Source organism: Carettochelys insculpta, chromosome 19 (assembly GCF_033958435.1).
Source record: "Carettochelys insculpta isolate YL-2023 chromosome 19, ASM3395843v1, whole genome shotgun sequence".
NCBI classification, from domain to species: Eukaryota; Metazoa; Chordata; order Testudines; family Carettochelyidae; genus Carettochelys; species Carettochelys insculpta.
Genome location: NC_134155.1, coordinates 7,973,679 through 8,045,767, shown reverse-complemented (window position 1 = coordinate 8,045,767; position 72,089 = coordinate 7,973,679). Strand labels below are relative to the sequence as shown.

The 72,089-nt window shown below is 44.2% G+C and overlaps 1 protein-coding gene across 2 annotated transcripts; it reads right to left on the bottom strand.

Moving 5' to 3' along the window:
• Positions 1–42,189: 42,189 nt before the first annotated feature.
• MRM1 (mitochondrial rRNA methyltransferase 1) lies at positions 42,190–71,437 on the bottom strand. Of its 2 annotated transcripts, none has more exons than XR_012648125.1 (6): positions 71,359–71,437; positions 57,753–58,629; positions 53,204–53,297; positions 47,375–47,491; positions 43,024–43,143; positions 42,190–42,930 (listed from the first exon to the last, which is right to left on the bottom strand). XR_012648125.1 is itself a non-coding variant. In XM_075013820.1 (6 exons), exons 1-6 carry the CDS (start codon positions 71,393–71,395, stop codon positions 42,887–42,889), a joined length of 1,293 nt encoding a protein of 430 aa, XP_074869921.1. In that variant the 5' UTR covers positions 71,396–71,437; the 3' UTR covers positions 42,190–42,886. The 2 variants fall into 2 exon arrangements, 1 of the variants encoding a protein (XP_074869921.1); XM_075013820.1 differs by having other exon boundaries at positions 47,371–47,491.
• Between the last annotated feature and the right edge of the window lie 652 nt (positions 71,438–72,089).

Genomic DNA, 72,089 nt, shown 5'->3' with positions numbered 1-72,089 from the left:
ACAGCTGTGTGCTCTCCTCCGCACAGCCTCCCCCAGGCACCCTGCAGCAGCTGCCTGTCCAGCCTGCCCCACGCACCTGGGCTGAAGCCGTGTGTTCGGCTTCCCTTGGGCAACTGTGCCGGAGCAGTAGGCCCAGCCTCCTCCATGTGCCTTCACCCAATCCTCTCCTATGCACTTTCCCTGGAGCAGGGTGCCTATCTTCCCCTCTACGTACCTCAGCTTGGACAGCATGCCCAGCCTCCCTCTCAATACCACACATTCATTTGCACTCAGCAGCATAGAGCTCTTTCACCTCTGTGGACCAGAGTCTGCTCTCAGGGTAGGTCTGCAGAGCGCAGCTATTTTGAAATAACTATCCTACCACCTACAAAATGCAACCGTCACTTTGAATTTCAAAATAATTTTGAAATAATGGCTGCCTTTTCTCAAAATCGGTATAAACATCGTTCTATGAGGAATAGCGCCTGTTTCAAAATAGGGGCTGTGCAGACGGAGAACAGAGCCTATTTCAAAACAAGCCGTAGTGCTTCCAATGGCTCTATTTCACAATAGCCTCGATGGGTGCGTCTACACTGGCCCTGTGTTTCGAAATCAATTTCGAAAAGGGGCCCAATTTTGAAAGAGGCCACGGAGCACCCACATGTATAATGGCCTCTTTCAAAATTGCTTTCAGCGAAAAGAGGTGCACATTTTGAAATCGCTCTTCCCATCCGAAAACAGGAAGAGCGGCCCCTTTTGAAATAGAATTTCGAAATAGGGCATATGTAGATGGCCCGAGGCCACTATTTCAAAACAGTGGGTCCTCCATGGCGGCGGAAGCAGGGAGCATGGAGACACTCTACCAAGACCCAGAGGGGCTCTGTGGTCTCCCGGGCCAGCCTCTTAAAACTGCATGGCCCCCAGAAACCCTGTGCAGGAAGCTGAGAGCGTCCCCAGAGCCTCAGGAGCATGAACTCTGCCTAGCACATGCTCCAGCAGCCCTGAGCTCGCAGCTACATAGCCTGCCAATTGGATGGTGAACCCCCCGCAGACTCCAGGGACCCCCAGGAGTCCCTCTCCTCCCAGCCTGAGGGGTCGCCAGAGGCAAGCCAGGGCCAGAAGAAGAGGGGCCCCTTGTGGACAGAGTCTGAGATTAAAGACCTTCTCAGCCTCTGGGCAGATGGACAGGTGCTATTGCACAGCACCAGGAGGCCCCAAAATGCTGCAGCCTTTGAGCAGCCGCTGCTGGGCTACAGAAGCAGAGCCACCCCCAGCACACAGTCTACTAAGTGCGCTTGAAAGTAAAGGAGATGAAGCAGACCTACAGCTGGGCCAGGAATGCCTGCAGGTAATCAGGAGCAGGGGCCGCCCCAAGGTGCACACACTACAGTGAGCTGGACCAGCTCCTCGGCCCAAAGGATGCCTCCAAGCCAGTAGCCGTGGTCAACACGGGTGGCCCCGACTCGGGCCCCAATGCAGAGGCACTCATCTGGCCAGGACCATCAGGCAGAACTGAGGCAGTAGAGACAGCAAGCTGCTCGGAGGATGTAGGCCCCCTTATCATCACTGTCATCTCCAGCTCATCCAGCCAGGCCCCCTCGAGACAGGTGTTCCCAGGTAGGTAACGGGTGGATCGGGCAGCGTGGGGGGAAGGGAGTCCGTCCTGGATCCCCTGGCCCTGGCCCCGACCCAGGTATGGCGGCATGTGGCACCTGCCCCCGTGGACAGCGCCCTGACTCTCCCAACAGGACCCCGAAGGGCTTGTCGGCTGTGTGACCCCATGCGTGGTGTTTCCTGGCTTGTTCTTTCAAAAGCGCTCACATTGCCGTGTCGACGCTCCCTTTCGAAAGACCAGGGGGCCTTTTTCAAAATAGCAGACCTGTACAGCAATCCGCTTTGTGTGGGTGGCTGCGTTCTTTCAAAATCCCTTGTTTTGATTTAGATTTTCGACATTCCCCCTTTCGAGATTTGTGTGTAGTGTAGACACAGCCTATATGCTTAGACACTGTATTTCGAAATAGCTAAGTGCTGTTCCAAAATGCATTTTGTGTGTAGCAGCATTATTTTGAAATAAACTATTCTGGATCAGCTTTTTTCAGAATAAGCTGATGTGTAGACATACTCTCAGATCCATCACATGAAGTAACTCCATGGAATTCAACAGAAATACTCATCACATCAGCATGGGAGGAACACTCGGCCTACTGACTCCCAGGGAGTTAACTTGGCAAAAATGTAAAGTAGTTTTAAGGGTGTCTTCGATTCATTAATCTTCCATCCACAACCACCCACCAAAGAAGAAAAGGGAAGAGGAGCCTGGAGAGGACAGGACAGCAGCAGGAAAAGACTAGGGCAACAAAGGAGAGCCAAAGGAAAGATCTGATTTAATAGCCTGATCTTGCAAACCCTTTGCACCAGTGGTTGATACGAGTGACAGCTCATATTCTCAAAGGCAGTTAGGAGCCTAAGGCACATTTGAAACCAATCAGCTGGTCAGGATCTGCACCGGTACACCCTCCCCAGGGCAATCAACATCACACCCTGGAGCAAGAGTTTGCAGGATGTGGCCTTAACTTTTTTTTAATATGCAAGAACTTAGGGGTACCCCTCCAGACCATCCCCATTAACAAGAGTAGGAGGGAGGAAGGTTGTCCAAGATAGGACTGCTGGATCAGGCTCATATTTCAAAAACTGAATGTTATGCCACTCCCTAAGGATGACGCATTGGCTCCTGCTCATTTCTCATATTGTCTAGCATCTTATTCTGCACAGCAGCCACCAGATTCCAGCCCCGTCACTTGCCATATGTGGGACTAATGAGCACAGGTGACAGAGACAAAATATTTCTTTGTTTTCTTTCTCTTAACCCTGCCAGTAGTGATCTCACAAAGGTCAAAATTTCCAGAGTGCACTGCTTCCAAAATGCCCAACCCAACGCTCACGGGAGCTGCAAGTGTGCAAGTGTGCAGCATCTTTTAAAAGCAGGCTGCATCTTAGAATATTTGTAGAACATATTATAGAAATAATGGGCTCCAGTTCTACAAGGCCCACTGCTAGCTCAGCTGGAAATCACTTAAAGCAAGGGAAAGACATAGTTCAAGTATCCCAGGTCCTACCATGTTCCTTCTCCTATACCTCTTGTTGTCCTCCTTTTGGACATTTTCCTGCCACAGTCATGTGACCTCTCATCATATAAACTGTAACACCTTACATCCTCTTTCACAAATATATGGCAGCTTATCAATATGTAAATTACACCTGCTCTGAATTGGGCCTTGCGTGCCTCTGAATATAGGGAGAAATACATTCTGGCATACAAGGGTTCTACAGGCAAGTGCTCTGTAATCACATACACACGCACACCCCAACCTCTGAGCATACTGGATCCTCCAAGGAGGTTGAAAGACCTGCAGGGTAACACGGAATCCCTTCCCTCTAAATGCACACCCACCAATCTAGCACCCCCAGGATTCCAGGATGCGCCTCACGCCCCATGCACAGACTCTCCAAAGCTGATCCAGAAGACATGCATAAATTCCCAATGCAATCCAGAAGCCCTACAAAATGAACTAGAATACTTAGGCACTCTGGAGTGGTAGAGTTTAAAATAAGGATCCTTACACACTGTTGCTTGATAATGCAAGAAAGAGGAAGATGATTTTCAGTTACTCTGGCTCTGAGAGGGTGGAGGGCACTTGGGTGGCAAACAGATGGATACCTCTTCCTCTTTTCCTTTCACTTGCAACCACTATACTATTCCTGGAGTCAGATTTTAAGATCAAAAAGTAGCATTATAGCTAGCTAGACTGGTCTGAAGAAGTTAGCCTGGAAAGTATGGGCTCTGGGTTCTAATCTGTGCATTCTCCAACAGACGAAACGGCATTTTTGTCCCAAGCTGTTGCAAAGCTCTGTACCACTCCACAGTAGCGGGATTTCTGGAGGAACTTATCACGTTTTGTCTACTCTGACCTGGACTTAAATTGTAGCAAGGGAGGTGTAAGTTGGACATTAGGAAAAACTTCCTGTCAGTGTATTTAAGCACTGGAATAAATTGCTTAGGGAGGCTGTCACATCTGCATCATCATCAGAGATATTTAAGAGCAGGTTAGATAAATATCTGTCAGGGATGATCTAGATGATGCCTGGTCCTGCCATGAGTGCAGGACTCAATGACCTCTCGGGTTTTCTCCCAGTTCTAGTATTCTATGATTCTATGACAGACCTGGGAGCAGATTACAAGGCTGTATATAATCTCAGAGGTGTAGCTGTGTTAGCCTGTAGCCTCACAAAAAACAGGCAGTGCTGTAGCACCTTAAAGACTAACACTTTTATTTATTAGGTAATGACGAAGTGGGTCTTACCCATGAAAGCTCATTAGCTAATAAATAAAATTGTTAGTCTTTAAGGTGCCACAGGACTGCTTGGTTTTGCAAGGCTGTACAAGATGTCAGGGTTGTCAGATTCCAAAAACACAGGTCCCCTTCTTTTGAGCTGAAAAAGAGAATTTATAGATTTCAAAGGACCATTGTGATCATCTACTCTGACCTTCTTCATGAGTCATAGAATTTTACCCAGTGATGTCTGCACTAGCACCCAACAACATGTCATTGAAGCAGTGCATGTCTAGAAAGAATTCCAGCAATGGAAACTCCACCAAATCTCTTGGTAAGATGTTCCAATCAAATGTTGTTAAAATGTGTGTCTGTATTATCTGAAGAAGGATTAGAGCTCATACCATGTGTAGGCTACAATCTCTAGGAAGCAGCATTATCTGTATTGGGAATGTTTCTGAAGCCTATCAGTTTAGTATCTCTTTTTCTCTCACATACTTTCGAGCAGATCTGACATTTCATCTGTTAGAAAGCAGCAAACACACACAGAGTAGGAGTTCAAAACTCTCATTGAAGGAGATGCTGTTACAATCCTAGCTCCTGTCTTTTTTTGAAGCAGCCATCTGCATCAGCACATCTTGAGTTACACAGTGATACATGGATCTGTTAAGCATCTTCAAAATCCACTTTCTTTGCAATCTAATGCCAGGAGAAAAGGGAGAGTTCTTGCGATTTGAAAAGCATCATAGGTAAATTTCATCATGCTTTAAAAATAAGGGCATTTTCTAATTCCTTCACCTACACCTGAATTGGGGAGATTTACGTTAGCTGTTAACAATTAATCCAAATATCTGCCTTTGATTCTGACCTAGCTTGCAAGCTCTTTAAGTCCTCGGGATGCTATCTTCTACCACACACACAGTTATTTCCTATGTAAATACAGTCAAATTTGAAATGCTGAAAAATGTTCCACCCTTCCATGATTGCATTATTTGATAAAACCCATACTGATTGTAAACCTCAGCCATCCTTACAATGACACTTCAGCTTTGGAAAAATCCTAGCATGTTTTCACCTGCTTACTAAAGGCCTTTTTCCAGATAGATATTTTGATTTGGAGACAATGTTCTTTATGCAAAACGAAAAGAAACAGACACAGGCAACCAGGAATGTGTAGGAAGGTCTGAAAATCTCCTAGTTCTGAATTCTGCTTCAGGCTCTTTGGTGCAACATATTTATACACACCTCTGTATCTTGATATAGTAATTCTTTGTGTAAATATTTATCTAATTCAATTCCTTCAAAACACATATGATCACATTAAATGATAAAATACTTAATTTTCATATATGGCCCCCAAAATATATATATGCCAAGATAATTTGATGCATCAGTGAAGTTCTTGTAATATGTATTTTCAAATCAGCATATTTTCATGCCTTTATGCAAGACTTTGCATTCAGATAGCAGTGATATGGGATGGAAGGAGACAAAGACACTGCCTGAGGTCAAAACAGAGAGATAGCTAGTTCCCTCTCTCCACACTACTAGAAGTATTTGTGCATCAATTTCTTTTTCAATAATTGTATTCTCTGGTTCCGCAAGCTATCAAGGGTATTTTCCTCTTTAAAACATGTTATATATCAAGATTTAGAGGCCTGAGTTATTATACATGCATATGCTTGATTTTCGTTTAACGTCAGCTCCTTTTATCACTCTGGCAGTGTAAAGGCTCCCATGCTGAAATCCATAGCACTGGCAAATTAGAAGAGTTAGGAATTGAGAGTGATTTGGATTATAAACTCTGTGGGACAGTGACTTATTTTTTTTTGTTCTGTGTTTGCATAGTGCCTAGCACAACAAGGTTCTCATCCACACTAAATAAGAACACTAAATAGTAAGGTCTCAAAGTCGTTTGAAGACACTGGAAGGTAACCAAGCCCAATTTTCTGAGGTGCTGTCACTGTTCTGATTTCTGCAGTCGCTAGACACAGAGTGCTGTCATGTCTGTAAGCAGTGTTCACTGTAAGCTGAGCACTTGGGCGGCTGTCCAGGACAGATTCTGGTGCCACTCAGCTGATTAGCAGAGTGACCACAGCCCCTCACAGCGGGCAGCCTGTGTTCCTATGGGTGCACATCCACGTCTTGATGCACATATTAAAATGTATTCCGGCCACTGATGCAAAAAATTAGAGGAAACACTGGCTGCAACCTCAGAATTTTCAGTTTAAATCACGCCCTTAACTATACACGCTAAAAATAATTAAAATCTATTCTTACATTATAATTCACCCAAAGAGAGAGGGAGGGTACACTGACAAGACGAATGCTCTATAAATGAGAGATGTCCGTATGCATGCAAAGAGTTTAATAAAGTGCCAGTTAACGACATTCAAGAATAATTGGATAGTTCCTGATTTTTGTGGGACCAATAAAACTTGTGTAATCCATATGGCTTCCACACTAATGGCAGAGCTAGGTATTATAGTCATTGACCCACCTGTGGGATGATTCAGCTGTTCTGTCTAAAGTTAAGACCAGAACAGGTAGACATTCAACATTTGCCAAGTTCTTTCACCACACAGTTACCACATGAGAGAGACAAAGCAGGTGAGGAAATATCTTTTATTGGACCAACTTCTGTTTGTGGAAGGGACAAAATTCCAAGTTTCACAGAGCTCCTCCTAAATCACAAGGTCCCACTGTGAAAAACTGCATTTCCACATGCACCTTTGACTACCTTGAACATACTCCGCCCACTAATCCATCTCACCTAAGATTCATCCAAACATTCCAATGCCCACCTGACCCAGCAGACACAAATAGCCACTTTATTTTAATACATCTGCCACAAAACTTTCCTTCCTTTCTTCTGAAATGTGAAATTTCTCAGGTTTCCATCATGCTACTGCGTCCCTTTTTATCAACCTTAGAGGCTAGCCAAAATTGCGGATTCCAAGGGGGGTTAAGATTAGAAAGAGAAACTGGTGCTGGAGTTAAGTCTCTTTAATGCACTCCTGTCTATTCATTAAAAAAGGTATCAAGTCCAGCCAGGATCTAATCTGGGCTTCCCATGCCCATTACTTGTTCTGGTTATGTTCTTTGCAATCTGCTGCTTCTCTTTCAGCTGTTTCTTCTCATGTTTCTCCAGTAGAGACAGACACACACAAACCTCCACCAAACAGCCCCTAGCAAATCCTCTACAATGCATGTGTGTCTTTGTTTTGAATGCTGGCATATGCTGGTTGTTTGTCATTCTCATAGCGTTTAAGGGCAGAAGACACCATAGGACCATCTAGTCTGACCTACATAAGAATGGCCACACTGGATAAGACCAAAGGTCCATCTAGCCCAGTATCCTGTCTGCCAACAGTGGCCAATGCCAGGTGTCCCAGAGGAATGAACAGAAATGGTGATCACTGAATGATCTCGCCCGTTACCCATTCCCAGCTTCTGAGAAATAGAGGCTAGGAACACCATTCCTACCGATACTAGCTAATAGCCGTTGATGGCCAGGAATTTAACCCTGTTTTGATTGTTATTATTTTAGCCATGTGGTTTCATAGAGCAGTTTGCTTCTTATGTTTATTAAAAATAAAAGGTGGTTTCTAGACTCACTGTTTTCAGCCTGGTTTTAATGCAACTCTTAATAATATAAAGTATTCGGTTTTGGCCTTGAAAATCCAGAGGTATATAGAAATCCAGAACTGTAAAGTTGGGATTTATATGTTTAGAAGACCTACTTCAGAACTTTGGGTAGTTGTTTTTAATGTATTAGTGATATTTTTTTCTTTTCTCCAAAGATATATGGAATTCGACAGGTGACATTAATGAGCCAGGCTTTGCAGGCAGATCTATACAAAAACAATCATCACAATACATGTTTTAAAATTCACCTACACTTTTCTAAAATATGTGAAAACTACAGAAAATGTAATGTATATGCCAATATTACATCAGGACTGCCTGTTGAACTAACTTGAGCCCTTGATGCTCGAGGGACACTGCTTTCCCAAACATAAGCTGTCAATATCTTTATGTCACACAACACTATCAGGACTATCTTCTCTGGATAGTCAACAAGACTGGGTCTAGGTCTGGCGTTCGTCTTCAGGAGTTTAGAGACAAAGTCATAACTCAGATTTAAACTCTCAGCTGATAAACAACAGGAGAATAGCATAAAATAAATTCTATGGCCTCTTTAGAAAGTGTGTCCTGTCAGCTCTCTGTTCCTCGCAACTCTCAATTGGCTTACTGTTAAGTCAGTCATCCATCCCTTAATTATGTCTCCTGTGCAATGACTGATGAGAACTTTTATTTTCAAATGGAAGATTTAGAGCCCAGCACACCTTTTTTGTGAGGACACCCAGCTAGAGATCTTCCTTCTTCACTAATTTCTTTTGAGAAAGAAAGACAAACCTAAGCTACGAAGTTTATACCAAGACTCAAACCTCACCATAAATAAGGGTCACCCAAATCAGGAGGCTTGGGTTAGGGCTTAGTGCTAACTCTATCTTAGCTGTTAGTTCATTTCTGATGACCAAGATATAACTTTGCCACAGTTTGGCTTTCCCATTTTGGACAAAGAGATTTAGTAACACCCACATACCCATCCTGCTACATCAAATGTTCCCCCCTCATGGATTTATAGAATAATGAACAACCCTAGCATATATTGTATATCCACTGACACCTGGCATCCTTGGACTCCCTTAGACCTGTTTGAGCTAAGATGAGACAGATGAAGTCATTAACATGGTGCATATAGATTGATAGCTACCAAATATGGCTCTTTGTCCTCAGAAGCCATGGGAGGGTTTTGGTTTGTTTGTTTGTTTGTTTGTTTTAAATTCTACCCTTTAACCTTGAAAATTAAGCTAAAATGTTGGCTGCTATACACATGACTTACTAAAATAAATTACACCCTTAATCATGAACACCCTCCATTCTTCTGTGCTTCGGGCCAGGCTGGATCAGAGGTCCCTCCCTCATCTAATGAGTAGTTATTGAACACGTTAACAACCATCAACCCTAATTAAATACTCAGCTGTTGAGAGGAGACAATGTTTATCAAAAATGTAAGAAGAGGGAGCACATCTTCTGTTTTCTGTAATTAATTGACACTATTCCCCAGGCAGTGCTTGGAAATCGAACTTGGGTTTATTCACATCTGTTTCTTACACACACAAAAGATACCCCACTTTTAGCAACCCTGTAACCTTATCACAACACTTAGGCGAGGCTGCAGACTAGAGATACAAATGATGCTTCTTTTCCTTCACCACCACAGGAAAAGTCATGTTCAGTTTAACTAGAAGCCCTCCCCTCTCATCTACATTTGCGTAAAGCAACAGCAACTCCACTGAAGACAACGGAGTTCCACGGGGGTAAGGGATGTATGTCAAATCAAAATAAAAGCCAATGAAATGACAGCATTTTGTTGGATGAATCTTCTGACACAAAGACGGAGGTTCAGAGCCACCCCTGGTGTAAATCAGAATAGTTTTAACAATTACGCCAGATTACAGCAGCTCAGGATTTGCCCCTGAGTTCGGCCCCAGGAGCAGGATTGAAACTGAAAACAACAGTTAACGAACTTCATAAATAACTTCCCCCGCACCAGGTTGTTGAAAAGGTGATGCATTCTAAAGGGATGCTATTGCATGCAAGTGGTCTCCACTTCTGACTGAAAAGCTCAGAATCTACCACGAGTGGCATTCTCTATAAACTGAGCACTTGGGCGGCCATCCAGGAGAGATTCAGGTCCTGCCCAGCTGATTAGCAGGGTGCCCGCAGCCAACCACACCCAACAGTATGTGTTTCTATTGGAGGTGCACAGCCGCATATGCCGCGGTTCACATAACAAAATTTATTCTGCCCATGGACAGAAAAAATTAGAGGCAATCCTGACCACCTACTATGCCAAAAAGAGCAATAAATTGACAGTTGAGACAGCCAATCACCCCTTTGTTATATCTCCTAATAAGTGACAGATGACTGAAAGCTGCCACTGTTATGGAGCAATAAACAAGATTTGTGTAGGGAAAAGCGTCTCTCGACCAATCCCCCTGCACTGATGGCATTTTGTAAATATGTAATTTGTTCTAAAAGATGGGCCAGGCCCTCAGGGAGTGTAAATCAGCATAGTTCCATTCGACTCAATGGCAATAGGCTGATTTTCATTTGGGGAGAACTTGCCCCTATGTTCCTAGTCCTACTAGAATCACAGATTCCTAGAGCTCTAAGAGACCTCAGGAGGTTATTGAGTCCAGCCCCCTGCCCAAGGCAGGACCAACCCTAACGAAATCATCCCAGTCAGGGCTCTGTCAAGCCAGAACTTAAAAACCTCTTGGGATGGAGATTCCACCACCTCTCTAGGTAACGCATTCCAGCTATTCACCACCCTCCTAGCGAAATAGTTCTTCCTAATATCCAACCTACACTCCTGCTCTGTAACTTGAGACCATTGCTCCTTGTTCTGCCATCTGTCACTACTCTTCTCTTCTGCCAACTAAAAAAGCCCAAATCACTCAGCCTTTCCTTGTAGGTCATGCGCTCCAGCCCCCTAATCATTTTCATTGTCCTCTGCTGGACCCTCTCCAGAGCCCCCATATCCTTCTATGCTGGGGGGCCCAGAACTGGATGCAATAACTATAACATATTCTAATTAGACAGATCCAAATCCCACATTGCTTACACTGCACTGGCCCCATAATGATTAAACCAGTTATTCTCAACTTTATGACCCTGGTCACCAGACAGGACCTGCTCTCTTTTAACTATATGGAACAGCAGAACGATTGTGATTCTTGGACATCTAAGAACCCAGGAGCAGCTGCATACAATGGTGGTGAGACACCTTGGAAAATTCAAGGACTCAGCAAACAATCCCAGTAAAATCAATGGTAGTTCTGCCTGAGTAAAGACTGCAGTACTTGGGCCATGTTATTTTCCCTGAAATAGAATGAACGCCTCTGATCTGTGAATGATGCAAGGGCCAGATTTTACTGGATCTGCAAAAGACTTTGGTCTCCACTCCGTTCTCGGTTGCACCACCATAAATCTGGAATAATACCACCAAAGCCAACTGAGTTATTTTGAGTTTGTGCCAGTGTAATGGAGATAATAACTTGGCCCACAAGGAAAGAAAATGTCTAATCAATGTGCATATAGTGATGTTTATCTGAGCTGCAGAAAGTCAGCTTAGACTTTGTCCTCACAAGCTTTTTACCCACCAAGAAAACTTAAAGCTGGACAAACCTCAAGCCACACACAAAGCCCCTCTAAAATCCCAAAATAAACCGTGACACCCAGCCACCATCACTGATCATCGTTCCAAAATGTGTGTTTACATTCAGATACTAATCATAAGAACATAACATAAGAACATAAGAATGGCCATACTGGGTCAGACCAAAGGTCCATCGAGCCCAGCATCCCATCTGCCGACGGTGGCCAATGCCAGGTGCCCCAGAGAAGGAGAACAGAAGACAATGATCAAGTGATTTATCTCCTGCCATCCATCTCCTGCCCTTGTTATGAAGGCTAGGGCACCATACTTTATCCCTGGCTAATAGCCATTTATGGACCTAACCTGCAAAAATTTATCAAGCTCTTTTTTAAACCCTAATAGAGTCCTGATCCATGTAAAAAACACGTGGTGACAAAGCACTGTCATTTTTACCTTGCTGTAGCTAGTCAATGTGAATCTCACATGTGGGATGTTAGCCCACATCAGAGTAAAAATTACTGGTGCCTTGTCTCCACTAGGATTTTACACTGAGTTAGCTATCTTGATGCAAACACACACCTTTTCTGCAGCAGACAGACTCTTGGATAATCAGTGGGATGGCACCCTTTATTCCTGGGCTACTGGGGTGAGATTTGGGATGTTTTGTGGTTTGTTTGCTTCTTGCTTGAGTGTCACTTTCAGCCTGTTTCTTACTCCTCTATTTTCTGCAGCCCTTAACACTAAAGTGTCCTCCCAGACACACGCCTGTAAATCGAGAGTAAAGCCTGAAGCCAATGGACCAGCTCCACATTTACTTAGAGCCAAGCGGAAGGAGAATTTGCCCCTCATATGTTGCTACAACCCAGAGTTCTGTGCATGAAAGACAAAAGCGTCAGATTGCAAATAAGTGGGAAATGCTTAGATGGGACTCAAATCAAACCACAAAAAGCAAGTGAGGATGCACATCTCCTCCTAAATGTCAGCAGGAGGCTCTGTGCTCTCTGTGTGTATGTATAAGGGGGTACGTCTGAGAGACAAGGCATCTGTAATAATGAATTTCCTTCTAGTTCACATTCACTTCTTGAAGTGTAAGCAACCTCAGACAACAAGGTAAGATTGCAAGAACACACCATTGCCTTCCATCTCCGAAGGCACTGAGCCGCCTGAGTTCATCTCTCTGCTGGATCTCATCTTTTTTTTTTTAAGTTGTAAATTCTTTTGGGCAAAATCTTTTTGTTCAGTGCTCATACAGCACCTAGCACAATGGGGCCCGGTGCATGATTAGATGGCAGCATGCTACCCCAACATGGATAATTCAGGATCCAGGGGCTAGTATCCTGCAGCTGCAACTCAACAAGCCAGGTTCAAATCCTGACTCTGGTTTTAACCTAAAGGCCCATGATCTTGGGCTATTTCTAACAAGGGACTTTGATGAGTCTGGTCTTTGGCACAGCTGCCATTAAAACCCCAGGCCTGTGGGATGAGCACTTAGGAGACTTATTAAAAGCCATGCATGCAGCACCAGCACTTAAGGCCTGCTGTCTTGTAATAGCTTCCTCTACTGTGCATCTGTGGTTTAAGGTTCAGAAAAGAGTAATAAACGTGATAAGGGGGTTTGGAATTGATACCATATGAATGGAGAGTAAAAAGACTGGGACTTTCAGCTTAGAGAAAAGGTGGGATATGACAAAGGTCTATAAAATCATGACTGGTACGGAGAAAGTGAATAAGAAAAAGTTATTTACTTGTTTCCCAAACATAAAAACTAGGGGTTACCAAATGAAATTAATGGGTAGCAGGTTTAAAACAAACAAACAGGCCATTTTTCCTCACACAGAGGATGTTGTGAAGACCAGGACTTTAACAGGGTTCAAAACAGAACTGGATAAATTCACGGAGGTTAGGTTCATCAATGGCTGTTAGCTAGGATGGGTCAGAATGGTGGCCCTAGCCTACTCGGGTTATAACCTGGCTGAAAATGGTGGATCTAGAAGCCACCTTTCATTATTAATAAATGTAAGAAGCAATTAAACTGCTCTATGAAATCACATAGCTAAAATATTAACAGTCAAAACAGGGTTAAAAAGTGCTAGTTAAATTTCTGGAGGACCAGTCCATCAAGAACTACCAGCCAGGATGAGCAGGAATGGTGTCCTTAGCCTCTGAGTCTCAGAAGCTGGGAATGGGTGACAGAGGAGGGATAACTCAATGATCACCTGTTCTGTTCATTCCTCTGGGACACCCGGCATTGGCCACTGCTGGCAAACAGGATACTGGACTAGATGGACCTTTGGTCTGACCCAGTGTGGCTGTTCTTTTATTAATTATTTTAGTAGTAGTCATACAATAATAATCATCATCATCACAGAATACTAGAACTGGAAGGGATCTTTTCATGGAGTCCAGTTCCCTGCCCTCTTGTCATACAGAGGAAAACTACTGCCTGGAGTGAAGCTGACAGAACCAAGGACATCCCCCTAGCCCTCTTTGACATGGCTTTCCATATATACACTCCTGTGATCATGGTTGTCCATGCACAGACTGCTTCAGAAACCACAAGATTAACATACAAGTAGGAAAGAAACCAACAGTGGAGGGGAAAAAAACCACATATGCAGTTAATGTTTAGTGTCCACAGTTAAATGATGTTGGTTCTCTGCTCATTTACTAGAACTCCAAGTCACCCTATTCAGTGTTGTCCATGTCATGGTAAAAAAAACCAACAATCAGTCAACATGAGCATTCTTACCACTCTGGACACTGGTACAGCTGTACCCATGCCTAAAATTCTCATCATACATGCAGCGCCACTGGGCCAGTCCCTAAACTGAGGAGTTCTCTTTATTTCCTGATTACATCAACTCACTTTACCCTCTTGTTTTATATAGTAACCTTTGAAGAAGAGATCCTACTAACTCTCTGGGTGTTTTGCTGAGTCGTTCCACAAACTCACATTCGACCCCCAATGCACAATCAACAAGCTCCTTAAACTTTCCCTTCACTTTGGGCTCAAGAATCACCAGTAAATATTAACGGAAAAAAACTTCCTTGAAGTAAACTTAAGTTCAAGCAGAAATACACATGAATAGATGGAACTACTCATGGTTTGCAGACCAGAGTGTGTAACATACCACTGTCATCATACTGAGCACATTTCCCTTCTCTTTGTTTAGTCATGTAGTGGTTGTCTTAGGCTTGTACTGGCAGCTGTTCCTAGCCTTTTGCTCCCTCATCTGCATTCCTAATGGTGTTTGTCACATCAACAGTGGTGAGCGGGGCGGGAACACCAATGAGGATTATGATTTACAGGGAGGCGAAAGAGGAGCTGAACCAAATAAACTAAGCAAGAAAGATCCTATTTCCATGCTTATGTTCTGGGCAGTTAAGGGCACATCTGGCCAGAGTCACTGCTATGGCAGTGAGGCTATGGAGTTTCCATGAGTCATGATTATAGAGGCTAACATATCCCCTAGTGGGATATGCTTCCCAATTTGTTAACTTTTCTCACTGCCCAGGAGCAGAATTTCTCTCTGCCAAGTCCCACACTCCTGTATATTAAGGAGGAAGTAGGCTGAGCAGAGAATGAAATCTTTCACAGCTGACTGACAGCCAGTAAGAGGAAGAGACCTAAAGGAGTATGTGGCTTGAGTCATCTCAATGGCTCAGAGTCTGAAACAGCTACAGAGAGACACTAAAAGGCAGGAGACCAGCTTAGCTGAAGGTAACTACCCCCCTACCTTGTGTCGGCCTGGCAACCAGTGTTTCCTGAAAGCTAGGTGCTTCGGCAGCTGCTATGGGGAGATTCAAATGCCACCTAGCTCATTAGCAGATGCCCACAGGCGGCCACATGCACATCTACTGGTGGTGCTCAGCTGTGCATGCCTCGGTGCACATAACAAAATTTATTCCACACAAGGATGGAAAAAATGACCAGGTACATTGATGCTGGAGGGCAGCCAGTCACTTTTATTCATAGCAAGACGCAATAAAATCCTTAACTGTCTTTTCTAAGTTAGAAAGCAAGGGCCAGATTACACTCTTATTTATGGGGGAGGGAGAGCTCAGTGATTTGAGCATTAGCCAGCTAAACTGAGGGTTGTGAGCTCAATCCTTGAGGAAGCCATTTAGGGGTCTGGGGCAAATAGATTAAAAAAAAAAAAGGAAAAAAATGTGTCAGGGATGGTGCTTGGTCCTGCCAAGAGGGCAGGGGACTGGATCTGATGACCTCCCAAAGTCCTGTCCAGTTCTATGAGATGTGTATCTCCATGGCTTTATGTGGTACTATTTCAGTATTATGGAAGCTGGCGAGGTATACAAAGTTGTTGGTTTTTAAACAGGTTCTTGGAGTGGGGAAATAAATTATGGAAAGACAACTTACAGGTAATCTTGCACCCACAGCACATTGGTCACTGCTGACCTCGAGACTGCACTGTGGAAGAAGAGTAGTAGGTGATGCATATCTAATTATACCTGAGCCAAAAGCTTAGAGGTAAGCAGCTAGAGATAAAAGAGATGAGGAAGGGAGGGGAATGCACATCATATTCCTTATGTCATGTTAAAAACAAACCCCTCTGCGGCAGAAAAATAATGTGAATGCAGCTTTATACTCCTCTAATTCTACATCTATGATCTTTGGAGGTCTTCACACACAGAATGGGCAGGCAAAGCTGGCTAATTCCCCTCTGTCTCACGTTCTTACCAGCTTAAATATACACTCAGCAACTGAGGACAAGAGTTAAAATTTCCCTAATGGAGAGGAAGTAAGACGATTAGTGTTCATGAGTATTTGCACACCAAATCCTAGGAAGGGTTCCAGATAAGAAAACAGTGTTTGCATGGTTTGTTCATGAATGCAAAACAGCAGTGAACAAAATAATTCTTTGTTTTACTTTATGCTCAGACATTTAGACTAGGCCTACTGAACATTTCCCATACTACAGCCTCGTCTATTGAATACTGCCAGCCTTTCTAAATACTCCCCAGGCTACCTACACTAGTTTTAATGTTCCTGACTACACCATGTACTGCATCATGCCTCAAGTAATCCTGCTGAATATTTTCAGTATTCCACCACTGACCAAAATCACTGGCTCCTCTCATTACTGTACATCCTGACATTGATACTCTAGACCTACACTGTAGCCTTTTTAATACTACCAGTCTTATAAACGGGAACACCGTCACATGTGTTTTCATGCCAATAAAACCAGCCCTCCTGAATACTCCCCACCACTCCCGTATTAAGACTCTCATTAAATACTTTAAACCCTCTCATATGAATGCAAATTAACTGTTCTGAACATTCTTTCATGTTACATAATCTCCCACTTTAATGTTACTAATCTGTTAATAGTTTACATATTGCATATTTCTTAATACTACTGGTTACTAAATTCTCCCCACATCCATCCTACTAGCCCTATGTTGCACGCTCCTATTAAGAGTACTAGCTCCTATGAACAGCCCCCATTCTGCACACATTACTATTACTAGCTCTCCTAAATATTGCCACTTTCTGGTGTAGCAAGTCACATATTATAGACCACATAATATGCGACCCCCTGTTGGAAGCTGAAAGCATTTGTTCCCTCTGCTGCAATGAAAAGAAGTTAATATATTTGGGGTTGCAGCTGGTCATTTTACAGAGTTTAATCCTTAGAGACACCTCTGCCTTTAATCCTGCACCCCCCACACCCACGTATAGCCAGCAGACGTTTGTTCCCATAATAGGACCCTGATAGCCAATTTAACCTGTCAATACTCAACCCAATCACCGTGAAGAGAGAGCACATTCTTGCTCCAAGCATCACTGCTCAGGCTCCCATCCTAATCAATAGGCAGCAGCCACTATTGATGACCCTGTTGGGATTTTCATTTCAGTATGTACTGGGAGATGGGCCAGCATATACAGCGCCATACTCGTCGACTGAAGCTCAGAAAAGCAAAATCATATTTTTTAAGTACGGGCTTTTACAAAATCAGAGGGCAGGAGCAGGACAAAATGTTGTAACGAACTTTAAACGCTAAGGATGTTTGGCCTTTCTTTTTGGCAACAACAAGAATGCTGAGGTTTGCACTGAGAAGCAAGGGTTTCCCTTAGCACAGGGGTGCACAAAGTGGGGGGTATGAAATTTCATAAGGAGGGGGGCACTGCAGGATCAGCTGCTGAGCCTCAGGCTCATCCATCTAATTAAAAATGTTGAGCTATGTTACTGTTTTTATGCCTGTGTATTCACATTTATACACTGATTCATAAAGTTTTTACATTCTACATGTTTTTCTTACAGGTGCCAAAAGTTTTTTCTATATATATCTATATAAACATAACCAAAATTTCTGTCAGCTTAGATTACATTAGACAGGTTAGGGTAGTCCTGCTAGCTGCAGGGATGAAAAAGTGGGGCCCAACATAAAAGTTTGCTCACCTCTGCCTTAACAGATCTGTATCACCATCCGTTGTGTTTCCTCCATTGCATCTGACACAGGTAACGACTTACAAGCTACTGGTAATAACACTTCATAGATTAAACTTCATAGGAGCTCAGTACTACCTATGGACTCCTGGTTCTGCACTGTTCCTGATAAAGGGGTCTTCACCTTGCATTTCCTCTTTGTCCGGAGGTTTGGGTAGCTTTACTCTAAGAAGTCATCTGGAGAGAAAGTTCCCTGCAAATCAGGATTTGGTTTCTCTTTCTGTGGCAAGCTTAGAAGTCACAATAACTGTTACGTGATACTTTTAATAGTACTTTTCCGCTGAGGAGCTCAAAGCATTTTTGCACAGACTATGCATTAAGCCTCACCACATCTCTGTGAGATCTGTAAGTATTACTACTCCAGTTTTACAGATAGGAAAACTGAGGGACAGAAGTTAAACAACTTCCCTCAGACCTCACAACTGAGCTGGGATCAGCCCCCTGATCTCCTGACTCCTGTTACTTTGGATTAGGACCAAAGATGGATACTGTGACATTCACCCCTGTGAAGAGATCCTATATAAGCCCTATGTACCATTCAAATTTCCAAAATAGCCATTGTGCTAGCCATCTGAAAATCTCCCATGGAGCAGTCATTTGAAAATATCATCTGCACATCTCTCCCATGAAAGTGGCCTGATTTTATTTTAAATAGCTTAGCAGAAGACCTAGATGAATCATGTATCAGGACCATAATGAAAATTTCCTTCTCAAATTAGATTTCATATAATCAATATGAACTTCTAATAAAGTACTGTTTTTTTAAACCAGGCTCCTTCGATGAACTGCAATTTTCATAAATGAGTGACTAATGGAGGGTGTGTGTGTGTGTGTGTGCGTGTTAGAAAACAAATAAAACTAAATCTTTAGCTCCATATATATTTTATGAAAGGCTATGACTGCTTATTTGACTATTATTGTAAACCATTGCTATTCTTTTCAAGACCTCACCTATTTGGGGAGTAGTAAGCGTATAGATAGAGGAAAGGATAAGGATATCACTGACAGGATAGGGAAAGCAGCAGCTGCATTCAAGACTCTCTGTCCCATATGGAGTTCACAAGTAATAGCTGCAAGACAAAACAGTGGATCTTCAACACAAATGTGAAGTGTGTGCTCTTGTATAGATGCGAGAGCTGGCAAACTAAAAAGTCTTCAAATCACAAGCTACAGACATGCATGACGAAATGCCTGAGGTACATCTTGCATCAAATGGAAAGACTTTGTCACAAATGAGAATCACTGGAACAGAGCAGGACAAGAAACAATTGACATAGTAATCAAGAGAAGAAAGTGGGAATGGCTAGGTCACACTGTCAGAAAACCAGATTAGCCCATCAAGCTCTCAAATGGAACCCACAAGGAAAACACAAAAAAGCCTTGAACAATGTGGAGAAGGTCTACTGAGATTGAAGGACAACAATTGGGGTACTCCTGGAGTCAGCTTGAAGTTTTGTCCCAAGACAGAGTAAAGTGAAGGAGACTTGAAGATGCTCCATATGGGCTATGTCCACACTAGCTCCCAACTTCAATGGGAGCACGGTAACTAGGGTGTTGGGACATTACTAATGAAATGCTGTGGTGCATCTGCAGCACTTCATTAAAGCTAATTCTCACCCGCAGCAACTTCAAAGTGCCAGGTTGTGTGTAGCCACGGCTAACCCGCTGGTACTTCGAAGTGCACGGGCTACTTCAAAGCCCCTTTGCTCTCAGGAGTGTTTCCTCCATTGCATCTGACACAGGTAACGACTTACAAGCTATGTCTGTAGCTTGTGATTTGAAGACTTTTTAGTTTGCCAGCTCTCACGTCCATACAAGAGCTCACGCTTCACATTTGCGTTAAAGATCTACTGTTTTGTCTTTGCAGACGTTATCTGTGAACTTCATTTATTTACTCTCAGGAGTAAAGGGACTTTGAAGTAGCCCAGGCACTTCGAAGTACCGGCGAGTTAGCCGCGGCTACATGCAAGCCGGCACTTCAAAGTTTGCTTCTTCGAAGTTGCCATGGGGGAGAATTAGCTTAATTAAGTGCTGCATCTACACTGCAGCACTTCATGAGTACTCTCCAAACACCCTATTTACCATGCTTCCTTCGAAGTTGGGAGCTAATGTAGACACAACCATGGAGCACAAGGGTTAAGTAGTAGTAGTAGAAGAGGCCTCAAAAGCTGCAAGTGGCCTGGGCCTCCCTGGACCTCTGTGAGGGCCTGTCTGTAACTTGCAGCCTGTACCAGACTCGCATCCTCTGTGGATCAGACACAAAGCAGGATGCACAATGCACACTAACCAGTGGGTCACAAGAGTAATCAGTCAAACCCACAGCTCTCCAGAATATGGCCCATATTAGCTGAAGATCATTGTAGGTGCCTCAAAGAGAAAATAAATGTATCCTATCTCACTAGCTATGCACCCATCCATCAAAATTCTCATATTGGCACCCCATCACCGTAGCATTCAAGTGCTTACAAGACTCTAATTCACCACTGGCAAGCCTACCAATGTACTATGGAATTTGTATTTTTCTAAGCCAAAGTATCAGCTGGGATGTTTGAACAATAGTGAGCTGTATCATGATACATGTTCCTTCACCAGTAGAGGATACATACTTTTATAACTTACTAGGCTTGTGGTTTAGTATTACTGATTTATATCATCAAGATTCGGAAATAAATACCTTGCCCCCACATTCCACTGTGATATAGCCTAAATACCTACAATATTTCTGGTAGTAAACAATCTCCAAGACTCATTTCTTAGAGCAGCAGCAGATGGTCAAGAGCATTTCCTGAAATTGAATATTATAATGAATTTAGGATCGAAAAAATTTACATAATAATCTTTTTTAGATTCTGATAGTGAAGAAATCTACACAGAAACTGCTTCTTTTCAGCTATTTGAATTAAAATATAAATCTTCAACTACTTTAATTATAAACAAACCGTGTTCCATTTTGGATCCATTTAAGAAACTGAAAAATTAACTGCCAAGTAAAAGTTCAAAGCCACACGACATACTTAATTCATCTCTGAGTTTAAACTCTTGTGAGCGTTAATCTAGGCTCACCAACCACAGAGGGACCAGAATGAGACAACAAAGGGCTATGTACATCAGAACTCGCATGTAACTTTGCCTGTTGTGCTTTTTGGTTGAGAACTTAACTAAACCTAGCAAATCACCACGACAACTACAAAAAGTATGCTCCTACAAGCCTTATTTGTATGACTATTCCCACCGATTTTCAAACATAGTTGGTGGAATTACTCACAGGTGTAAGAGCCATTGGATCAAGACCAATTTTGAAGTTGGATGTTGGCCATGAATTTTCTTTGGGGATTGAACTGTTCATTGTGAAACAGCCCATGAAGAAGGCTATAAAACCTTAACAGAGTAATGCAGAGTAGGAGGGAGACTATTGTTTTGTCATTAGAGTAGCAGGCAACAGAACCTCAAGTCGCACTGGTTTCTGTCCCCACTCTTTTTGCCCAGGCAAGAACAGCATGATAGCATCTTTGTCTATTGTGGTCTTCAGGGACCCAAAGTACCACACTTCAGTTTTGTGATGTGGGCACTGCTACAACCGCCGAGGTGTTGCTGTTGTAGCGAGAATGTGAAAAGTGCACAGGGAGCACTGGCCAAAAGGCTCTGCATTAATGCAAAGTAAGTTAATTACTGTATTACAAAAGATGTGCCATGTAACGGCACTGAGACCGAGAGTGAAGTCTGCTCTACAGCTTTGATAAGGGGCAGTTGGCTTTTAGCTCCTGAGCAGCAGCGACTAGTGAGGGGATTCTGTGAAGGGACACACCAGCCATGTGCCCGCGCCCCGCCCATGCTTCACCCTTGCCCCTCCCACTTGTGCCCCTTCTCAGCCCACCCACCCCCCACCTGCTCCTGCCTCTTCCTGTGGAAGAGCTGCTCTGCTTCTGATGAGTGCGGGGGCAGCCCTACCCACCCTCCCCGTCAGAGTAGCCTGGGCCAAGAACAGAGTGAGCTAGGAAGCTCCTGCTGCTCTAGGGCCACTTTGCTCCAGACGAGAGGCAGGAACGCCACCAGACTTGCTGGAAGTGGTGTGGCACTGACAGTGAATGTTGGGAGTGGGGGCAACACAAGGGGGTGCACATGGTCCCCTGTACACTTCCCACTTGTTGCCACTGCTCATGAGGTAGAAACTCATAGCTTCAGCCCCACGAATCCCAGGTTCAATCCTGCCTGCCGACAACCCAGATCCACCTGCAAAACACAGGGAAGATATGAACCCTTCTCACAGTATTAAAATTGTACACCGCAACTGCACAGCAAAAGGATTGGTAAAAACCTGTCAGGGAACGCATACAGCACAGCATGGATTTTTCTCAGAGGCAGATAGATTTTCGACCTACAAATACAATGAAAAAACAGGCCTTTGTGTGAAGAATATTCTTTTTTTCCCCTCTAAATTGCAGCAGTCTCAATCAAAGAAAGGATAGTGCCAAACCCTTACGTACAGTTTAGAAAAAAAGCCCTGAATGGCCTCTGGTTGTTAAAAACAAAACAAAACAAAACAAAACCAGAATAAGTAATAGGCAAGTAGAAATGGAAAAGGGAATCCAGATGTGAACTCTAAGGCTTGGTCTATACTAGGCAAGTAAGTCGATTGCAGATATGCAATTCTAACTATGGCAATTGAATAGCTAGAATCAATTTATTTGCAATCGACTTACCTGGCCGTCCTCACTAAGGAAGGTCAATGGGAAAGTTTCTCCTGTCGACCTCCCTTTCTTTTCGTGATAGGGAGGAGTACAGGGGTTGACTGCTGAACTCTGACAGGTCCATTTCACATATCTCCACCAAGTGCACGAAATCAAACCCAAGAAGATCAATCCTGAGCGTGTCAATCTTCTGCATAATGTAGACGTGGCTTATGGCTATATCTACACTGACGCACATTCTGACTACAGGGCTGTGAACAGCAGAGTGCACCGAAGCACTGTGCTCTTAACTCCCCAAGTGTGGGTGCCATGGGCAGGCACTCAATGGCTCCTAGTTTGCATTAAAGTAAAACCTCTTTTCAAACAGGATTTGATTAATGTAAACTAGGAACCTCTTAGTTTGTGTCCACAAGGAGGAGTTGCAGTGCAGCACTTTGGGACACAGTGATATTCACTTTCCCATCATCTGATCTATGGCAAACTGGACACATGTCCAAAGACAATAGGCATCTTCCTTACGTTGCAAGCTATTGGGGCAGGGAGCACCTTTTCATAGTGTTTGTACATGCCTAGTGCAATGAGGTCCTGATCAGTGTTCCCTGTAAGCTGTGCAGGAGCAATTCCAATGCTGCCCAGCTGATTAGCAGAGCGCAAATGGGTAGGTTTTTTGTTTTTATTGGTGGTGTACATTCACACATGCCTCAGTGCACATAAAAATTATTCCGCACATAGGTGGAAAAAATCTGTGTGTGGATGGAAAAGATTAGAGGGAACATTGGTCCTGATCCCTGAGTGGGGCCTTTGAACACTATCATAATACAAGAAAGCTAAGTCTACAGTACAGAGATTTGTTGGCAGAAGATTGTGTCAGACAGAATTTCTTGAGACAGAACTTCTGTTGATGGATCGCATCCAGACCATAAGGTGGATCAAAAGAGCAATCTACTCTGTCAGCAGAGAGCAGCCAGGCTGCCCAGCCGCTCTATCGGCAAAACAGCCACCCAGAACCACAGCAGACAGGGTTGTGCAATGCCCCGGAGGCCTTTTCTGTTGACTGGAGCCCCCAGCCCAGGGTATCCAGACTGGCATTTTGTTGAAAGATCCTGTCAACAGCGGCATTCTTCCTCATGACGAGAGGGGCACAGCTGTTGACAGAACACACTTGGCAATTTGGACACTGCTGGTTTTGTTGACAAAACAGACATTTTATTGTCAAAACCCTGCAGTCTAGACATAGCAGAAATGACTAGTAACAACATGGATACAACTCATTGTCATTGGACATCACTGTAGAAACACAAGCATTTGCTGATTTTAAAAACATGGAAACAACTTTTGGAAGATTGTAACTTTTCCTGGAAAAAATAAAAACAGAATGAAATCCATTCAATGTCAGTTCTAACATTATAATTAGTATTTACATAAACTTTGTATATTCCAGCACTATACAGACATTGAGTAATTAATAATCTTTACAACTGGGGTGTCTAACACACTAGTCACCAGCCACATGTTGTTATTTCACCAGTTGAATGTGGCTAGTTGGCTTGAACAATAAATGTATTTTCAGAATAATGTGGCTAGTTCACTATGGCTAGTTTGTTAGACACCACGGCCCAACAACATCAACATAAGGTCGGGGGGGTAAGCAACATAATCCCCATTTTACAGACAGGGAGAGAAAGAGAAAAGGGAAGTGACTTATCCGAGGCCAAACTGTGAATCAGTGGCACAGCCAGGCTCAGTGGCAAGGACTTTCTCCTTGTGCCCATTCCTCCAGAACACATTTTCTTCAGTAGAAGTCTCACAACAATGCTATAACAGCCATCTGGTGAAAAGGGTGTGTACGATGCAGTCTAGGCAGCAAACTAGAAAAGGGAGACATCTGACAGTGTAGTCTAACTGATCCCCTGCTTATTTAAAGGGTCATTTCCTTACCGTTGTGAAGATTTCCAAACTGACTTGGAAGGGTCTCGCTCAAGAGCGTGTATCTTCTAAATATGCTGTGCACTAAACAGTCCTTACATAGCAAAGAAATGCCCTGAGTAGCCCATGTTTCATCACGGCTCACAAAAGCACTTGGTAACTAACTTCATTTCCATACCAGCACTCTGGATGGCAAATGGTTCTGAAGTGTTGTTGTTCCACCACAAAGGCAGATGACGTTCTGCACTCTTCGAGCCAATGTCCTTCTTAAAGTGAAAGCCTATTGGTACTGCCACCAAGGGATGTCCCTGAACAGTGCTGTTATTATGGGCAATGTCTTCTAGCCAGAAGCTAGCCCTGATCAAATCACTACATAACGTTTTAGGTTATACTATGAAAAAATCATGAGACTCATCTTAGCTTCTGCTTCACTGGATCTACCAAGGCTTCACTCAGCTTACACAAACTGTCTCCTTTTTGAATCCCTCCTACTGCTCTAACCCGCTGTACCATCTTGTCTTATAATTAGATTGTAACCTCCCTGGGGCACAGGCCCCTTTATTGTCCTGTTTGTACAGCATTAAGGCTCCTACATACCACAATATAAACAAACAAACAAACAAACAAGGGAAATGCCAGGAGACAAGGGCGTAGGTTTTATGGTCCGTTGTCATGGCATGGTATTGTTTATCAGATCAACGTTTATGTGCTGAAGGAACTGCCACAAGTCGAGATAATGTTCGTAGGGCATATCAGTTAACTGGGTCTCTTCGTTTGTACCACACGGGAGGGAATGGAAAGATATGCAGACTAATTTTTAAAGGCACAGAGCAGCCCCAATATCCCACTGAAATCATCCAGAGCAGCAGGTGGCTCAGAACATCAGGCTACGTTTCTGTCGTTCAAGCAAATACCAGGTGCTGCCTTTATTACTGAACCACAACAATGTGATCACAAACAGTGGACAGGCTCAAAAAACCACCTACTCTAATTAGATGCTAACTGGAAGTAAAAGAGAAGTTTCTGAATTCAAAATTTATTTCTGCTGTTCAGCTTATTTTAATTCCATCTTCCAATTAGCCTACCACTATCACTGGCAACAGCAGATTCTAGCCACAGGGGGTGGACTATGCCAGCTGATTGATCATAATCGGACAGGCTCTTTATGGTGGCATCTTACTATAGTTAAGAAGGTAGCATTCACAGGTGGGGGAGCATTATCTGTGTAGACCCAGCAATAGGGCGTTGGGGAGAAGGGGATGTGACAATGCTGGGATGCAAGGCTGTAGCCCCAGCAACATGAAATTGCTGAGTTATCAATCCCTGCCAGTAATGCTGACAAACCCTGAATTATAACTTTAGCCTAAAGCGTCATACTTGGAACCAAATGTTAAAGTCAGACCAATCTTAAAGATGCTCAGACTCTACTGTGAACAGCTGGGGAATAAGAACCTCTGCAGAAGTGAACACAGACAAGTACATTTTGAAATATGGCTCAGAGATGAGTCTTGTGGCAGTGAACAGGGCCAGACTGAGATCCTTGGAGAATGATGGTCTCTGCATATCCGTAGAATATGCACATCATGGACAGTTGCATGAGTACTCAAAGGCACGTAAATATCCAATAGGGAAAATTGACTAGGTGGGAGATTTTCAATGAGAAAGTCAATGGGAGCATCTCTCGCTCTGGTGCTTTTGGAAATTTCCCTGATGGCCAGTCAGCTGATGATGTTGATTATTACTGTTTACTATTTGTATTGTGATAGCGCCTAGAAGCCCTAATCAAGGATCAGCTTCCCCACCACCACCCTCAGTCCCTTTGCACTAGGTACTGTACATACAGAGAGCTGAAAAACAGGCCATGCCCATACAGCTTGCAATCTCAGTATAGGAGAATTCGTCCTTTTCAGCCTTCCCACTGAAGCTGCTCTGCCTGCAAAGAGTTTAAAAAAGCAAGGAGAGAGATTTAAAGGAATCCGGCCCCGTTCAAAATTCACCATAAAAATAGAAGAGGTGAAGGGAAAGGTATGAAATACAGCCACAACAAATGGAGAGTGGGGAGTTGACAGGAGAAATAGTCCCAAAATCAAAGAAAAGGGAAGAAGTGAGGGAAAAAAGCCAGAAGGACAGAAGGAAAAGAGATTTTTTCAAAAATGGGCAACAAGCCCCCTTCTGTCTCCATGTCAGAAAATCTCCTGCTTTCCAGACCTTTAAGTTCAGCAGGTCTGGGTCAGTGGAGGGGTGTGAGAGATTGTGGAGCACCAAAAGCCAGGTAACGGCAGGTCCTAGCAACTCTGCTACTGGACTCTGGGCAATTGCAATCAAGCAGCTCTGGATTAGACAATTTACACATCTCTTACGAGGCAGGAAGACCCAAGGAGAACCAAATGAGCTGTCTCCAAAACAATTCAGAGACAAAACTACTTTATGAGTATCTCCTTCAAAACAAAAGGCAAGATGCCAAAGCTGCATCTAGCCCACACAATAGAGCATGTAGGCTGAGCATGAGCAAGCTCCCCCTCCACATGGAACAAGCAAAGGTCTAAACACAATGTGAAGTTTCAGAGAAAGTAAAAGAACAACTGGTAATTGCTGACGATTAAAGTCATTGGTCAATCTGTGAAAAGGATGTGCAGAGGGATCAGCAGGAATCAAATGGTGAGTCTGGAATGGGATCCAGTCAGAATTACTGCAGCATTTGGTATAAAGCAGAGAAAAGTGGGGAGACAAAAAAAAACAAAAACAAAACTTCTAGTATGCCCCTCTGCAAGGTTGCTGGAATATCTGAGGATGTTTTCCCATAGTGCCTGATCTTACAAGATGGTAGGGCCCTTCCTTTTAGAAAAGCAAATATTTAGCCTAGATACAGAAATCTGAGAGCATTTTCCCTAGGTAACACTAGTAACTAAAATAAGCACATTACAGTTTCCCGGTTTAATTTTATATTTCCATTTCTACCTTATCTTTTTTCTGCAAGCATCATTAAACTGCACCATAACAAAAATACACGAACTGTTATTCTTTCAAGAGGAGCCATAAACCACCTCAAAGCTTTTCAAGTCTATTCTTATCTCATACATTTTCCTCTGGTGGTGGGCTGTTTGTTTTCTCCCCTCCATGCATTTCAGAAAGGTAGTTTTCCCTGGCATTGAAAATGAGATGCTGCCTCTGCAAACCCCTCTGGAGGATTAAATACGTAAAATATACCCAGAAAATAAACCAGAACCTCATTAAAATAATTTTGCAGAAAGAAATCCTACTTTACAATAGGTTTTCAGTATCACTTAGAAAATTCTTAAGACACACACATATATATAGTTCTTAATTCAGGACTGTCTATTAAAAAAAGCATTAGAGAAGGATCTGAAAGGCCATTTAGTACCCTGGTTTACATAAAAATGCATATTAGGCACAGATGCAATCTAAAGTAAAATATTTGTGGTATAGTTGAACAAGTGCCCCTTTTCTGAGAGGTACTAATGAGGCTAGGTAAAGCTGTGAACATGTTGACAGACACAGCTGCCTAATTTATTCTGCTGGGTAATACAAAGCCTAGCACATCATACGTGCTTCCCAGTCAGTTTTAAATACTGTATTGCTGCCAATTCACCTATGATCTATTTTGAAAAATGCAGGTGGTGGTTGGTTGGGTTGTGGGTTTTTGTTTTTTTGGGGGGCGGCGTCCGATGTACACCAAAATTATCCATTGGACTTTTGGGGAAGCTTTGTGTGAGATTGCGAAACTATTCAGTTCTTCAGAATTGAGCCACAATTTGGTGTTTATTCCTCAGTAATAACTGGACACAAAAAGCCAAGGAAAGGAGCACAAGCAATTTTTCTTGCATCTACTAAAGGACACTATGTAGATTTGCCTGGTAGCACTGCAGAAAAACAAGGCAAAAGGCATTCTTCCCAATGTGCCCAATGACACCATTTGGTTCATTTTGCCACCTCATACATGCTGATCAAACCATATGAGAACTGAAGAGCCTAAATCTCACCTTCACCGCTTTAGACTTCTCTTCCTCTGCCTGCATCTCAGCTCTCATCACCCTTCTGGTCTGGTGCTCTGCCAGTTCCACTCCCTTACATTCTCACTTTGTATCCTTCTTCGACACCTGAAATATGGAAGTCCTGTAACGTATGTCCCATACTCCCTGCAATCTCCACTCCACCCTTCTGTTCCTACCTGCTTTGATTCTCTCCAACACTAAGCCAACCTCAAATGACTCCTCATGAAATGTACAAGGAAGTAAAACATGGAATTTACCAACCACTGGAACAAGACTACTGGTATTCAGCCAGCACTGAAATAGTGGTTGGAATTTAACTGAAAAAAACAAGTGACCAATCTAAATGAAAAAAACTCTGTGCCTAAGAGTCACTCAATGAGCCCAAAAGCACTGTGGGAAACATCCATATCAACACTTAAGTCTGTAAAGTAGAAATTTGTAGGCCATCTTAGACTCTGAATAGCCTTAAAGAATTGAACACAAGGTTTGGTTTATGTGGGGAAAAGAAATGGTTTCAATAAAACCAAAGCACCATTTTATCATCTTTTTTTTTTCCTGCAGAGAGGAGCATCTTAAGATTTCTCCAATAACTGACCAAATGTTTCACTCATTGTGACACTTGTTTTTGTAATCTATTGCAGGGGCAGCAAGGGTTCTGTATGCATCTAAATGAATACATATCACTGGCAAATATTATTTTTCATCTGCACATGTGCACCTTCATCAGCGGTGCAGCTTTTCTAGCAAGTTGACAACACTGTGCAATCCATGTCCAAAGCAGCCACAGCAGAAATAATTCTTACCCTGAATGTTACTTTCCAACAATTCAAGTCATTTGAATTAGGAACAAAAATCCTTAGCCAGCAACATTTCCTTAAAAAAATTTTAAGAACTATAAATCTGTGCTGAACTGAAGCTAGAACTTTTGCTCTGTGTAAGTGGCATTCAAAGGAACGGTAGCTCCAGATCTCGGTGTCTACACAGCGTAAGCAGTGTTCCCTCTAAACTGAGCATTTGGGCAGCCGTCCAGGGGAGATTCAAGTGCCACCCAGCTGATTAGCAGAATGCCCACAACCACCCACTGCTGGCAGCATGTGTTTCTATTGGTGGTGCACATCAACACATGTCTGGTGCACATAAAATTTATTCCACCCCAGATGGAAAAAAATTAGAAGGAACACTGGATGTAAGGGGATTAAAGTTTTAGCCATTCAAAGAAAACAGCTGATCCGTCACTTACTGAGTACATGAAAACTTCTGCTGATTTTGCAGCTTCCACAACAGCCCAAAAAAATAAAAAAGCTGGCACCATTAATTTTACATCAAATTCATACTCCATTTCTACACTTTAAAAATATATAACCTATTGATTATATGCAAGCCTTACATGCAACTCAATTATCTTTCTCCATACTTAAAATGATGTGGTACACAAATAAGGAGCGACTGCTTAATCTATGCAGACCAGGAACGTATACTCCATTTCTTACCTGGGGGGGGGGGAAAATCCAAGTCAGAAAAAAAACAAGAGCAACGTAATTATATTTGAACCCCAGTGTGTTATGTCCAAGACTCCTGGTTTCACTATGTGCTGAATGCGACAATTACTGTAAAAATGTACAGTTTGTTAGCAGAATAACTCCAGCAGTAAAAGAAAAGTAGCACTGAAAGCTTTCCATAATTCAGAATCCATCAACAGCTATTTTTATCGCAGCTGCATCTCTCCATACACTGGTAACTATTACTTTTCACGAAGAGCACCAGTGTGACAGATGGCGGGACAAACAGACAAGCACTTTCTTTTGAACATTTGTTATGATGAGGTACGTATAATGGCCCTCATTACTGTAGTTTCTGAGCACCTTACCCTCTTTATCCTCACTAGACCCTTAAGAGGTACGGCAGCGCTATTATCCATTTTACAAATGGGGAACTGAGGCATAGAAAAATGAGTCACTTTCCTGCAATCACATGGGAAGCCTATGACAGAGTAGTAAACTGAAGCCAGGTTTCCTAAGGCCCAAGACAGCATTCAAACCATCCCTCCTATTTTTACCCTGGTGCTGGGGTTCATTCCCACTAAAACAGCCCCATCAACAGAACCTAGCCAAGTTGACAATATACCATTTCATAGACTCTTGAGACACAATTTGATTCTCATTTGTGCCTGGTTTTATATCAACATAAACTGTACTGATTTTAATGAAACAAAGGCATAGCTATACTTCCAGAAAGACTGACCCAGTCAGGGTTGATCTTCCGGAGTTCGATTTTGCGCCTCTGGTAAAGACCCACAAAATCCATCAGTTGATCCCTGTTCTCCTCACTTGCTATCATGAGGCATAAGGGAAGTTGACGGGAGATATGCTCCTGTCAACCTTCCTTAGTGAGGACAGTCAGATAAGTAGATTTCAAATATGTTGATTCTAGCTACGCAATGGCCATAATTAGAATTGCGTATCTGCAATCAACTTTCAGGTCCAGTGTAGACCTGGTGCAAGTCCCAATTTGCACCAGTGCAATTGAGAGCTATACCTGACATTTTACTGATGTCTTATTTGCTTTATTAATTATGCCAAGAAATGAACATTTTAGAATATCCCATTCTGCATTTTTTCCACAGGCTTTTTAAATGACCTTGAGACTGTGCCAAGAAACCCCATAAAACAACCTCTTAAAACTGAGCTTTTTCCATAGTTTTCTATTGACATTCAACCAATTCATGGAACCAAGAAGGTATCAAAGAGAAATTAGGGCCAGTTTGACCTGAGTGAGAGAACTGTGAGAACCCTGCATACATATTTTTATTAAATTTAGGTTAGACCGAAAAAAAAAAAGACTATAGGTCTGATCTTGCATCCATTTAAGTCCATGATCATTTTTTGTCCATTTAAGTCCCATTCATGTAGGTGTAAATAAAGATCTTGAACTGAACAATGGCAAATGATGTTTTTGCAGTGACGGCCATAGAGATCAAACATGTCTAAGTATGTAAGCTGTTCTATACAGAAGAACAGAACCTGATCTGATTTTATAACCTCAATATCCGTCACCAAATCATTACTTAGTACAGCTGGTCACCATAATTGCCAAATCAACCAATTTCAAAACAAAACAGCATGTGAGGTTATGCAAACCATGTTCACCTATAGCAAGTGTGCAACATACCATTTGTGCAAAAACTTAAACACGACAGACTTCCCGATGAAGGCTGCTGAATCCCCATCATCAGAGGATTTTAAGCACAAATTGGACAGACCCCTGTCAGATTATAGTATAGGTCTACTTTATCCTTCAGTGCTGGGGGCTGGACTTGATGACTTCTCAAGGTTTCTTCCAACCCTACATTTTTGTGATTCTCTACTACTGGCTTTTTTAATAGACCCTGCTAAGCCTAGTAATTGAGGGCAGAATAACAATGTGTATTTCCATAGCAACTTCCATCAGAGGATCTCAGAGCTCTTAACAAATATTAGCCTGGGATTTTTCAAATAATTTAGGAAAATTAGATGTCCAAATTGCATTGAAAATCCAATGACAGCTAGGTGGCTGATACCCCAGCCTCTCTTGAGAACTACAAACTTTAGAATTTTAACCTTATAATATTCTTATTTTACTAATGGTGAAGCTGAAGGATACTGAGGTTAAATTATGTTTTGACCTTCTGCACCAGAAATGAATGATAATATTTGAGTAATATTTCATATACAAACACACTGTATAATAAAAATAGGTTTTTAGCAAACAAAAATTGATTGTATACAAGATTTGGTAACATACGTCTTACGGAGAATAGTATTACACTTAACCAAGGTTCACTGGCAAATACCATGTCTTTTTTGTGCTTCTGCCAATGATGGAAAATTTACATGTGACCTAGATCCAGCAGACACACGTTTGAGCTGTAATATAGTCCTCCGTTTGTTAAAAAGAAAAAGGCAGCTAATAAAAACCTTTTTTTTTAATAAATGCTTCCTTTAAAAGCCATGTGCTACTATATTCCTGTGTGACATTATTAAAACTCAACATCAATATCAAACTCAAAGCGAACACTATCATTTCATTAACACATCAGTTGTGGGATGATCAATAAAAATTTACTTTAAACCGCGCCATATGTCGCTTCCAACAAAGTTTTATTATCCAAATTCATCAGTGAGAGCCCCAACCCCCATGCAATTAAATCCCATTTAGCGGGAGCGACCTTTTGATTTGAACTTGTCATTCTTACAGCTGGTTTGGAGTTTAACAGCACTTTTAAATAATGAAAACAAAATGTCCTGTGAATTAATGGTGGAGTAGAGAGAGCCCTCCACCGGGAAATTCCATCCGTGTTTCCACTTCTAATGGTAACACACGCAAAGTGAAGGGGGGTGGGAAGGAGTACTGGCACATTTTAACATGTTGTAGCATATTTGTAAACATCGTTAATCATGGATTAGCAGATGGTAATGTTAATTGCACCTGTGGAAGTAACAAGACCTCAAGGTTGATTACATTTACAAACTCCGATTATCACTACAGTGCGACTAGAGGATTCAACACAGTACCCTGAGGTATCATTTATTCAGGAAGAACAGTCGGCAGAAGGAAACAACAAGTCATATTTTCATCATAGGAACCCAGGATATTGAATGGGTGGGGTGTTGGGTTTAACAAACAATCTAGCTAAAAAACAATGCCTATGTAACTTTCGTAAAAACAGTTAAGGGAAAAAGTAAGATGAGAAACTTTGTAAAAAAAAACCTCTTTTAAGGGCCCAATCCTTGGAAATATGATTACTGAAAAAATATTTTTAAATTCCTAAAAAGAATGAGTTGGGATTTCGGATAGACATCGTCTGTTTTCACTTTTAATGTCTGGATGGTTTAGGGTTTTTAAGGAAGAATATTAATTCATATCATTTCTTACAAGGAATGTGTGTGAGACTCAAGAAATGAAAATGCAGTTAATCATGTGCATGAGAGGGGAGGTACGTATGTGAAAACTTCTCTGAACAGTTGACAAACACTGAATAAGGAGCCAAAGTAAACCCTGGTGGAAGTGAGTACATCCTGAACCTCTCTAATCCAGCACCCTCAGGACCTCACCAGTGCCGGACGAGAGAATTTGCCGGACCACAGGAGGTCAATGTTGTTTAGCATATTACCAACACTTCCACTGCTTACCGGGCTCTTAGAAGACATTTAGAAGTAAATTAAAGCTAAGTAACAGCACAGAACACTGAGAGCCAGGACTTAAGGCTGTAAACAAATTTTATGGGACCATGGGAAACTTGGCCACACGCATGAGAAGTGGTCGTCCAGCTAACTAAAATCATGCTTTATTATGGATGTTGCCAGATGACAGTTCCAGATTAGAGAGGTTCAACCTGTACTAAGCTTTCTAAAGCCAAGAGAATTGTGCTTGCTTATCTCCAGCTTGAATTTAAGCTGGCATTAAGTAGAGTGCTGGAGTTGTGCATGTTGTAGGGGGGAAGGGTGCATCTGTCTTAGAAATTTCAATTGAGTAAGAGCCAATAAAAATAAGCCTAGCACAAGAGGCTCAATGTTATACAACTTGCTTAGTGATCTTAGGGGCTACCACGATCATGCTATTATTCTGACAAAAAATACATCCATTTTGTGCCCTATACACAGAGGTAGAGTGAAGGCAGTTGGTAATGGAAAACTCAGAGAACTTTACTCACAAAATAGCTATGACAGCTCTAAAATAAATATGACATCAATATACCTCTTAAAATAGCACAACAAGAATTTGAGATACATACTATTTTCATTAAAGAGCACTGCCAAGATACAAAAAATTATGTATATATTGTTAAACCCATCACTTTAATTAGAGATATATAACTTTACCTGGTCAAAACTTAATAAATAAGGGGGCAAGATGTTCAAAGAAGCCGGAGGGTACAGCTGCACTGCAGTCAAACTCTCACAGCTGGCTGCATCAGCTGACTCCGGCTCCTGGGCTCTGACTGCAAGGCTATGAAACTGCAGTGCAGATGCTCAGGCTGGAGAGTTCTGAGCCCAAATGTCAACACTGCAATTTCACAGCCTGAGCCCTGCGAGCCCAAGGTGGTTTTAGTTCTGTGCAGATACCCCCAAAAAGCCTTGCACACTGAGGCTCCTGTTAGAGAAAGGCATTTGACTAGGCACTTAGCTTTATGCATGTATCTAAGTTTCATGCATGTCCATGCAACTGAAACATGTTAAGTACTTCCTCAAATAGCAAGGGACTTATCTTATATATTACTAGAAGATTTACCTGGCGTTGCTCAGATCCTTCCAGGCAGTGGGCTAGAATGTACAGGGTGCAGTGGTCAGGGTAGGGGCCTCGAGATGTGGGAGGCTCATAGCAGGAGTTGGGAGTAGCCAGCAGCTGCTCCCTGGGGGTGGCCCTGGAGGGAGCATGGTTCCACCCTATGCTGGGTGGCAGCATTGCTTCCCAGGGCAGGGCCAGGGCAGCAGTGTTGATAGCCAGGGCAGCAGGGGCTGCTGTGCCTGGGTTGTTTGCATTAATGCCCTAGAGAGGTTGATGGTGTTGCTCAGCAGCTCTCTGGGGCTGTCAGGGTTGTACTTCCTTGCTGGGGTATAACCTGTTCCTACTTCCAGGCCTCTCCCTTTCCATTTGATGAGAAACAATCACATCCTAGGCACATCCCATTGTCCTGGCACAACCAAAGCCTGACCCTGATTTAAATTATGATAAGAGGAAGCCTTACACCAAAATGGTGGCCCTAGCACTTACATTTAGGAGGAATTCTTGAACAAACTGACTCAGAAACCGATAGACAGACACATGGAGGCATAAATTCTTCCACATATATAGCAGATTACTTGTCTTGCAGGTGTGCTCAGATGCCTCCATCACGGGTTTGGACCACAAGGTGCTGTGCAAAGCAAAACAAAAGGATTCTTCCTTCAACGAGTATGTATAACCTAAGTATACGGCAAGAAACAAGGTGGATGCAGACAGTGTGAGAGCACAGGGAAACAATACTGATCACCATGACGGGTCTTACACACCAGCTGCATTTGCACTGTTAAGGTTTTGCAGAAGTGTAAGGTACAGGCACATTCTTACAGCTTTCCTGAATTGGGCCTATTACATTGGATGGAATTTGGGTGTCCATATCCTTTGGGCAGCTTTGACCTTCTCAGCTTCACCTCCTTTACTTTTCACCATTTGTGAGGTCTGTTTTCTTGCTGCACTTCATTCACTTTGAGCAAGGAACATGGAACTGTTTCCCTTACAGGTTACAGTCAAGGCAGTTCTCCTGCACTAAAAAATTATTGATCAAATTCCTAATGTGAGGCGGGAGGAGGGAGAATGATTAAATTATTTTAAAAATTTTAAATTCTTCCACTGAAAATAAAATATATTTGTATTTTTAGAAGTAGCCTCTATTTGTGTATTTGCAATTTGCATGTGTAAACACGTAAACTTGCACTATCATCAGTGACACACAGCTCTATCATTGGTGCACATAAGAGTTAGAATTTATTACCATCATTTGTCTTGTGGAAACCCCTAGAAGCAGCAGTCATGAACCAGGACCTCATGGTGTTAGGTGAAGTACAAACACAGAACAAGAAGGCAGTTTCTGGTCCAAGAAGCTTCCAATCGAAGTGTATGTGCAAATTTCATTGAGACAAACACTTGATTTTACAAGAGGTTTAGTTTCAGTTTTTGGTTTTGTTTTTGTTTTGTTTTTTCTCTTGATTGTGAGTTTCTTTGGGTTTTGTTTTAAAGGGTGAACCCTAAGTTTGGGGGTTAAACTAAATTAACTGAGTCCCTTTAAATAGTGCCTCACTTGAACAGTAAAGGTCGGGCATGAAACTGATGTACTCAGCTGTGTTTAGACAAAGACACAGGCTTTGGCAAGTACCCACTGAACTAATAAGGAAAATATTTTGCCAGTGTGCTTAGACATTTTAACTATTGAAAAATCATTGTAAAAGGGCAATTACTAAATTTTAAAATCAATTTGGTAAATAGTTGCTGAAAATAATCCATGACAAGCAGCAGGAAGGGAAGAATTGACTCTCAAATTACACACACACATTATTCACATCAAAGTATCAAAGAGATGGTATGTACAAACAGAAGTGATCAGCCAACGTGTTTTGATCTTGCAAATGTACACAAAAATGACAATTAATAACTTCCTTTATTATATGAAGCTGGGAGGTTTTTACAGTTACATTACTGGGACAATTATATTCAAGCTTAAGGCTAAAAATAATGAAAGACTATAAAAACTACATCTTAACATTTAAAAATACCAAGGAAATTAACTGGAGAAGAAGGCAATGATCCAATTAATGAATTGCATTTATTAAATCAGGGGGCAAATTAGATAGCACAAAGCTCTGTCTCAAAGGGCATGATCCTGCCGGGGGTCCAAAGACCCTTGATTCCTGTTGATTTCAAGGGGATTCAAAGGTGCTTGGTGCTTCCTAGGAAGCTATCAGTATCTTGCAAGATAGGAATCAAAATATGGCAGAAATTCTGATGGCAAATTAATGCGATTATCCCAGCCACTTGGTCAGGTCAACTGCTGTGGTGAAAGGATATGCACCTCAGCACAGTGAAACAAGGATGAGAGGCATCAAGTAACCTTCTCTCTGCAGGCATTTGGATAGAAGAAACCCCAGAGAACAGAGAATGCAGTCCCGACTGGGGGTTAACACTTACGATTCCTTTAAGACAGCACATATAAATACAGAACAGATATGCAATTCTAAGTACTTAGCACAGCAGTGAGCTGGCAATCTGAATCATGCCCACGTACATGTGTGCACAGCCATACATACATGTGTGTTAATTCACAACCCTATCCTATGTCTGCATTGCATCTAATATGGTCACTAGCACACCAGACACATATCCACAGCCATCCAATAGGATGTGAATCCAGAGACCCATTAAAAAAATTAAAAAAGCATCACTGCCACCTACAATATCCTGGCCAGCTCTTCTCCTTTGAGCCTCTGTTGCCAAAGCAGAGTACAAAAAAACATAAAAGACCACCAGAATGAGGGGCGGGGGGGGAAGGCAAGAAGTAAATCATCCTTGCTGGAAAATGTAATTCAACCACAACACAACTTACAGTTTCTTGTTTATGATCTGCGCATGCAAACTAATTGTGAGATCTGTTATACTGTATTTATGGAATCATCTGCCAAAAGAAGTGGTTGACACCTCACTGCTTGGCACATTTAAAAACAAGCCTGAACAAAGCACTTGGAACTGTACATAGAACAGAGAACAATACACACTGGCCAGGAAGAGCTACCACACTTTCTCCACCTCTAAGCTCTTCACAAACTTAAAATCAGGTTCTGTTAGGCTTAAGCATATGAATAGGAATGATTAATTTCTAAGGACAAGAGCAAGATCTGGCTCTAAATTCACATGTTCTGGCCTCCCTATCCTCTCACTTCCAAATGCATTTCTTGTTTCTATGATAGTGGTACGGCCACTTTTAACACAGCAACATATTGTGATATCAGAAATCGGCACCAGGACTTCATGACTAGGGCTTGGTGGCAATAAAGAATGCCACCACAGAGGATAATACAACAATATAATGTTCCAAAGTTCCCATCAGTCTCCACTCACCTGTAATTGTGTACTGGAGTTGCAGTAGTGTAATGTTTTCTAAATACTTTTGGAACCTTCAGGAAATGGGCAAAATAACATTTAAATTTTTTCACGTTATCTACAACATTCTCTTTGTTAACATATGACTTTGCATTACTGTTCTTACACTTAAAATGACACGCTCTTTCTCAGTATACATACGGGCCCCAATCAAACCTAAAGATGTCTGTCCCCTTAGCAACTAATTACATCAAGAAATCAGTTAGTACACAGAAAAAATATTTATACATATATACCTACCTATATATCAAGAATATAGAATTGGCTTTATTCTCTTCTCTTGGTGTTAACAAGGTTGGATTTTGTTTGCTTCTAAGTCTCTAGAATCTCTTTCCTCCTCAAATGCAAAAATGCATAGTGGGCACCACCTAATGGACAGAACAAGGGTTTTCCTCAATAAGAGTCTGAAATACACAGGAAAGATTCACATGAACCTTTCTTTATCCTTAGCTTTTTTTATTACTGTATTAAAACTGACTCATTCTGCACAGAAATTGAAATGCTACATATCTACCAAAAAGGCATTACTATTCTCCAGCAACCAGTTGTTTCCATGTCATCTAATAGACAGCTCACACCTTTACATTTGATGACTACAAAAAACCTTCATTCCAAAGAGCTGCGTTTCACAAAATAACAGTTGTTTGTTTTGCAGTATTTTATTTTCTCAATTAAGGGTTGGAGGGGAAAATATAATTAAGCATAGTCTGCTGCTGAGATGCTGAGCACTTGCATCTTCCTTGATTTGCGACACGAAACATGAGCGCCCAGCAACCTTGAAAATCAGTCCAAATAAACGTAAACTATGTTGAATTCTTGAAAAAATACAGATGAACATAACCTTTTATTCCTTTGTATTACAGTTACACTAAAAGGCCTTAATATGAAATGTTTGCTAGGCACTACACAAACAAATGGAAGCAGTCTGGTCTTAAAGAACTTACAGTCTAAACAGACAGGTGAGAAAATGGAAGTGTTACTATCCCCATTTTACAGAAGGGGAACAGAGACACAGAAATGATCAGTGACTTGTCCAAAGTCACACAGAAAGTCTGTGGCAGAGGATGTGATGGAGTTCTTTCTCAAGCCCCTGACCAATGCCTTCATCTCTATGCCAACCTTTTTCTCTGATCTTGTCTACATGGGAAAGTTGCAAAGGTTTAATGTACCCAGTTATTAAACCAATATAGTTAAACCAGTGTAAATCCATGTCGATGCTCTTATTTTAGTCAGGGAAGGGCCTACTTTGATTTAAACATAAATATTTTCTCAATTGGTTTAAGCTAAATTGAGAAAGCCACTCCCATACCAAAATTAGTGTGTCTACTCAGAGGTGTAACTCAGTTTAAATATATTGGTTTAAATTCAAACCTCAGGTTATACACAAGTCCCCTATTTTATTAATGTAAAAAGGCACACACATTCTGTCTTTGGAAAAACAATTTGAAACCATGCTTTAAGAAATGCCAAGAGCAAAAATTTACAACAAAGGCCAGTCAGAGGGATCTTGCTATGAGCTCCACAAGGCAGGCTATTTAGGTGCCTGCATCAAAGGAAAAATAACGCGTGCAAAGCAGGCACAAGACAATTCAGTTCTTGAAAACATCTGGCAGGTTAGTTTTGGAAACAAGGCAAATGTCAACGAACTTTGGCCATGTGAGGCTTCAAGGTCTGTTCTCTTTGTGAGAAAGCATTCGCTTCCTCCACAAGGTTTAAAAGAGATTGTACAGTGAGAAATGCAACTGAACAGAAATATTAGCAAAAATCGCAAGCCAGAAGCACACACCTCACATAGGCTACGTCTACATGTGCACGCTACATCGAAATAGCTTATTTCGATGTAGGGACATCAAAATAGTCTATTTCGATGAATAACGTCTACATGTCCTCCAGGGCTGGCAACGTCGATGTTCAACTTCGACGTTGGGCAGCACCACATCGAAATAGGTGCTGTGAGGGAACGTCTACACGCCAAAGTAGCACACATCAAAATAAGGGTGTCAGGAACAGCTGCAGACAGGGTCACAGGGCGGACGCAACAGCAAGCCGCTCCCTTAAAGGGCCCCTCCCAGACACAGTTGCACTAAACAACACAAGATCCACAGAGCTGACAACTGGTTGCAGACCCTGTGCATGCAGCATGGATCCCCAGCTGCAGCAGCAGCAGCCAGAAGCCCTGGGCTAAGGGCTGCTGCACATGGTGACCATAGAGCCCCGCAGGGGCTGGAGAGAGAGCGTCTCTCAACCTCTCAGGTGATGGCCGCCATGGCGGACCCCGCTATTTCGATGTTGCGGGACGCGGATCGTCTACACGTGCCCTACTTCGACGTTCAACTTCGAAGTAGGGCACTATTCCCATCCCCTCATGGGGTTAGCAACTTCGACATCTCACCGCCTAACATTGATTTCAACTTCGAAGTAGCGCCCAACACGTGTAGCCGTGACGGGCGCTATTTCGAAGTTGGCGCCATTATTTCGAAGTAGCGTGCACGTGTAGACGCGGCCATAATGCAAAAAGAAATCCTGAAGGAATAGCACCTTACTGAGCAGCAGGATTATGATGACTCTGTACATCTCTGCTCCCAAATATCTACCCTAAAGAAAATATTTCACAGTAACAGATCTCCCCAAAAACCTACGCCCATGGCAAAATCAAGATGGAGACATGGTTGAAAGCGAAGTAAACAAAGGAAACTCCCTTAACATAGTGAAAAAGACTTCAGCCAGATCCTTGGTTGCTATAAATCAGGTAACTTCACCAATTTCAAAGGTTACACTGCTTTACAACTGTTGGGCATCTTACCCTGGAAACAAGCATTACTAAGTATTCTTTGTACATCTGAAATTTCCATCCATTTCAGTAGCAATTCTGGGCATGCATAACTGCTCCAAAAAGGGGCTGTGTTGAAGAGAGACAGTAGAAACCAAGGAAATTATCACTCCTAAAAAAAAATATATCTCCTAATAGCAACAATTGGGAAAACAGCATTATTTACTGAAAGTAGTCTGTGGCAGGGGATGTTTCATTTATCATGTGCTTGTGCGGTGCTTAGCACCAACGTGATTGTGGCCTTTAGGTACCACGAAAATACAAATGTAACACAGATTCAGGCCCAAAGCTTCTAATAAAACCTGCAGCATCCCAAAAAGGAATTCATCTGTACAAAAACATGCTAGGGCACCACCTTTCCTTCCTACTAAATAAGCCAAGGCAAATCCAGGTGAATGTAGGAATGGAGACTGGGCTGGCAGACAGCACAGCTTTTCCAAAGATTGTGAAATCAACCACACACCTGAAGCAGCTAAAAAAACTTTCAGACTCACAGACCAGAGTTTACAGACTTCATTTAGCTCAAAGGAAAGTCTAATTAGTCTCTCTGAGTGATTTAGCTGCTCACTGAGAAGGGGGGGAGATGGAATAAGCTAAATTGTCTGAAATTATCCCTAAAGGGCACTGTAAATCACGTGTTAATGAGTGATCCCATGCAAAGGGCCACAGTAATTAAATAAAATAGTCAAGGTGCTAATGATAACATTTATTTGGTTTTCAATAATTTAATAAGCACAGTTTCTTTGCCAAAAATATTTGTAAATGAAACCTCCATCATCCTATTCCCCTAAAAATTCAAGGCAAAGTGTTGACTATCAGGAAATCCCATTGACTTCAATGAGAGTTGAAGGTGCAGGGTCACTCAGCATCTGCCAGGACCAGAACCATAATGGAAGAGGAATATTCACAAAATTCATGAGGGAACATGCTAGTGAATCCATAGCCTTGCTCCTCACCCTCAGCTCACTCAAATATGCTGTGTCTTGTTTCACTAATCATGTGATGGTTTACACATAAGAGAAAACAAAAGAAACAATTAAATACAAATCTACAATAAATCTGTAAACAGTTTTATTTCAAAGGACTCTTTTTTTTCTCAAGTGAGTTTCATTATAAGTCACATTTGTGACACATTTAAGTTCACAGTTTACAATCAGATTCAATGCAACATGTTTTGAGATGTTCCCATTGTGATGTGCAATGGGAAACACCATCATACAGTCCTTATTCCAGCAAAGATTTCATTGAGTGCTGCAAAGAAGTGTTGGCGTAAAAAACATTCCACTGACTTTAGTGGATGCTTTGCGTCAGTAAACTTTGAGAGATTTGGCTCCCTGTTTTGAAAGTCTAGCTTTCTCTCATGCATTTTCTTTAATCGTCTCTTCTGGGGTTCATGTATTCAACAGGTTCCTGGAGCTTTCAGCAGCTTGATGAACCAGGTGCATCAAGTGAACAGGTGGAACACTGTACAGTGACAACACAGAAGAGTTTAGGACATTGGACATAACCTAGAATAATACCTGGAATCTTCCAAAGTATAAGCTGAACATTCCATGCAGAAAATGCAGTGTTTATGCCCTCCTTAGCATCTCAGGAGCTCTTAGATGCACAAAAACTCTGGAAACTGCACGAAGATGTCCACCTCAACTGATTGTCAGCGAAACCACGTAACAGTGAACCATTTTCACTGTTCAAAAGGGTTGGCTTTCAAAAGATCCATACAATTCACGGTAAAACCACACCATGTTACTTTATTTTTTTTTGGCTGCATATAGAATGCAAAAGAATCCCTGCAATAAAAACAAAAATGTGTCATTAATAAAATTCAATCCTAAAAAATTTTATCTTTAAAGAAACAGGAATTGCCATCAGTTTATTTTTACCAGTAGCAACAGAGACATTTAATGATTCAATCCCAGGTTCTAATATTCTTCCAGGAGGGATGATTAGCATCCTGTGGCACAAATTTCGTGTCTCTGAAGACAGCCCAGACCCTTCATTCCCTGAAAAAAAGATTAGATTAGATTAGATTAGATAGATAGATAGATAGATGGTATAGCCACGTTCATGGATTTGTATCACCAATTTCACACATTTTCACAAACTAGCCACCAATTTCTGAATAAAATAGCCAACAAATTCCTTTCTAAAATAAAACCAGAACAACCTCCTGACAAATGCTGACTCACAGGCATTGTCCCATTGACTTTGACAAGACAATACACATGATCAAGATGCACTTGAGTACAGGTTTGCAGGATCCAGCTGTTAAACTGTAGTCAGAGGTAACAAATCACAGCAATGTATCTAGCTTTCCTTACTGTCTCATTTATCTGGATTTGTTTGTAGAGTTTTAAGGAGTTTCTAAGCCAGTGCTAATACTTCATGCTTTAGCAGCACTTTCATTATAAAGCCTCATAGCACCTTTTCAAGAGCCAGGGGAAATCCTTCCTCATTCCCAATGTAAAGTAATGCACAGCTGACCTGCTACATCAGAGGAGGAAGCTTCATAGTGGCCCTTCATAGTGGATATAGGGGTTGATGGACCGATGGTTGGATCCAGTCCTTCAACTCCTATGTCTCTATTGATATTGACTTGTTCAACCTTTCCAATAGACGGTACTACCAGCTGGGTGCAACTCATGAACACAGAGAGTTTAACCAGAGGCTTCAATCGATTAGTTGCTAAACCATCCAACAACCCTAATACGTTTGACCTGATACACTAGTGAAGCAGAATAGAAATCTATGTCAGGTCATTAGTAGTAGTTTGGCTCTGACTGTCACAAAGGAAAATGGAAAGGGAGATGCTTAAAACAATTCCACTTGTAGACAAAGGAATACAGAAGGCCCCGATTAACCCCAGTACCATTCCACCCATCTCTGACTCCAGACCAGCTCCACTCTCAAAAGGTGTTCATTACTCTTAGGACTTCACAGGAGCACTTGGAACATTTTATATAAACACAGAATAAGGTCCCTGGTCCACATCCAACAGAACAGATCCACAGAAAAGGAGGCCACCCACTCCCCTTTCTTGGCCTTGCCACAGAAGTGACTGTTAAGAGAGACACAGGCCAACTCTGTTGTAATTCAGATTTATTACTCTGGAAACCAGATGTTGTCCTACGCACTGGAATTGCCTCTGTAAAATTCTGCAAGCCTCCATCTGCTGATGCTGTACCCCAATCATCTCTCCAGTCTTTTTAAGGTACTTACGTTGTCATCAACACTGTACTATCTGAGGACCCTGGTAAGACAGGGCAGGGCTATTATACCCTTAGAAACTTATACCCTGGGAAACTTAGAAATTGGGCTGCTAAGTGACATGCCTTAGATTATACAGGCAGCCTGAGGCAGAGGAGGGAAATAAACCTGGGTCTCCCAAGCTAGCATCCAACCACTGGACCACCATTCATCTACATTTCTCCCGATGTTGGTGGGAAAAGAAAGGGTTTCACCTTCCATTCTATTTTGTCTTGGTTTGATACAGAAAAGTTTTATAACTTCAAGGAAGATTCATTTCATCAGCCTTTCATGCTCATACTCTTATGCGTTCCCTCTGCTTGAGACAGCAGCTACTGTCGGAGGTGTAATGCTTCCTGGAACACTCCCTTTCTCTCACTGATAAGGGTCTTATGATTCCCAATAAAAGCAGCAATCTTGCTTCCAGCTTTTACAAAGCTTTTTATGGCCTTAGTCGCTTAAGATAATTAGAACCCATAAATTCAGGGCAAAAAGACTTGCAGACAGAGCATGACATGTGGGAGGGAGTGTTGATAGAATCAGATAAAATAATAAAAGATGCTAGTTTACATTGCTGCACAAAACATTTACCAACTCGGGTCTTTGACTCTAATCTCATAGTTTTGTCTCTCCTTGAGAGTGCAGCTGAAACACATTAATTTAATGATTTTTGTCCTGGCTTCTGAGTATAACATTGTATAGGGTGTGGCCTGATGACTTGGGGAGATAATGGAATGCAGAGCCTTTTGTCTCTAAGGTAGGACTCAATCAAACTGTGGTCCATTTAGTCCAGTATCTTGTCTCCAAAGTGACCAAGTACCTGAAGCTTCAGAAGTCAGTGCAAGAAACCACCTAATGCCTTATGTCTTAGGCCATGAAGCTTAATGATATATATCCCACCCCAAAATTATCAACTATTGTAGTATAGGATGTTGACAATTCAAATCCAGTCAAAATGAGTGGCTACCAAAGATGATGGTTGTTCAGTGGCCTGTGAAATAATCAATTTGATTGATCTAGTGGACAGGTTTCCAAATAAGCAAAACCACAGCAGGCACCCTTTTTCCCCCAAACTTAGTACCCAGGCCAAGGACTGAAAGGATATGCAGAGCTGACAGGACACGAAAGAGAGTTAATCTTGTCCAAGCCCATGCAGAGACCTTCAGTGTCTAGGGCAGTCAATTCTGTTGCCTTAGGCATTGACTTTGCACACAGACGACATTAAGAGGTATTGTTCAGATCCTTCTCTTTGGCTAGTGAGCAAGAATGTAACTGACTAGCATGTTGGGAAAGCAAATGCAAGTCTGTAACACTTTTCTTATAAGACTGTGTTGGAAGCTTGCTTCCACACTAATTTATTGCTGCTCTTCTCTGTTTGCTGCCACAGGTACGCTACATATTCAGATCCAGGACATTTCTTCAAACAACCCCAGCATCACGACTCCATAACATTCTATTTTCTTTTCAGTGAAGAGTTAGTGCTCAGCAGAGAGTTGAAGTCATTACTGTTGTAAGGTTTGGGAACTCTTTGCATGCACGTACCAATCAGCCTTCAGCCTCCCCTGACAAAAGAATATTTGGACTTTTTCCTGGAGAATCTCTCATAATTCAAGGTAATGACACTGCTGTCACTTCCTCTCTCTTCCTTTCTCTTGCTGTTGTCATCATTTCTCGTATGTATTTCTTTGTGGTCCATCATCTGCACTGCCAGCCTTTCTATTCCCTTTGTAATATAGTGCCACACATCTTGTAGAGATGCCAGATTTGCTGTGTCGTCCTGTCAGTATTTCCTGGAGTTCAATAAACATTTTAATTAAAGAAATGTCTTCAGAGCCAAGTAAATGGTAGAGTTGGGCAGGATTACAGCCCCTTAATGGCTGATTGTCAGCATGACATTACCTTTCACTACAATGGTTCAAACCACCTTCATTGCCTGCTGACATGGAGCAGCAAAAAGGATTTCAAAATATGCATCTGTGATGAACTCTGCAAAGTTTCTTACTTCAGCTGTAGTGCCCACTTGTGTCTTAACCATTCACACCACGTCAGATGCTTCTCCATAAAAGACACCACCTTGATAAAATCCATTGTAATGTTCTCCTTTGCTTAAGACAAAGGTTGGCAAACTTCAGCTCACAGACCGTCAGAGTTATCCACTGATGGACCACAAGGCATTTTGTTTATGTTGCCCATCTAAAGCAAGAGCCTCCCACGGCTTCCAGTGGCCATGGTTCCCCATTCCCAGTCAATGGGAGCAGCAAGAGGCCATGCCTGGATATGGTCAATGGAAACAAAATGTCTCACGCCCCAGCAGCCGACTACCCTAATTAGCTACATGCTGAAGTTTACCTAACCTCTGGCTCAAGAGAAGTTATAGGGACAGAAGGGCGTATAGCTCAGGGGTTTAATAACAAACTAGAGTCACTCCAAATGAGGAAAAGATTGAAAGTGACTGAAAGTTAATTCTGTATCTCCATGGGTCTCAGCCTTTCCTGATTATTGTACCCCTTTCAAAAGTCTAATTTGTCTTCCACGTCCTCACATTTCACCTCACTTAAAAACTACTTGCTTATAAAATTAGACGTAAAAATGCACATCACAGCACACCATTACTGCAAAATTGCTCATGCTCTCATTTATACCATATGATTATAAAATAAATAAATGTGACTATAAATACTGTCCTTACAAGAAAAATAAGAGACAGCTGCTGCTCTCCCATCTATCGCATCACTAGCCATAACCCACTTGCAAAGGATAAGCAAATATCCACCTAATAAGCTTCCCTTTAGTACATTCACTTTAAAGGAACCTCAGGTATGACTTTGCAGAACAGGGTGGCTGATTTACATCAGCTGGCACTTAGTTTCTTTTCAGAGTTACTGCAACGGAGATAAAATGACGACACCAGCATTATCTTTAGAGGTGACATGTCTCCATGCCACACACCTTCACCCCAGGTAAAGTTTTGCAACATAACATACCTACTACTAAAATGGTGGGTTTAGTCCAGTGAAATTCTAAGCAGCTGATGACAGGGACCTTCTCCTTGACCTCAGATTTGCTGACCGTTCCTATGACTTCCCAGCCTTCTTCAGTTTTCACCTTACAAAGGGGGCAAAAAAGAAAAATATTATTCCAGGTTCTTTAAACTTACAAGAACATACACATCTAATCTTTCAGATTTTCAGCACAAACATGCAGCTAGCTAACCTACTTTGCTTCTTTTGCTATGTTCATTTTTAGTACATCTAAGCTGTACACTTAAAAATTAGACCAATATAGCTCTACTGGCAAAACCCTGCTACTATAGAGATACCTTGCCACAGCTTCAAGGTAACTACACCTGTCACCCCACCACTGTGGGCCACTCTAGGAGTTCCCGCTCAGGTCTCCAGCCATCCTGCCTCTAGGTTGGGACCCTTCTCCCACTCCCTTCTGACCAGGGATATTTCAAGCTTCACAGCTCCCTGCAGTGACAGGCCCCAGCTGGCCAGCCTGCTGCACTTTGCTTTCCTGGACCTTAGATTTGCTGACTGTCCCTGTTTTGGTGGACTATGACCAGTGTATTCCCAGTTAATGCAAAGGACCATACAACTCTCTCCAAGCACACACATTTTTTCTAAAGGCAGAAAGAATTACAGAACACAAACAGATTTAAACACACACCAAACCTACCAGGAGCAACCCATCAGATTTACGAGGCACTAGTAAGCCAAAGTCTTTCCAGCCCTTCTGCAAAATCAGGATCCTCCTTGTCCATGTGCAGGCTCAGAAAGAAGACCCTATGTCAGTTAAAAGGCTACTTTTTAAATACCAAAAGTCCTTTCTTTGTCTGTTGGTTTCTGGGAAAACCAGTTTGAACCAGTACATGAAAACCTCCCAAGGGGATATTACCTATCTGGAGGTGTACGCAACCTAAGTGATTCACCTTAATCACCCTGCACTATTTCTGCTTCCTGGCGAAGCTGCGGTAACCCTCTCCTCTGAAGCAGAACACAGTCACATATACATTTAACACAATGATCCCAAAGATACTGCATTGGGTTGCAAACATCTGTCACATCACTTATACCAGCAAAAAGTGCTTTTGCTGGCATAACGTATTCCAGTCCTGTGAGCAAAATAAACTATGTTGGCCAAAGGATATTTCTGCCGCTATAGCTGCATCTCTGCTAGGATTTTTGCTAGCATTGCTACATCATTAAAAAGTCATACCTGCAATCAATACAATTATGCCTACAAAATTTCTAAGTGTAGACTCATCTTAAAAAGCCCAATTCAAAATTTTCAAACTTGGGTGACTAAAATTATGCCCTTAAATATGCAACTTGAATTTCAAACACACCAACCACTTCTAGTTCCCAATGCTCTCATTTAATTAGTGGGCTGATTCTGCCTCCCTTACTCTTGTTGAGTGGCAGTTTAGAAGACTAGTAATCTCATTTTATTTGACACAAGCTCAGTTCAGGTGCCTTAATTTGGCCAGGAGCCTTTTAACTAGGAAATCCACTTTAAGAAGTGTCAAGTAGCTGCTTCTTGCCAGCCTCATTTCCTGTAAAATTTGTACTTTTTACATGACACTACATCTAATTTACGCTCCTGTGATGCCACAGGTTAGGCTGACCAATCTGGGTCCAATTAAATGGACTGAAGGAATGGCCAAAATGTTAACATATTGAACTTTATAGTAACAAAGTGATTCTTACTGTTGTTTCAATTAAATATCAGTAACTTTTATGTGCTTTTTTATCTCACCATCATCCAAAGCTCTGGCTGCCATAGAGCTATGGGAGGGCTGAAGAAAGTTTCCAGCTTTGAACTGGAAGAAAAAGGGCTTGACATCTTGCTAGCTCCCTGGTGACCAAAAGAGGATGGGTAGGGAGAAAAATACTAAACTGCCTGTGATCTCCAGCAACAAAAGTTGGTCCAGTAAAAGATAATACCTTACTCATCTACATCTACACAAGAGGGTTTTGTCGTCAAAACTTACAGAGAATCTACACACAAAATGTGTTTTGTTGACAGTCTGTTGACAAAACTCAGCACTTCTGCCAAAGCGTGCTGCCCCTCCGTGATGAGGAATAATGCCTTTGTTGACAGTTTGTGTCGACAAAAAAGCCGTGTAAATGCTCTGGGGAGCCCTCTGTCAACAGACGGGGCTTCCAATTCATCAGGCACTCCTGTTTACTGAGCTTCCAGCTGGCCAGTTTGTCAAGAGAGTGGCTGGGCAATCTGACTGCTCTGTCAGCAGAGTGGATTGCTCTTTCCATCTACTTGTGTGTGGACATGATCTGTCCACATAAGTTTTGCCAAAAGATCTCTTCTGACAGTAACTTCTGTCGACAGATCGCTGTAGTGTAAACATAGCCTCAGTCTCTCTAATACCCTGGGATCAACATGGCTACAACTACACAGCAAACAACTGGGATCATCACAGGCTTTGCTGTAACAAGAACTCCATGCAATTCACTGGCCTCCAAACACATCTCCAAAACCGACTACATACTGTACTCTCACAAATGTGACAATATCTTTTGTTTGTTGATTTAAAGAGGCCTTTTACACCCTTCTTTTCTCTCTGTACAGGCAGGGGTCAGAAGCTTAATTATGAAACTCAAATATCCAGATTCATTTTATAGCTGGCCCTTCAACAAAGTGAACAGATTCACAGCATTCCAACTCGCCCAGTTTCTCTTTTCCTCCACATGCTAACTGCTACACAATGCTGCCCTCCTGTGACCAACCTTTGAGAAGCAGCCTCTAGCTCAGGGGTGGGCAATAATTTTTGATGGGGGAGCCACTCCAAGAATTAATGGGAGTGCAGGGTCTGGGATGGAAGTGGGGAACAAGTTGGAGCTCGGGGTAAGGAACTAAGATGAAGGAGGGGGTGTGGGGCCTGGGGGGAAGTATGGCTGCAGAAGAGGATTCTGACCTGGAGAGGGGTATATAGGAGGGGATGCAGGGTCCTGGCGGGAGTTGTGACCAGGGGCAGGGGGTGCAGGAGGGGAGGCAGAAGGTTTGAGTTGTGACATGAGACAGCCAGGAGGCAATTGTGACCTGGGGCAGGGAGGGGGTGGGATGCCAAGTACAGACCCTGGCCAGAGGCACTTACTGCAGGCACTGGACCATCACCAAAGAAACTGGCTGCTCTGGCCAGGTGTGCATCTCTGCACAGCATACCGCCAGGGTGTTGGGGGGAGGGCCTTCTGCGTTCTGCACACACCTGTAAGTTTCTGGCCCATGGGAATTTCAAGGACTGTGCTGAGGTAGAAGCAGCGTGCAGAGACTCGCCTCCAAGGGGCTTCCTGTGCAGAGACTCACATGCTGGCCCCAGCAGCCAGCTGCTTTGTGTGACAAGGTCTGAGAGTGCCACTGCACTGCAGGACACTGGCTGCCATTGCTCCCTCTTATATTTTACCTCCGTGTACAGAATAAACTTTGTTATATGCACCAAGGCATGTGCAGATGTGCACCACCAATAGAAACAGATGATGAGGGCTGTGGACATTCTGCACATCACCTGGGCAGCACCTGACTCTCTCATGGGTGACTGTCCAAGTGCTCAGTTTACAGAGAACACTGCCGGTGGCCCTAAGTATTGTGGCAGGCCAGATCTGAATGTTTGGCAAGCCAGATCCAGCTCATGGGCCGTATTTTGCCTGTCCTTACTCTAACTGGTGGTGCATAAGACAGAAACATTACACAAACTCTACAGAGTCCTCACAGGGTATATCTATGCTACAGTTGAGAATGAGCCTCCCAGCCTGAGAAAGACAGGCCCTAGCTTCACTCAAGCTAGCACACTAAAAATAGAAATAAGGATATTCTCATTACACATTTAGGAAGATTTTCAAAACCACCCAAGCAACTCAGGACCACACATGCCATTTACTTACAATGTGACTTGTGCTCCTAAATCACGTGTTTTTGAAAACTCTTAGTTCTTTAAGGGATCCTCAGAGTGCTCAGGTCAAAAGCATCAGGCCTGACATCATGGAAGCAGATGTCTTTATTTTTGTTTATAAAAATGGTTCCTATATGAAGCATTCAGACCTACACATATTGATACATGGAAAGAGCTACTCACTCAGCTCTACAAGGCAGTTATGCAATGCATTTAGGCTACGGCTACACTAGCTCAAATCTTCAAAACGGCCATGCAAATGGCCATTTCAAAGATTACTAATGAGGTGCTGAAATACATATTCAGCATCTTGTTAGCACACCGGCAGCCATGGCACTTCAAAATTGCCATGGCTTGCTGCCATGCAGCTCATCCAGAGGGAGCTCCTTTTTGAAAGGATCCCGCCAACTTCGAAACCCCCTTATTCCTATCTCCTGACTGGTGCTGAACCAGAGAATTTGCTGAGCCATGTAAAGTCAATATTGTTTAGCAGTATTCCCAACACTTCCACTGCTTACTGGGCTCTTGGAAGAAATTTAGGGATAAATTAGCACTAAATAGCAGCACAGAACACTGAGAGCCAGGACTGGTAGTGGTAAACAAATTTTATGGGACCATGGGAAATAAGGGGATTTCAAAGTTGGCAGGGTCCTTTCGAAAAGGAGCCTCGTCTGGACTAGCTGTGCAGCAGCAAGACATAGCAATTTCAAAATGCCGCGGCCGCCAGCATGCTAATGAGATGCTGAATATGTATTTCAGTGCCTCATTAGTAACCACCTAAATGGCCATTTGCATGGCCATTTCGAAGATTTGGGCTAGTGTAGACACGGCTTTACTGATTGTTGCCTGCTGCGTCCTTAGAAAGCAGATACTGATGTCTATTTTGGCTTGAACCATTGTCTGCAACCAATGAGGAGTTCTCCTAGATATCCTGGATAAGTGACAGTGCTGTTACTATTTAGCTTGGACCTGGCTGTCACTGATAATCTTAAAAACATTTGGGTTTTTCATCTGCAAGTGGAACCTTTCTGGTTCAGCAACATCTGTGTCTCACATGATTTTAGTTATCCGGTTATCATGGATGTGGCCAAGTTTCCTGTGGTTCCATAAAATTTGTTAACAGCTACCAGTCCCAGCTCTCAGTGTTCTGTGCTGCTATAGTGTTAATTCATCCCTAAATTTCTTCTAAGAGCCCAGTAAGCAGCGGAAGTGTTGGGACTGCTGCTAAACAATATTGACCTTACATGGCTCAGCAAATTCTCTGGTTCAGCACCAGTCAGGTCCTGAGGGTGCTGGACTAGAGAGGTTCAACCTGACGTTAGAAAGCAAACCCACTGGGGCAGAAACCATCTTCATGTTACATACGTGTACAGCAGCTAGTACAATGGGGTCATAGGCACCAACACAATACAAATAACTAGTCAAGTGTCTGAACCCTATTCTCAGTGCTGACGAGAATAGGAACAAGTGACAGAGTTGCTACTCTTCAGCTGTATATGGTATGGTGCACAAAATATGCAGTTTATATTTGTTTTCTTTTTCTACTTTTTTTTTTTCAACAATTCCCTTAGCTGTTTAGACCATGCAAAAATGTTACTGCGCATAGTTCAAAAGAACCAAATCAAGTACCACAGAGGCAAGTGCCTTTATTTACTTAACAGATACAGCTATAGATTATAAATGAGTGGGAGCTGGGTACCTACATGTCATTTGTGCCTTTGAAAACCTCCCTCTCTATGATCAGGGACAGGTGTGTAACAGCTTAGAACTGAGCATCAAACGTAAAAAGGTGATCTCTGCTACTGACACGCCACATAATCTAGCTGGAAAGATGGCCTGAAAGTTCGTAGACCCGGTAGTGGTAAAAGGGCAGAGGGGAAGACAGACTGACAGAAAGCTGGGTTCTTTACCTTCAGAAATCTCTGGAGATCATTGGTGCTGTATACTTCCAACACCTCCATGGCTCCAGCACTTGCCTTGCTGACTGTAGGAGTAAGGGGGCAGCTGTGAGTGGAGAAGCCAAGAAAAGTTTTAGTCAAAGCAAAGCAAAAATCCTGAAAAAATGTTTTTGTCACTTCATCTTATTGCCTTCGTAACTCACTTTAAATCAGTTTACAAATTATTCTACTCACTACGTAGATGCACACTCTTGTAGGGAATAGGCAGCTTTGAGGGGAACGCAGGGAGGAGGCTGGAGGCGCACTTTTAAGTGCTATAAATATCAAACTAACAAAAAGTGGTAACAAAGCATCTCATCAAACCAAGTGTAAATACCTGTGGCTAGTTTTATAAATACCCACTGTTCAGGTGACCATGCCATGCTGTTAAAAATCAATGTCAATCCTAGCTTAAACATAGGAGGCTTATTGGTTGTGGTTAACCAGTGGGGCTGGAGCAGCCCTCCACCCGCTGCGGACAGGGGGCTGCTCCAGCCATGCAGGACCCAACCCACCAGAGCAGCCCTCATCTCCCACAGCCCCCTTGTTTAATCAGTTACCCAGTTAAACTTATCGTTTAACTGGTTAACTAATTAAATGGGATTTTACATCCCTCCCTTGAGTACACCAGACCCTCCTGCAACACACCTATATCAGCCAGGCTAATCCTTCACTTGCCTCCCTTAGCAGTTACTGTTCAGAAAAGAGAGAGCAGGGAGGGGTGAGCCATCCTTAGTGTCCTTCCTGCCATTACTAGCCTCACAAAGCTTCTATATTGTCCACCTTAAAAATCTCCTCTTAAAACCAACTCCACCACCTTGCAACAGTTAGGGCTGCTGGGTTCATTGCTAATCAGACATCTCATAATCCTCTTGCTGTTTTCTTGTGCTCCTCCCCCACCTGTTGTTTCTCATCTTATACTTAGATTGTACTGTCTTTTGGGCAGGATTATATTTATGTTATTTGCATGTCCAATGTTTAGCAAGGTGCCAACTGGGCTCCCTGACTAGAGCTTTTGGGTACTACCATAATAGTTCTGCTACAAAATAACCATGTTCCTGAAGCATTAAAATATATCACCAAAAAGCCCACAGTATTGGAGATGCTCAGGAAGTGAGATTAATCAGAAATGCACAGCTCAGAAGTGCAAGAATGCATTCATCCCTGAAGCGCAGACAGCAGGGACCAGGCCAACTCTTGCAACCCAGGAAGCGGCTGTCTCACACTTTTGAACCTAGAGGCAGAGGGATTAGAACAAACATGCCATGGAATGAAGGGGAAAAGAGGGTAGGAAAGAACTCAGGCTTCTTCCTACTAGCAGCACCTGTGCCTTTTTTAATCAAATGATACACTCCAACTAGGAGCCAGGGACATGTGGCACTCCATGTGCGTGTGTGCTTGTGCATTGCATATAACTAAGCGTGCTTACAAATCCCTTTGCATCCCAAGAAAGCTGATCTCTCTAGCTCTCTTGAAGTTTTATATTGCTGCCCACCACCACAGTATCTGAATGCCTGCTCTGTGAAATCAGTAGCAATACAAGTTAAACCTCTCAAAAGCAGAATTCTCTCGCCCGGCAACATCCGTCTTCCAGCAAAACCACGGATGTCACTGAACCAGAGACCCCAGGTTGGGAGGTTACTAACGGGAGCCTGGTCGCCTCAGGCAGGGGAGCCCAGCGGGGCTTGAATCCCTGGCCAAAGGCAACAGCCAGTGGGAGCTCGCCTCCGCAGAACCGGGCCTGCACCCAGCATCCATGGGGCCAGGACCATGCAGGCATCTGTGGGGCTGTGACCATGCCAGCCATCCAGCAAGGGCTGCACCGGGCACCCGCAAGGTGGAGACTGTGTTGGCAGCTTGGCCAGTCCAGAGCTGAAATCCAGGCTGGAGCCAGGGCTGCCACCTGTGGGGCCAGGGCAGTGTCTGGCACCCTGGCCAGGGTTGGAGCTGACCTCTGCAGGGCCCAGGCTGCATCTGTGGCTCAATGGCCATTCCAGCGTTCCAGCTGGGATGGAGCTGGTGCCTACATGGACAGGGCTGAGGCTGTGGCCATGTCCAGGACGGAGATGGAACCAGTCTCCACAGCCAGTAGCCAGAGGTGGCTGGACCAATGTCAGCCCACCAGGAGAGAAGGACTGGCAGACAGTAAGGGGGCCCCAGGGCTGGAGGTGGTGAGGAAGAGGAGAAAGAGGAGCTGGCAGCAAACTGGGTGGCTGGAGCAGGGGACCTCCCTTCATCCAGCAAATTGCCTCATCCAGGGCTAGTCAGGTCTGGAGGGTACTAGATGAAGGTGGTACAACCTGTAGTCTTCTCCCTAGCAGATTTCAAGAGGTCTCCTGCTCTTCTGTTTCTGTTTCTTGAAATTAGTAAGGTTGGTTGTTGGGCAGCATTTTGGGGTAGAAAGCATGCCATAGTGGCAAGGGTCGCTTTTCTGATGGCAAGGCCTTCTCAAAAAGGCGGACTTTGCAAGATTTCCTAAAGATGGTCAAACTCCACATTTCCCTAATGACCTCTGGAAGTTTGTTCCATAGTCAAATCACCTCCACTGAGAATTTTTTGGCCCCAGCTCTCACATGCTTCTCCCTAGACTTTGTCATTTGCATTGTCCAAGAGGAGCACAGCTATCATGGTGGTGAACAATTCAAAATGGATGTACCTGGGGCACGATCTATCAGTTGCTTTCAAACCCTCAGCAGCTCCAATATATCCACACCCTATACAAGGCTCTGTCTATCCACCCCCAAGGTAGAACATGGAAGCTCAGCAATTTAGGATAGAAAGTGAAGAAGGCAGCATCCAGCTGAAACTGCAAGGTAGACAGGGTGCAACAACTTGAATTGGAATGTGACTATCCTTACAAAAAGCATGATGGGATCATTAATACCTACAAAAGATCCTTGGTGTATGTCTTGTCTGAAAAACTCACTGGTTCTATTAATAACAGGAGATACCTGCACACTTTTTTCCCCTTCCTCCTTCCCCTGCCCGCTTCCTGCTATATAAACCTTGGATTCTTATTCTCTACTCCAAATCTGAAGAAATGGGTCTGACCCACAAAAGCTCATTACCTAATAAATACATTTGTTACTCTTTAAGGTGCTACAGAACTGCTGGTTTTTGGTAAGTGTTTAGGCAGAGATAACTAAGCAATATTTAATGGAAGAGGGAAAATACTCTTGGCAGTTCATACAGAATAATCTCAGAGAAAGGCCCAATTTCCCTAGTAATACAGCACTGTGGGACAGGACAGCTAAGTACACATGAGCAATACTCATGTTTATCCTAGAGTCCTCCTATACTCAGGATCAGACCAACAGGGTTTGAAAATCTGAGCTACGGGGGGGAAGAAAATCCCTTAGTCTCTCCGTGGCTGGAAGGGAATGTTTTTTTGATCACTGAAGTGAATGAGTGTAGACGGGGTGGCTGGAATGCCCTAGGTTAAGATGGGTTTTTAATACCTTTGCAATTCATAAATTCTTAGAACAAAAAGGGGAAATAACCCCAACAACTAGTGATTGTCCAGTGTGCTGATGGCTACCGAACATGCCGTCCGATGGGGAGCAGGTGATTTTCTGAATTTGGTTCATGGTCCTGCTACAGAGACAGCAAGAGGGATCCAATGGGAAAGGAAGCAAGTTGCAAACCTTCAGCCACCCCTTTAATGAAATGCACCCCACCTACATTAACTGACTCCTGAAGCAGATGTATTCAGCAATCTCAGTTATAGGAGGAGGACTTCAACAATAAAAGGGGGGAACTGTCTGAAAATGGAGAGATCCAAGAAGAGCTAACAAATGAAATTCTTCCCACCTTCCATCCCTGAACGATCACAGGTTGCAGAAATGAAATCAACTCATTTGTCCCAAAGCAGATATCCTAATGCTGTCAGTTCACAAGGCACTAGACAAAGGAAATAAAAACTCAAGGTCCCTACCCTAAAGAGTTTACAATCTAAGAAGAAACTAAAACAAAGCATGGGATTGCACTGGAGAGAGGAGCATCACAGGAAGTCCATGTGGAAAAGAGGGGAATTTAGGAAGGGTTTTGAAGGAAAGGGTGAGTGCTTCAGGTAGAAGCTTTTCCAATTATTGGAGGATTCAAAAATGAAAATCAGAGATTACAGATGAGATGAAATCACAGTAATAATACCACATTCTAAATGCTTTTTTAAAGTAGCTCTTGAAGTGCTTTACAAAGGTCAGCATTATCACTCCACTTTACAGATTGGGGAAGCTGAGGCACAGAGGCAGGGACTCACTTGCCTAAGGTCACTCAACTGGTACAAGGCAGAGATGAAAATAGAAACCAGGCCTTCCCAGGCCAGTGCTTTATCTGATAGGCCACACGCCTCTAACAGGCAGAGCTTCAGCAGCCAGTGTAGTTTCTGTATCTCTTTGGAGCAAACTTTGGGGGCCATTTGGGATAAAAGGAGCTATGCAAACATGCAAGATACTAATGCCCTTTAGAAGCCAGCAGTAATGTGAACAAGAAACCCACCACAAATGCAAAGCATAGAATTTACCTGTCCTTTTTGCTGGTCACCACTCGGTCAACTCCTAAGAAGTGTGCAGAACGTAGCATTCCACCCAGATTCATAGGATCCTGGACCTGTTCCAGCACCAGCCAAATCAACTGTGTGCCCATATCAGTGGCAACCCCAGCCTGGGAAGCTTCAGCTTCTTCCAAGCTCTTGGAATGGAGAGGAGTAGCTTCTAAACAGACTCCCTGGTGGACATGACCTTTGCAAAGGGCATCTAGGATCTGCCTTCTGACGTGCTGCACAGGGACTCCACAAGCTTTGGCTCGTTGGGCAAACTCTTCCATCACAGGCCGTGCACTGCAGCTACCTGACTTGAGGAATAACCTGAAAAAGTCCCTCTTTGACTGCGAGAAAGCCAGGGAGCAGGGTGCAATGCCAAACAAGATCTCTGAACCTTTGGTCCTTTCAACGTGCATAGGCTTTGACGATGGTCTTTTCCGCTCTTTTGAAAAGTCATCTTCCCTCAGGCTCCTAAACTCACTAGAAGATGCAGCCTGCCCAGGGCTTCCCATGCCAGATTTCCACCTCCACCGCAAATTCTTCTGTGGGGCAAGGCCTTTACTTCTGGGAGGGGGATGTGATTTGGAGATTGTTTCTGCAGCATCCCCAAGCCCTGACACTGGAAACTGGTGGCTGCCATAGTGATGTGAATTTCCTTCATTCCTGAACTGAGAGGGTGATGCAGAATGTGATGGCTCTTTCCCCTGTGTCGAAAAATGTTTGACTGCCAGAAAATGACTGCTGCAGCTCAAAACAAATGTAAGCCTCGAAGCTTTCCACGTGCCAAACTTAAAGAGCTGTACCATCTCCGCCACAAAGGCCATTCTACTACTCAGTCTCCTCCCTTGAACAGCTGACCCTTGAAAAGGAAGACAGAGAAAGTTGTGCAACATGTGTTAATATCCCACTAATGTTTACAATTTTAAAACATGCTTATGATCAGAAAAAGGATTAATCATAAATGAAAATTTTACACTTAGCCTCAATATCTAGGCACTGCCTATATTCCAAGTCGTAGATGCTCTTTGCTGATTAAAAGAAGTTTTTAGTATTAGCCTAATATACTCATGGAAGAATGAGCTGGACTCCATTCTGGCTTATGTATCACAAACAGAACTAGTTACATTCAAACTGCAGAGTTTTTCCGCTGATGGCCATACAAAAGCTGCAAAGTGTCCAGCTCGAATCTCGACACACAATTAAGCACTCTGAGACAGATTCTGAGCTGGTAGAAGCTGGTTTAGCACCATTCAAACATATGATGTTATACCAGTTTAAATCAGCTTACAATTTAGTTCTTTGTTGGACCACTTCAGCCCACCTCAACCTTTGGCCAGTTAGATATGGCATCATGGCTAAGAATGTTCCCTATCTGATATTCTTTTAATACATATCTATATATCGCAAGCATTGCTGTCTTAACAGCCTAGAATTTTTAAGAAGCCATAGGTTGTACTATGCCAGATGACAAATTATTTCACAGGTTTGCAATAAAGTTGTCATAGTATTACCTGTCTACATCATAGATTACTGATGATGTCCCTGAAAGCATTATACAGAAGAACATACATATTGTTATGTAAGTATATATATTTATAGAGATAAACTCATCGGTCAGAAACTTGACTGAAGACTGAATACAGTCTTTTAGGTTCTTATATAGCCTGCACTGTCATACTGAGCACTTTACAAACAGTAATATATTAATTGTCATAAAACCCGCCATGAGGTAGGAAAGTCCACCCTTCTATTCTGGGCTCTCCCACAGACTTACTAGGTGACTTTGACCCTAGTCACATCCCGCTTCTCTGCCTCAGTTTCTCCACCTGTAAACTGGAGAATAATGATAATTCCTTTGTAATGTGCTCTGAGATCTACTGACGAAAAGCACTAGATAAAAACTAGCTGTTATTATCCTAATCTTCCAGATGGGGAACTAAGGCACAGAGAGGCTAAGTGACCAACTCAATGTCAAACAGGAAGCTTGCAATATTGCAGGAACATGACGTGTAGTTTCCCAAGATCTAGGCCTTGTATCCCAAGCACTAAACCGCTCCCAATCCACTCTTCATGAGTCCAATATATTGCCACAGAAATAAAAACAAACATGGCTCAGCGCCCAGCTGAACCACATCTGCTGTGACCCTCACTGGGAAACTTCAGTCACTTTCAGAGGTTGCAGTTTTTGCAAACCAGAGCACCAATGCATGAGTGTGTTATTGAGCAGCTCTGCATGAGACTAGAAACAGGCTGTGGAGGAGTGGGAGGCAGAATAAGTAGGTTTTAGGGCCCAGGTACTGCACTGGGACTCCAAAATCTCCATTCAGTTCCCAGTTCTGCCATGGAAAACTTATGCAACCCTGTGTCACCGGGGCATCTGTGACAATGCAGAGACAAATGTGTGGGAGATGTCCAGACACTGTGGTGAGAGGCCCCATAAGTGTTGTAGAAAGATGGCTTGTGATGGAGAAACCAAGCACAGGACCCAGCTCGAGGCTACTGCATCAGGCTAATATTTTCTTCATGTAGGAAAGCCTGAGAAGACTGCTGCTTGTGCAGCCCCAGGAAAAGGGACCTTAAGAAGACTAGAAAACCGCACATCCACACACATGTACACCTCCACACCCTCGCACGTGTGCACCCCTCACATGCCCACACGTGTACACCTCCCATACACACTTGCACCCCCACACTTCAGATACGTGTACAACCCCATACACACGCCCCTACACACATGTACACCCCAACCTCACATACACACGTGCGCAGCCACAAACGCCCCTACACATATATACCCCCACCACCCACGTGTGCACCCCACATCCCTCTCTCACACACACTCTCTCACGCGGTGGGAGGAGACAATTTCGCGCCCCGCCCCGGCGGCTGGGACGCAGCAGAGCCAAGGACGGGCAGCAGCTGCCCCTAGCCGCCAACGCCGCTGAGGACAGCGAGCCGGGGCGGGAAAGCACATGGCTTGGCAGGGGACACAGGGTGACCAAGACCCGCCCCCTCATGGGTGACCCCCTTGACGGGGGGAAGGGGCTGAGAACTCAACGACCCCGCCCATCCCCCCGACCCCGCGCGCCCCCCATTCCCTACCTCACCGCACTTCCGGCTGCGCGCCCCGCCCCCGGGCCCGCCATAGAGAGGAGAGGCCAGCGGGGCGCACGGACTTGCGCTGCGGCGCCACCTGCTGGTCGGCGCCTGTTGCTGAGCGAGGGTAGGGGGTGGGGGGGAAGGAAGGGGGCAGTCATGGGCATGGCTAAACCTGTTGGAGGGGAGCTGCCTGGGTTCAGGTCTAAGGGCATCTGAGGACACCAGCACAAGGGGCTGGAAACCAGTTGCACCGTGGGGTGGGGCCTCTGTGTCCTGCATGCTGTGCAATGTGCTCATGCAGCCCCCCTGCACCAAAGAGCCTAGAGCGCCCCACCCCAGGTACCTATGGTGGGGTGACTGTGGCGTGGCCCAGCATGCATGGTCTGTGCCCAAGAGAGCAGCAGACATCCATCCTTCAGAGAGTGTCCCAGACCCATCAGGCTGGCTGTGGGACAACCCCTAGGCTGACAGCTGTAGCTCAGGCAGATGTTCCGGTCCCACAGTCAGAGTGAAAACAGACCCTTGGCAACATGTGCTTAGAAGAGGGAGGTCACCTGGCACCTGCAAATTTCCCTGCTTTCCCCACGGAGAATCACAGTCTCTCTCTCTCTCTCCCTCTCTCATGCTGAGTAGAAGCTTTCCATTCCCTCCTGCAGACTGTGGCATCAGTTGTATACAGAAAGAAATGGTTCCATTCCTTGAAAGAGCAGCTTATTTTGTAAAAACATTGTTCGATGGTGCTGATTATTTTAGTCATTCTTTCATGTATTAGTTTGTAGTGTATTACGGTAGCACTTAGAGACACCCTTGCCCAAGGGAAATCAAAGCCTCTTGTGTGCTAGGTGCTGTACAAACACAAACGTCTTCCATTCTAAATAGACAAGACAGCTAAAGGGGAGACAGAGGCTCAGAGAGATGAAATGAGTTACCCAAGGTCATTCAGCAGATCGGTGGCAGAGTGGGGCGTGGTTTCCGGCTTTGCTGATATTTTCTTGGGAAAAAGGTAAGTTCTTGGCAGTTATTATTATCCTTCTCTGCAAAGTGATGCATTTCTGCAGCAATTCACAAAGAGAGAAGCCCGGCACTTTATCTGTCCTAGTTTCAAAAACTGATTTCATTTTTCCCACTGTCAAACAATGACACTGGAACAATTTTTAGTGTGGGGGTGCTGAGCTATATTCCTTCCCTTACACCTGTTTTGTGCCCCTCTGGTGGTTGACAACTCTCCTGGATGGACCAATCAGATGCCATTTGTGGCAATGATATCTGGACTGTCTGGCCTGGGAACATTAGCATGCCTAGCAGGTCACCTCCCCATAGAGTGGAGCCACAGTAGGCGCACCTGCTGAGCCCCAAGACGAACCAGGAGCAGAGCCCCAGGCCAACATCAGGACCCTAGATGGCTGCAGAACCTCCAAGGCTGGTGGCCTGGACCTTGGAGCCAGCAGGGTTGACAGGCTGGGGGGCCTGCAGGGACAGGGCTGGCTGGTGATGGGATCCCAAGGGCCAGCAAAGCCTGGAAGGTTGGTGGGCATCAGTGAGGCAGCGGAACCCCATGGAAGCTGCCCAGAGGCCGACACCCACTGCTTCTACTCCAAGATGGCGGTGGGGCCTGCCCCTGAGTGTGGGGAAGCTCGGTGCTACTTCTACTTCTCCCTACTTACACTACCAACTGAACCTTGAGCATGAGAGAAAATGTCCCACTGCTAAAGATGTTTGATTCCTTTGTTGCCAGCAGAGGGAGCTTGGATTCTACAAATGGATGGAAAACCTCCTGATTTTTTGTTCTTGTGATAAACAACATTAAAATCCAGTTAGGGCAAAGATGAGCAACCTGCAGCCCATCAGGGCTTTATGTGTGGCCAGTGCTGTGCATTGGGTTGCCGTAGTGATAGATCTGACTGTTGTCATAGTAACGGAGTCAGATCACTAGGGGGTTAGCCCAGACGGTTTTGGTTGGTTCTAGCATATAGTGTGGGATAATAGCAGGCAAAAGAAGCTCTCTGCATTCCAACGATTCCTTCTTACACTCGTCGACTCCAGACAATATAACACAGCACGACCATTTTGTTACTGTGGCCAGATTCTGCTGATTTCCATCCGTGTCTCTTTTTTCCTACTAGTGTTACTAAAACAACACACATGTAAAGCAAGCACACACAAAGTGAGGTGCGTGCTGATCGCACATATCATAGGCTGCGAGAGCCATGCACTACCTCTGCCTCCAATCAAAGTGCTGCCATGGTGCAGTCAGCATACCCAGCAAATTCTAGGCACACAAATGCAGTTGGTAAGACTCCCCTGGCCCAGGAGACCGTCTTGATTACAACAATCTTGCAGCCTTCTGAGATGAAGGAGGGCCACTCATGCTCCCTAGCCTATGTTGCCACAAGGTGACAGTATAAACAAATCTTACAAAGCCACATTCATCCCAAGTGTAATTCCATTGACTTCAGTGGCTAAGGTTGTCACGTCTCACATTTCCAGACCTGCCGTGTTCTAATATTATGTTGCATGATCTGGTGCAGCTCTGTCACAACAGCAGAAGGAGGTGGAATCACGTATGGATGCCATCCTCTGACATAAACCGCATCTGCAAAAGCAGCTTGTGCCCTCTAATAAACCTCTGTGTGCAGATTAAATATAAAGGACCTTTTTATCAGCATAACAGTGCCTAAACCCCTGCTTGTACCAGTATAAGTCACACCCCTAACAGACAGTTCTGTTAGTACACCTTTCCAACGGGAGTCAGTACAGGGTGTTATGAGAGTCACAAAACTGCCAGTGTCTAGAGGGACTGGCTACTGAGCCACAAAGGGAGCTTTCAGGATTGATTCTTGGCGCTTATTAGTACAGAACTTCACAGCGAGAGAAGCCCGGCTCTTTATCTGTCCTCATTTCAAAAATTGTGACTGACTGTAAAACTCTAGGGTGCCCCAGAGCCACCCTGTCCATAGGACGAACTAGGGCAGTCCACCCGAGGCTGCACGGTTTTCAAGGCCTCGTGGTAGTCACCCCAGCCAGCCTATGGACACAAGGGGGGAGGATTACCTTGGGCAGGGCATGATGGTGGCCCAGCAGGGAGTCACCTCATCTCAGCCCCTCTCTCCCCACATACTCAGCACGTGGGCCTGTGAGCAGCGGCCTGCTCCACTCTGTTCTGCTGCCACAGAGAAGCAGGGCCTTGGGGCAGGAGGGCACAGCGTAGTGTGTGCTGGGGGAGACGAGGAGCTGCACCATGCCCCAGATGATCTCCAGCCTCATTGGTAGGGGAGGGGGCAAGGGGCAAGATGGGGGGTGGAACAGGGGAAGGGTAGGACCTGCAGCACAGGGGGGTTGCCCCAGGCCCCATGCCTGGGGCACTGGGAGGGGTTGGCCCAGGCTTTTCCTTGGGAAAGCGCCTCCTGGCCAGAGCTTGCACCTGATATCCCACCTCCTTCTGCACCCCAACTCCCTGCCCCAGCTCACAACCCAAAACCCCCTGCACCCTAGGTCACAACCCTCTCTCAGACCCTGTACACCTTTCTACAGCCCTTCTCCAGGTCCGAATGTGCTCCTGCGCCCCCTACTTCCTCCCTGACCCTGCGCCCCCTTGCACAACCCCAATGTCAGAATCCTATCCGGCATCCAAGCTCTCTCCCAAACCTCTTCCCCTTCTTCACTCAATTCCCTTGCCGAGCCCACAGCCCCTCCTGTTCACATTTCCCCAATCCTCTAGCCCAAGTTCCTTTCTGTATCCAACCTCTGTCCCAGGCCTCATCCCCCATCCACAGAAAAGCGCAGCCCTTTCCCACTCACAAAAATCTTGGCGATTCTCTCGCCGCACACATCAAAAATTATTGTCCACTCCTGCTCCAGGTCATGCTGTTTAAATATTACAGCAGGGTGGGAAAGGGATTCTCTTCGCTCTAATAACCAATGATATATGAGTAAGGTATTGCAGCAGGGCTTGTGACGTACCACTTGGCACAGTGCAGAGAGCCTGGGGCAGGAGCTGGCTTATAAACCCTCCACCACTGTTGTCCCCCTCGGGTGTGTTGTTGAAAACAGAAGGCCTGTTTTTGCTAGTCACACCATTCTGTTGGGCTGCCCCTGGCCAGCTGTCCTCACCATGCTGCCGAGTCCTTCTGGTGCCCACCTGCAGATGAGGGTCAGGATGATCCACAGAAAGAGATAAACTGCATTCAGAGCCGCAAACTCACCTTGTTTTCTCCAACAGGATGGGATGTTCTAGAACTAGAGCGACTCTGCAGGCTGGCAGCCGTGTCCTGGGGACATCCCCCTCTGGATTTCTGCTGCCAGAACGAACCAAATCAATCTTCGCTGCTGCCTTCTTCCACCTGATTGATTATTCTTGTAAGTGCAGGTAGAACCGAGCTTGTAGCATATAAGGATTACAAATAACCCAGCTGGGCGGAGGACCTGGTAAGGATCCAGTCTGTCCCCTGGGATTGGTGTTCTTGATGGTTCTGCCTGTGCGTACTTCACAATTGCTGTATCACCTTCTGAAGCACCTCAAGAGGGCATAAGCTGCCTCATTTCTTCAGGGCAAAGAGCCAGGGTCATTGGACATGTTTTCTGGTTGTGATCATTTGGCTGTAGTTATTGTGCTTGTTATTTCTTGGGCGTGCTGGCGACAGCCCAGCTGTCAGTGTAACTTATGTCAGCTGGGGGGGTTCACACTTCTGAGTGACATACTTTATACTGATCAAGACACGAGTGTACCCTTGGTACCCTGGTGTGCCGCAAAGCAGCATTTAGTGTGCCTCAGAGCTGCTCATCAGGAGTGCTGTCTGCCGCTCTGCGCACGCACCCCATCCCTTGGTGGGAGAAGCGCGTGGCAGCAGCAATGGCAGCAGTGGCGGCAGTTCTGGTGGGTCATCGAGTTAGAGCAGGGGGACTAAGAGTGCCTGGCTCTAGGGGAGGGGTGGCGGGGACTGGGTTATGTGGGGAGCTGGGGGTGCCTGGTTCTGGAAGAGGGGGAGGGCACTGAGAGTGGGGGGGGCTGGGGGTTGCATGGCTCTGGAAGGGGGGGGAGGGCACAGAGAGTGGCGGGGGCTGGGGGTTGCATGGCTCTGGAAGGGGGGGGAGGGCACAGAGAGTGGCGGGGGCTGGGGGTTGCATGGCTCTGGAAGGGGGGGGAGGGCACAGAGAGTGGCGGGGGCTGGGGGTTGCATGGCTCTGGAAGGGGGGGGAGGGCACAGAGAGTGGCGGGGGCTGGGGGTTGCATGGCTCTGGAAGGCGGGGGAGGGCACAGAGAGTGGCGGGGGCTGGGGGTTGTATGGCTCTGGGGAAGGGATTGGGTGGGCAGTGAAATTCTAATGAGTGACACCGTGTGCCACGAGGTGATAAAGGCTGCTGAGCACTGCCCTGGACTCTGATGTCCAAGAATTAGCCATAGATGTGCGACTCAGTTTACCCTTCTGTAAACAAAGTGTGACACCGTCTACCAAAGGTGCCATGAAGCTTAATTAATGGCTGAAAAAGACTTTGATGCTGTGCAGTGAGGCAATGGGGTCGGGAGGAGCAAACACTGATCTCACCCAGGCCTTGCCGCTGGCTGATTGGCCAGTCACTTGTAACCTCTCTGGCAGTGTTCTCCGTAAGCTGAGCACTTATTCCATATACCAGTTTTACACAGAGAAAAAAGTTTAATCCCTTTACCAAAGCTCGAGAGGTATGCACAGCTGTGGCTCCCCCTCAGGTAACAACTACTTACCCTGGGCTTGATAATAAAGAAAAGTGATTTTTTTTTATCAAGTATGAAACGTAGAACTTCAGTGATTGCAAGTGAAAACAGACAGTTCAAAAATTACTCAGCCAAAATAAACAAAACATGCCAATTCAGCCTAATACCTTAAGAGAGATTGTTACAAATCTATTTCTCATCCCCTACCTCTTCCAGATAAATTCCTTAAAGTCAGCACTGATCTCTTCTCTGACATGGGTCTAACAGCTTCTTTTCTTTTCACTTCGGGCAGGGAGGCAGTTTTCAACAGCCAGCTGAAGATTACATTGATTGCTTCCCGTTTCTTACACAGAATTTCAACCCTTTGTTTAACTCTGGCCACCCCCACAGAAAAACACCCACATTCAAGATGGATTCTAGCACCAACTGACTTGGTCACATGTCTTTGTAGGCCCAGCTACAGCTGGGGCTTACAGCAAAACCAAGACCATTTCCAGATTGTTACCTTGAGTGCCAGGCCGTTAAGCCCTTTAATGGCTCTTGCTAGAAAGTCTAGATTCATAAGCAGGTTTACACATCATAGGTCATGTACAAGAATGATACATGCACGCAAATAGAATACACATATTCAGGAGCTCGCAGGCTGTCACAGAGTCATAGAACACTAGAACGGGAAGGGAACTCGAGAGCTCATCAAGTCCAGTCCTCTGCCCTCACATCAGGCCCGAGCACCATCCAGGTCATCCTTGATAGATGTCTGTCTAACCTGCTCTTAAATATCTCCAGAGATGGAGATTCCACAGCCTCTCTAGGCAATTTACTCCAGTGTTTGACCATCCTGACAGTTAGGAAGTTTTTCCTAACATCCAATCTAAACCTCCCTGGCTGCAGTATAAGCCCATTGCGGTCTCTGCCCGCAGTAGAACAATAGGTTACTGGACCTGTTTTGTATACAGCATGTCTGAGTTATGCATACTCATATTCAAAAGTTCATTTCCAGAAAAATATGAAGGCAAAGTGGCACAATCTGTCCACATTTGTCTGGGCCAGCATGAGCCTGCAGATCGGGGTGGGCAACCTGTGGCCCATAGGCCACATGCAGCCGACTGCTGCTCCTGCAGCCTGCCCGCCACTCCTCTGCCCCGTGCACCTCTCGCTTACCTGCTCCTCTCCCTCCCAGCCCTATCATAGCACCTGTGCTCTGAAAGTGCTTGGAGGGAGTCGGTGCGGAGCAGATAAAGGCAGGGATCTGGTGCCCCAGTGCATGAGAGGCACGTGAGGAAGGATGGACCACAGGGGTCCCGTCACTGCTGTCGACCCAGACCAGACTGTGGGGGACTAGGTTCTGCTCCTGGACTCAGCAGCATCTCTTCCTTACCAGCCCTCTTGCTTCAGAGTGAGGGGGAGTAATTTACCGCAGCCCTGCAAAGGTGCAGCACCCCCACAGCCTGCTCTGCCAGCTGGCATATGGGTTGGGAAGGTGCTGTCCACTCCCTGCTTATCTCTGGCCTGGCCCCACCCCGGGGACCTGGAGGGAGACTGCAGCTGAGTCAAGGGGTTGCCTGCTGAGTCCAGGGACTGCCAACATAGCTCTGGGGTGTGCGGTCGGTTTTCTGCTGCAACTGACTCCCCCCCTTCCCATGACCAATTAGGGCTTGGGACAGAAGACCCTTTTACAACACAAGCCCTTGTAGGCTTAGCTGGTCCCAACTGGAGGTGTGCACACCCCTGGGAACGCATTCCAGTCCTTCAGCGGTGTCAAACGCTGAGCCTTAACACACTGATCGTGCCCCTTTTCACTTGGCTTCGCTGCACATTTCTTTCAAATCCAGCCGTCTCGAGGGATGTGTGCCTCATCCCAGGGGGCTGTATTTGTTACATGTGCCTCCTTTTGCCATCTCCATGGCAAAGTCTAACGTGCCACCGAGGAGAGGTGAGTCCAGTTTTCTTCTGCCCTGCACCGTGTGATACCCCCAGGCTAACCGTAAAAACAATTAAAGGACACTAAATCATTAGCAACTCACATTAAAAAAAAAAAGAGAAGCAAACGACCATATCTTTTGTTTTTCACCACCAATTGCTAATGATTTAATGGCCTTTAATCGGGCCAGGAGAGGAAGGGTTTTTGCTGTTACCCCATGTGCGTCCACCAATAGAAAGGCAAGGCACAGGATAGGAACAGACAGCTCATTTCCTCTGTCATTTCTCTCAGAAGTGTATTTACTTGCCTCTAGCACCTTGTTGCGAGACTAAGGCAGATGGTTCATTTCAGATCCATTGCCGAATTACAGGGGTACGAGAAAGCGTACACACTGTGGTGGGTGGGCAAAGAGAGAGAGAGAGACTCAGCAGGCCTAAGGCTCTGTTCATTAAAACCGCGTTGGCTTAGGAAACAGGAAGATGAAACTGTCACTTGCTTTTCCTGCCCTCTAGAATTTAGAGCTGCTGCAAACTGCAGATGGCATTTTCAAGCATGCCCATATGTTCGTCTCTGGATTTGTTTTTTTTATGATCTCTCTCTCTCTCACACACACACACACACACACACACTCACTCTTTGCACCCACAAAAATAAAATATCAAAGAGCAGAGCTAGATTCTACTCTCATGCATGAGCACCTTGCTAGGGCAATCACATCTCCCTGTCCCAACAACAGCAGGGTTTGCTGTCATCCAGGCAGCCAAGGAGATCGCTAACCTTCTGCAAAAGGATGGTGAGAAATGTTCTCAGTGGTGACAGATGGCAGAACAAGGAGCAATTGTCTGAAGTTACATTATGGGAGGAATAAGTTGGACATTAGTTAAAACTACTTCACTAGGAGGGTGGTGAAGCTCTGGAATGTATTACCTAGAGAAGTGGTGGATTCTCCATCCCTGGAGGTTTTTAAGTCCCAGCTTGACAAGGTCCTGGCTGGGATGACTTAGATGGGGTTGATCCTGCTTGAAGCAGGGGGCTGGACTACAAGACCTCCTGAGGTCCCTTCCAGCCCTAGGATTCTATGAAAAGACAGCACCTCTGGGGAATGTGTGGAGGATAGTGAATGGATTTGCTGCCAGTGGATTCCCAAACTTAGGTGGGGCCGTAGATGGAATGCACACCCCCATCCTGGCACTGGGCCACCTGGCCTCGGAGTACACAAACCACAAGGGGTATTTCTCCATGGCGTTGGTAGATCACAAAGGTCATTTCTCCGACATCAACCTGGGATGGTTGGGAAAGGTGCGTGATGCACATATCTTTGGGAATTCTGGTTTGTTTACAAGGTTCCAGAATGGTGCAGAGGATGGGGGGATGCTTACCCATATGCCTAGTGTTTCAATGCCTGGAATTTAGTCGGCATCAGGTCGATCAGCTCCTTGTCAGAGCTCAGCCACACTCATCCCTCCCATGTAGGGCTGATGTTCTGCCCCCCACCAGCCCTTTTGGAGGTCTGCTACCTGTAGATCGCCCCAAGCAATGAGTTCTCTGCAAACATCCACTCAGTCGGCAGAGGCAGGCAAAACAACAAGCAGACAGTTGCGAATCATTAGGCAAGGGATAGGCAGTAAGATAGAAATAACTTATTCCCCCTGTATGAATCTGTGCTCACTCCATCTCAGAAAGATGGAAACCAGAAAGGTACAGAAAAGGACAACCAACATTATTAGGGTATAGAACAGCTTCCACACACGGCAGAGAGTTGAAGTTATTAAAGTCAGCTTTAACATTAGCTTTTATAAAGTTGAAGGTGAATGTCCACACTTGCTCTCAAAGTCGACACAGTGTGTCTCCATTAAATTGGCTAACTTCTGTGTCACCAGTGCATTGTGGGTACCTGTCCCATGGTTCCTGCAGCCCTGTTACATTCTAGGTTCCTCTGCCAGTGCTTTATGGGGAGAAAAAATGCACCGCATGTGGTTGCGGATGTCTGATGTCATCATGCTAGAGCGCAACGCCACCACACACCCCTCCTGTTGAAAACAACCAGCCAAAGGCATTTTTGTGCCACTTTTACACAGCTTGCCGCACCGCATCACAAGGCCAGCATGGCTCTAGAGGGGCTTCAAGCTGCTGCAGTGCTTTATGATCACTTCATGCACTGCACTGTAGTACTGTATCTTCTCAGCCTAAGGACCCTGGAGGGTGATTACGTTGAGGGGAGGGAGAGTTCCGCATATCCAGCACAGGAAAGGAGGACCACGAAGTTGCTGGGAGCACTGGGTGCATTTTACACAGTGGAACACAGGTTCTGGAACCATGAAACCAGCTCAGACTGGTGGGACCGTGTTGTTTTGCAGGCACGGGACAATCAGCAGTGGCTGCAAAACTTCTGCATGCGTAAGGCCACCTTCATGGAACTTTGTGAATCGCTGTCTCTCGCCCTGAAGCATTGCAATACCAGAATGCGACCTGCTTTGAAAGTTCCAAGCATGTGGCAATTGCTCTGAGGTACTTTGGTAGTATATTAACATGTTCGTGACATGTGGATTTCTACATGGTTATGGGTGATTTAACTGAGGGCCTAATTCTGTTCTGCATTAAGCCCATAACCTTAAAGGAGTTATTTCGGATAGAGTGTTGAGCCACTAACCAGAGCCTCCAGCCACGAACATTAATGTCTTTACTCTAGATTTATGCCCGTGTAACGGAGCAGGATTGAACCTACTGCTTTTCTATGGCTGCTAGTAAGTTCTGCATCTGCGCAAGGTCCTTGCAAGGAAAGACCTCATAAACAGATGCTGGGGTGGGGGTTGGGGGCTGCTAGCATGTGTGATTGTTAAGGAACGGACTTCTGTGTGTCTCATTTTTCATGCACTTACCCCTCAACATCTGCTGAGTTCCAACAAAAGGATCCATGTGGCAGAGAATAAATCCAATCTCCGATGGTTTAAAGGGTGGTTTGCATCTGACGGTGGTGATTTGTTTACTTTGGGAGAGTTCACACCCTGGGGCTCTGCCTGTGTTAGAAAGCTGACAGTGTTGGGTTTGTCTGGTTTCAGAGACGCTCTGCTTAATGAAAGAACAAGGAACAGTCTTTAAAATTCCAGGTGTATTGCCTCGCTCACCACGAAGCATTGGCTAACAACCAATGTTTTACTGGTAGTTATGATGCAATTTGCTTCTGCTGCAGCCTTGATTTTTAGTAGTTTAGCAGATTTTCAACTGAAAAATAATTATTTTTCCTGCAAAACCATTGAACGGTAGCAGATTGCTGCCAGCAGATGAAAAGTACAGCAGCTTATCTAGGAATTTCCTCCTTCTCCCCCCTCAGCCCATACAAACATAAACAGGTTAGATTAAGAGGAAACCAATACTTGCCCAGAATGCTAAAATCTTTCAAGATTGGACACCAACAAGTAAAGTCTTTGACTTCCTGCTACACCGGGTCTGTTCACCTCTCCTGCCTAGCTGATCCGTGTTGCAAAAGGAGGAGGAAAGGTAGGTTAGAGCCAGTGTTCCCTGTTAGCTAAGCACTTGGGCAGCTGGCCAGGAGAGATTCAGGTGCTGCCCAGCAGATTAGCAGAGTGCCCAATGCCACCCACAGTGGTGC

Excerpts from the sequence above, each read along its gene's own strand:
- MRM1 (XM_075013820.1), bottom strand. The coding sequence starts at position 71,395 with ATGGATCCTTTTGTTGGAACTCAGCAGATGTTGAGGG. Across the intron at positions 58,630-71,358 it reads AACTCAGCAGATGTTGAGGG|GGTCAGCTGTTCAAGGGAGG; the intron begins GTAAGTGCATGA and ends TTCCTTTTCAAG. Across the intron at positions 43,144-47,370 it reads ACCCACCATTTTAGTAGTAG|GGAATGAAGGGTCTGGGCTG; the intron begins GTATGTTATGTT and ends TCTTTTTTTCAG.